The sequence below is a fragment of the Mytilus trossulus genome, chromosome 14 (genome assembly GCF_036588685.1).
Source record: "Mytilus trossulus isolate FHL-02 chromosome 14, PNRI_Mtr1.1.1.hap1, whole genome shotgun sequence".
Taxonomy (NCBI): Eukaryota; Metazoa; Mollusca; class Bivalvia; order Mytilida; family Mytilidae; genus Mytilus; species Mytilus trossulus.
Genome location: NC_086386.1, coordinates 21,472,255 through 21,524,451, shown reverse-complemented (window position 1 = coordinate 21,524,451; position 52,197 = coordinate 21,472,255). Strand labels below are relative to the sequence as shown.

Genomic DNA, 52,197 nt, shown 5'->3' with positions numbered 1-52,197 from the left:
TCAAATGCTAGCGAACAGAAGAGACACATGCAAGTAAACAGTATATATTATATTATTATATCGTTTATAATATCAACCTGTCTTATTGGCTCACATGCTTTGTAAGCACAATTGAAATGTCCCAGTTTCTACTTTATTCAAAAGTCTTGACCCATCGGTAATAGTACTAGTATAGTGTCCATAGTGATTTCAAAACTTATATCTGCGCCCATTTAATTTTGATAAGAATTTTCACGATTGGAAAAAAATGTATATTTTATAGTTTAAATATATAGAGTTTTGTCCCTTTCACCAAGTTGAACACATGCAAATATCCAATATCAAATTAAAGACTTGTAGTGTTTTGTTAATACAGGAAAGGTATTGAAAATGTGCATGTACCATTAGTAAATCAATACAAACGTTTTTATAACCTCACAAAGATCTTACTGAAAGTCCTTTCAATTAGATTTCAAATATGTTTGTGTTTAGTCTATACTGTTTAGCCGAAGCTTGTTCGACCCTTTCAAATAAAGTGTAATATCGGATGAAACTATCGATTTATATTAGAGAAAAACCAATTGAAAGAAAATATTTGTTGCCTTCGTTGTAGAGTGAATAAGATTTTCCAATGAATACTTTTTTTTACATTTAATTTTACGAAGTCATACACCTTTTGAGATTGATTAAACAATATTTTCCTATTCGAAATTAAAAGTCTCTCTGATCATGTTAAACCTACACGTGAAAACTTTTTTATGAATATTCATAAGATCATTTGTGTTAAAAAAGAATAGTTGTTATGGATCTTAACAATTTAAATCTTAATTAATAGTCATTTAAGAAGAACAATCTCTTCTGAGCCCATGACAGATTTTATCGAGACAAAAATCCGTGACGCACCTTGCTATTGAAATTGAAAATCAACGGTTAAATGATTATCAATATTCAAACGGTATTCGATTTCAGTACTGTAATTTATAGGAGTCAGTGTTAATTTTTATGTATTTTTTCCACATGTACTGTAATTAGTAACCTAATTTGTGTCCTACTTGTTCTTTTGTTTACAAGACAACAATGGATGCCATGTGATAGTGTTATTTTAGGATTTATTTAGTGATAATCGAACAATATCGAGAACGGTGCTATTTCATATTTAGAAAAGTTTTGCCATGAATTTGAATATATTTGCGATCAAATTATTCATTTCCATAATTTTGAAGATTGACTACATAGGTGAGTTTTTGTTTTATATATATCATTTTTTCATTTGATATTAATTTACTGCTTCTGTATGTGTACTATTGTAAGTAGCAGGTGAAACAGTAATCATCATCATTATTTAATTGTATCTCTTTCTTTTCTTTCTATATGCCCTTTCGTTTTTCAGTATATTTTAGTAACATTTGTTCTGTTTATATAATATATAGTGTATTTTCACATTCAATTAGTAATATTAAATGTTATATGTATTGTATTGCGGATAATACTTCATAAATATATTTGAATTTAGTTTAATCCTTTTTGTTCCGAGAAAATGAAAATATATTAAGCAATAATTATTGTCCTACTTCGAAATGGTGCTTTCAGAAGCAGAATGAAATAAGGCCTATCTTATTTTTATTTAATACTTCAGTTGAGCTGTGATAGTCTCATTTAAATCATGAGATTATTACACTGCATTTCACATTGAATAAAAGTCGATTTTCCTACAGGGGGCAATCTACGTATTTATGAAAAGATTGGGCTAAAGATTTTATATCTGCATGCAAAAATCATAAACAGAAAGTGGTTCCGGGCTTATATAGATGATTTGATGTCCTGACGAAAGAAGACGAAATGTCTAATACATGTAGATGTCCCATTGTTTGTTTTCGAATTCATAAGAAACATATACAATTGTCACCAAAACTGATGTAAAAAAAGTAAAAGCTTATAACAAATATCATTCTTGCAAACAGAAAATATAAACATAGATGTCCTATACTAAAGAAATATTTTATCGTCCAAAAAAACCGAAAAGACGTCTATTTCGAAAGTAATGTATAGTACCGACCATTATCGTTAAATGATGCAAAAGAGATCATCGAAGATGAAACAACATTATAAACAGTCCTGTAGCATATATATAGATGATTGTAAGTGTCCAGATAAAAGAAGACGAAATATCTAATAAATGCTCACTTTTTTGTTTTGGAATTCATTGGTGATAATTGATTTGAACTAATTGTCATAACATGCGAGTAGTCTCAGAACTGTACTTAATGTCTTTTTTTTATTGTTAGGGATTAGAGATGGATACATACTCTGCCATGTCCTGTCTGTGTTTTAATTTCATTTTTCCTTTGTATCTATCTGATTAGTGGAGCCTTTATCAAATGATTTGTATTGGTTGTTAGGCTGTGCCGTAACACTACTGTTCCAAAAAAGGGTGGAGTTTGTGGCAACAAACATGATTAGCCCAGCAAAATTCTGTATGTGCACGTGCCTGTCCCAAGTCAGGAACCTAAAGTTAAGTGGTACATGTAGTCTTTGGTTCATGTAAGTGTATTTGATTTTCGCGGATTGTTTTGTTATAAATAAGTTCGTTGAATTGGTTTTGTGATTGATTTTTTTTATATTTTTTCATGTCGGTGGTCTTTTATTCTTAGATTTTTTTCTATTTGTATCCATCTGATGAGTTAAGACTTTTTCAACTGACTTTTATGGTTCGTTCGTATGTTTCTCTCGGGACACACAACTGTCCAAGGTTAGGGAGACGGTTAGGATCCCGCTAACAGGTTTAACCTCGCCACATTTTGCATGTATGCGCCTGATCCAAGCTTAAGTCAGGAGCTTGTAACTCAGTGATAGTAGTTTGTTGATGTTTTACACATTTGTTATTTGTTCATTTGGTTGTACATACATTATGCCGTTAGTTTTCTCGTTTAAATTATTTGGTTTTTATAGATGACTATGTGGTACAGGATTTGTTCATTACTGAAGGCCGTGCGGTGATCTATAGTTGTTAATTTCTGTGTCATTTGTCTTGTGGAATCACACCACATCTTCTTTTTTATATTTATATACGGTATTAGTTTTTTTCGTTGTTGAAGGCCATACGGTTGCCTATACTTGCTTAAATCCATTTCAGTTGATCTTTGATGATTCATTGTCCCAAATGGCTGTCATACCACATCTGCCTTTTTTCATATTAAAATCAGTAATTAAAGCTCTATTCCGTTACTGTTTGGCTTATACTTTACCGCTCTGTATACTCTATATGTACTGTTTTATCATGCTTTTGTTATAAGCAATGTATGGGTTGACAGATTAAGATACCTTGTAAATTATAAACTGGCACTGAATTATCGCGTTTTTCTCTCGGGACAATACTACATATTGTAGTCATTCTTATGCGGTTGAATAATGACTACAATTATCACTAATGACTATAGAAATAAGAACGAAATTAAAAGTAGTAATGCACCCATCAAAATACCTTACATAATTATTGTCTTCTTCATAACACAATACTAAATATACCGAATGCATTACATACAGCGGTATTTAATTTAATACTCGAGGGTAATCTATTCCGTAGTGGTATTCACACAAGAAACACAATAATTAGCCCCATACATCTGAAACAATTGATTTTTCTACGATTTACAACATTATTCATTTACATTGATATGGATACTAGAAAAACGAGAAATCATACCTCTTGCATAGACAATAAAAAAAATTAAACCAGAAGATTACAATACCTAGACAGTATCTTGAAAAAATGAAGACAGTAAAAAACTCTTACACAACATATCGGACACAAGGGGTTGACAGGAGGTTCCTTGTTTTGCACTGTCCTTCTCATCTCTCCCAATCGCATCTGCTTTTACTTCTTTACCCAAAACTCCCATACAAAAATCGGTCAAAAAACTTTTCCAGCAAGTCTCTATTTCCACACACTTTCTGTGCCTGCACTCGGTCTTTGACTCCACAGTTCCTGATTTCAACCCCTTGTCCACCGCTCACACATGTGTACAATATACAGCTCCGAAGTATATGTTTGGAAAGGGTTATAATTATAGGTTAGACAATACTTGGTCATGTTTTATGAAGATTTAAACCATACAATTCCTTTTGTACTCTTATATCGACTTGTAGCTGTAATGATGTATTGTAATATTCCGTGTAATATGTAATGTTGAGAACTGGACCTTTCAGTGGTATATGTTTGTTTATCTTCGAAAAAGAAAAAAAAAATGAGAAATATTCTTTTACACATGTATTTGTACATGTTCAATGAAAAATGTTGTAACTGCGGACACAAAAGACTAATGTACACTCAGTCTGTTAGTTTGGGTGATATATATCATGTTAATTGTTTAGATACTTACTACAAGCTGTCAAGTATAAAACTCTTCCTATATATTTGATAGAATGTTTAAAATATGCAAACGTCCAGTTTGGTACAGATATAGATAAGAATTTATCAGTTGACGAGGAAAGCATGAAACTTTGCACAGTATTTTTTGGTTGTATACCCTTTGATTTCAGCTATGGACCGACTATAAAAAATCCAATATGGCTGCCATATTCAAAACCTCAAAAAGGCGGAAAAAACGACATATATATATATATATATATATATCAAGATTGTCCGCAAGGTATTCTACATAATTTCGGAAATTAAAGTCAGCGATAATTCTTTAAAAATGGTCTTCATGTTCTTGAATTTGTTTTCAATGAAATTTAAGATAAAATCAATAGTTTGGTTATTTCTAAAATGCTTACACTTGCAAATATGGCTGCATATACAAAAAACAAGTAGTGAAAATCAAAACGTTAATCAATATGTGACATGTTATTGGAATTGTTCTTCAATTGCTTTCAATTTTAATAGTTGGAATGAAATAGGTTGAAGTGAGTCGATTGAACGTTGATATAGGTTAAATGTGGTGGCATGTTAGGTAACTTATTTGAACTTTGAGGCAGTTCCGTGTGCATCTTGTCTCGGGTCTCTTCAATGCCACGTCCTTATTCACTTATCGGGTTTTCATCTGCCGTACCCACTATATCGTAAAATAACTCTATGTAACTAATAGGTGTACCTTTCTCAAGGCGGATGTGACGATTGCCATCATTTAAAATGGTTCAGGGGAAACTATTTCCTTTTCAAACTACGTCGAAATAAAGGCGCAACTAGTTAGTGAGCATGCTTCTAAAATGAACTTCTGGTAAGCCCTTTAATTTGCTTTAATGGTAACAGTAACGTCATAGTTTCTCGGAACTGTGATGGTTCGTTTTATGCATTTGCTTAGTTCAAATCTAGTCTCGACTGTTAACAATTGCCGCATTCATCACTTTGTTGTTGATAGCAATTGTGGGAGTACTCAGATTTATCAATGCGCCCAGTGATCCCCAGTGTGTCTAGAATATCTAGCCCAAGTATAACATCGTCGCTGTTAACGGCGCTTTGCACACATCCCATTGCATGTTTACTCAATGTCGAGAGAAGTGTTCCTTATAATCTTCCCAGTAACCATATGTTCACCCAAATTACATAGAGTTACGGTCTCCGAATCTTTATTATCTGCTGGAATTAATTTCTCATTTACTAATCATTGCAGCAGTATAAACGATCATGCTCACATGATGTTCACATTCTAGTTTAGTACCTCGTACTGCTAGGTTTTATCGACAACTGATAGATAATATCAGACGAGGTCTTGTGCCTCTGTTCGGTTTTGTCATGAGGTGACGTTTCATGGCGAATGGACTTGGGATTTGAACTTGCACGACCCGTTGCTGTTTAAAGATTTCGTTGTAAGGGATGTGCTTTGATTTGCTCTGTATTCTGGTGGTGAAGGTGACCGTTGCCTGAAATAACCGGGATTTCTTTAGTTTGTCCATGGGGGAACTGATCATTTACCTTACGGACTATATGATCTCTGGCTTGGTTAGGGTGTTGCTAGTCGATAACTTGGGTGCATTTCTTCCTTGCGATCTACCGCACTTATATTGCTCAGGGATCTTCTACGTGTATTTTGATCTGGTGATCTTCCACGATTATACTTATAAGAAGGCCCAAGTATATGTTGATCGGTCTATCCACGGTAACGCTGATTAGTTGAAATCATATTATCAGCTTGTTTTAAGACAATGTGAGTGAGGTTACGGATCTCATATTCCCTTTACCGGTCGGTGATACTACGCTATAAGCAGAGAAGACATTAAGGCATAGTTGACACTTTTTGATCCATATAATGCCATCAGGATGGCTTTTAAGGTTTTCAATTGTTTTAACGCCTTATTGATCGTTTTTATGTTACTCTCTATTACATGCCCCGAAGAATAATTGTCTCTACATCCTCGGAGGAATGCTTAAGTTCCAATCTGGTCTGATCGTCTTTCTTGTTGAAGTGCTGCATCAATGATTTTCTTAAGGCCTTGGCATCATCATCTGTGTTTATCTTGCGAACATACGCCAAGGCAACATCGGCCAGGCAATCTCGGAGCCTGCACACCTATTACCGGTTTTCCCATTGTCGTCCACCGGCAGTTCGTTCAAATTGATAAATGAATGCCTCATTAATCATGGATCCTCTTCCATTGACTATATGCATTTTTGGGAGCTGTGGGCTTCGGCTCCGATCGCTTCTTCTACAATTATTGTCTTGCGAGTATATTCTCTCTCCAAAGAGGATTCTGAAGAAGAGCTTACGTATTTTTGGTTTCCTTAACCTGTTCCTGGATCGGTCAGTGGAGTCAGCTTACTGTTGTTGCAAGCCTGCGTCAGCTCCAGGAGCTGACGAGATTGTCATAATTTGAGTCATAAATATTGGAAGAGGATAATTTGCCGTTGACCCGACCGGGATGATATTGTTAGTATGCACTGAAGTCAGCATCGTATAATCTAGATAGATCCACTTACAGCCAATTGTTTCTGGTATGCTGTGCTGCTCTGAACCAAATATGAACCAAATATGATTGTATCATAGTAGGTGGTATCCTTGATCAGTACTATAGGTTCTAGAAGTATGTCCCTTAAAAGGAAGTTGTTGTTGAATAATTTGAACTGTCTCATAGAGGGCCACGGGCCCTGACATAGGACTTTCGACTTAAGTTGAAAACAACAAATTTGCGCTCAATAGAGTTGGTGCATTTGATGCTGGTTCATGCAAACTAATAGGGACAGATCCAAGGTCAAATTTAGGCTTACTATAGATGATGTGTTCATTGCAGGAATTTTAACTTCTTTATTTCTCTTGTCCACTAAGAAATTCCATTTGTTTGAAAGTACACTGCTGTTTAAATGCATTTGGATGTGTCTCCTCCCTCAGTTGATGTCAGAGTGTCCTTCCGCCTTACCACGACATTAAATTTCTCATTGGTCTGCAAAGCACTTACATCTTGCCTTGTGGTCTATCCTGTCTTCAGTCTTCTGAAGTTGCTGAGATATTGCTCCCATCTGTTAATTACTAATTTGCATTGACTCTTTCTATTCAGCTTGCATCGTTATGAAACAAACACACACTTAATCAATTCACGCTTCGATCTGCTTTATACTGCGGTCAATCTCTGCTGTTCTTTGAGCATTATATATCCTATCTGCTAAAACTGCTTGGTACAACTGTTGATTAGTCATACCTGAGTTGTTCTCTGTTAAAGTGTCTTCAGCTGTGGGTTTCTCAATATTCAGTTTCTGTCGTTGTCTGTCAATGTTCTTGTCCACGTTGTCCGAACTCCTGCCTTCTCACTGTTATGTTTTTATACAATTCTCAAATTACTGTATAATATATCAAATTGCAAAATATTGACTCAAGACAAAAAGAACTTTAACAAAAATGCTTATATTTAGGTAAATTCTTAAGAATTAATATTTGCTTATTATTCAAGTCAGCAATTTTGAAAAAAAGTTGCCATTTTAAATGTCGATGATAGATCAAAACAAAATCTTGCTAAGTAAACCAAGTCATACAAATATGTTGAATGTTGTGCTTCCAGCACCAAATCCACTGAGGTTAGTGCAATTCTGGAAAATATTTTAGAAATTATGGCGGCCATCTTGGAATAAGCCGCCCTATTAACTGTTGAGGTTGGGTCCCATAGCTAATATTGCTCAGTACAAAAAAAATGTACCATCATGCATATTTGATGCTTTCCTCATGATTTGAGCATTTTTTCACCGATCAACCGGGCTAAATGCTGAGACTGAGTTGTTACTCTTTAAGTGTTTTTCGCTCTTTATATTTATCATAAAATGTTGGATACAACTACACTGACTTACCTACTTATCTTCCTACTTACGTAAATATTTCTTTCTGTTTTATTTAAACTAGCTGAGAAAATGTCACCCTTGATACATTCTGTAAAAGGTACAATGGATTCTTGTAAAAACAAAATAAGTAAAGGTAACAGTAGTTTACCACTGTTCAAATGAATAATAAATTTATCATAAAAAATCAATTCAGTATTGAATCTGCTTTTCTTCTTCAATAAGGTACATGTAATAAAAAATGGCTTACATATATTTCATAAATCAGATTAATAGATTTTTTATCGATAGAAATATTTATTTGATGAACCTGTTTAACTGATTCCTCCCCTTTCACTAGTTTTTCTATAGGTATAGAATTATAGTATATACGCTTATATATGATCAGCTTCATTGATATAGATAAACATTTAAACATTGTTTGTTCCTCATTGTAACCCAAGGTGACATTTCTTCACTCCTTTGTACATTTAACGCGTCATGAGAGATATATATTTATTACCTACATCGGCTTTACACTGCTCTTTGTTTAACAGATGGTTTTTTTTGTCAATTCACGCCAATATTTAAAGGCATGCACAGACATACCTTAATGTGAATCTTAGTTGTATTTGAACAAAATCTGTAAACGTTGTTGATAAAAAGTCGTTGAATATAGAATAGGACATTCACAATAAGGCGTTTGAAAGATTGGTCTATTTGCTGGCAGTATTTATTTAACCTATTGTAGTCAGTTCTGAATTCTGAAATGATTCTTTCTATTACTGGATTATGATAATCAAGTTGATGGGCCTTACAAAAAACACGTATTTATTGGCGTAGTTCTCTCCCAGTTTTACTTCTAGAGCATGAAATTTGTCGTTTAAGATTTGTTGCCATCATAACTGCAATTTTCACATATTGCATTGTACTGATGTTGTACTGGTCATTTAAACTAGAGACCTCCTGTGCTGCATCTTTTGATAACTGGTCTGATATCTCGTTCGTGTCACCATTAGCATGGCATGGATCCAAGATAGATGGGGCAATATGCGCAATTGTTTCTCCATAGGCCGTAATGGAAACGTTTTCTTCTGTTGCTCAGCCCATATCGTTAACTTGTATATGTATGATGGCTTGTTTCGAAGCTCAGACATTTTTACATATGTGGTTAAATTTTCGGGGTACGAAGTGTGATTCATTTTCCCGTAATTTAGCAAACCCCGAGTATCCTTTTGCGATGTCGCTCCTCAGGGTAAAAAATCCCAATTTTAACACAATAAGTTCTTTGAAATTTTAATACTTTGAACAAATTTCATAGCTGCATGGTTTTTACACATTTATTTTGTGTTCCCTTATTTTCTAAATTAACACTAATGGTTCAGCTCAGTCATTTGTTTATCATAGAAATGTGTCAATTATCACTACACAGAGATTTTTTGTTTACACGTGACTTTTGTGTTCCTCATTTCAAGGCGCATTAGGGGTATTGTCCCAGATATTTAGGTTATTTCGTATGTCGCCTCCTAGGAGGGTCTAAATGTTTTTTTATCATCTGTGTTTGTGTCAATGCAGTTATTTGACTTCCAGTTCTGAGTTAAGATTCCAACAGCTGTACGGCTATCACATAGGATCTTTACATATGTGAACTCGCCTTTCAATTTGTGAATTCAGTGTTCCAAAACCACACCAACAGGTTATAGTTAAAATCTATTCTTTTTGTACTTGCCAACAACGAGATCCATCATTCCTTTCTCTGGCTTGTATGTCATTTCAGGAGTTTTAATTTCGACATAAGTAACGGTCAGGATTTGCTTTATCCAACAAACTGGATTTCCTCCACCAGCTCCCAGTCTGATGAAATCAACAACACTTTATTTGAGGGGGCAACAGTTCTATGCATATTATAATTGAAAATTAACAGCATATATACAACTGGTCAATGGAAGAGGTGTATAATGATAAATACAAACATAACATAATTTACCTGTTCACAATCTGCGTTAATGAAAGATAGAAATTAAAAATAGGCGCAAATTTCAAACGCCCGCGAGTTGACATATTTGTTTGATTTTATAAAAATAGGCGCAAATTTCAAACGCCCCATAGTTGACATATTTGATTGATTTTATAGTGATTAAATTTGTTTTTATAGTGTTTAAGCTATTTTTCTATAGTGATTAAGACTTTAACACAATGTTGACTGCTGCATCCCTATTTGTTGACACTTTTATCTATAGTGTCTGTTTTGTTCACACAGTGTTAACAATATTATGGCGTTTTATGCGACTGTCATAAATGTGAGAGGTTTTGCTAGCTATACTATCGGTTTTAATCCACTATTTTAGTACAGAAATATTTTCTTTTTATAAAATAAATGACATTCACTTCTTTGTAGAGTAAACCTCCAAATAAATTTAAACATGTAATCTTGTTTGAATTAAATTTGAAGTTTCATATAACTTTACTTGACACCAAGATAAGTGTCAGACAAGTATAAAATTTTCTGTCAGCTGTCTGATATTTCACCAGTAAAGAACCAGTTATTTTCTATTTTTCTTCAAGAACACTTGTGTTTACATTCTTTCATCACGGTCCCCCCTTCCACTTGCACTATGCAGAGGCCTTAGTTATAACGACATGTCTCGTAGTTTAGGTCGATGCATACAGAAAAATATCTGCGAATAAATGTCTGGGAAGTCAACAATTCAATAACGGTATGTTTATGAAGATTTTGATAAGAGAAATAATTTTCTTTTAATGTCACTTGCTTAATTGAATTTAAAGTTTCACATAAATTTAATTGACACCAAGCTAAGCGTTTGATAAGTATAAAATATTCTGTCTGTATGCAGTATGCATATTTCACATATGACTGACAGACTGGAAAAAAAATCGGTTGAAATGTTAATAGTTTTTCAAATCATAATCTAACTGCTCGAATATATTGTAAAGAATAATCAAATGTTCTTTGTAACTGTTGATTTCTTTTGCCTTTTTGGAGTTAGTACCTACAATTCAGTTTCATATTCTTTATTGTAGTATTCCATATTATTAAGTGTGGTTATTGTAGGAATTTATTGTTAAAGCAACAGTCCCATAGTTCTCCTTTGGTGTATTCAAAAGAGAGTAAGTGAACAGTTCAAGTGTAACATAATAGATTGCATTCAATCATAAGTTCTATAAAATGATAGCTGTCACACAACTAATCACTAACTTCCACAAAAGTGAAATTTCATAAATAAATGGCTATATTATGAAATCAACTATAATGGTTATCTTAAAGGATAAATTATGTAATTAGATTGTACAACAGAATCTATGGAGATCTTTTGTAAAACTTAAGAATAAGATGAAACCATGTTAATGTAAGAATAAATGAATAGGCATATTTAAAGGCTGTATATTTAAGTAGAATAGCTGTGATTATATATAACAACCCCGTTCATAACGAAATTCGAATACACCATGCTTTTGTTAAAGTCGTCTGTTTTACCCTTATTTACATTGTAAAATTTGTTATCTATGTGACGTGTAAATAGTGTTTCTGAAGATGTTAATATTTGTTTGAGTAACAGACCAATTTGCTGCCCAAACATGTCTGTATGGAAAATTGAATAAGGATTTCAAACTTTTTTTACTCAGGCCAAAAATATAACAACATAAAGATTCAATAGTTTCTAAACTTCCTTTTTTGGTCCATCTAATATCAATTAACGAACTAATAACTATATCATAGGGTATCATAGTACCATGCTCGCCTAGGGTACACGAGTTCATATGACCTTTACACTTTATTTGATACTACTCAGCTGGGCAAGCGATATTTAGGAATTAGAGCAAAGACTGGTCAGAATTATGTGTTGGGATAGAGTGACATACTATTGAGAATGGAAATGGGAAATGAGTCAAAGAGACAACAACCCGACCATTTAAATAAACTCATCATAGATACCAGGACTAAATTTAGTATATACGCCAGACGCGCGTTTCACCTACAAAAAAAACTCATCAGTGACGCTCGAATCCAAAAAAGTTAAAAAGGCCAAATAAAGTACGAAGTTGAAGAGCATACAGATAATGTGTCTTCCATGTCTTCCAGTTAACATATGAACTACAACGGTGAAACGCAACACTATTGACATCATATGAAATGCCTTATTAAACGAAAGTTGAATCGAAGATTGAATATTATTTGTTTAATTAGATACATCACTGTCAAAATTATTTTTGTAATGATATATTGGTCATGGTAGTTGAAGTGAAATTATTTTATAGTATTTAATCTTCAATATATTGTATGTTTTAGAGATAAATTTAAAAAATTGAAAATCTTACAAATATTAACAACCTTTATGTCCTCAATCGAAGTGGCTGTAAATGATTGGATAAGCTTCAATTCAATTAACACACTGCAAATTTCATACCAATAGATTTGGTAGTCTAAAGACAGTTTACAGATTAAAAATGACTTGCAGAACACAATGTAATTAGTCCTTGTCAATATAATTGTACCATACATGTTGCTTATTATGATAATTGGTGGACGGTCTTTATTGAAACCAGTACCTAAGTACTGATCTTTTTCTAATTTTATAAGACAAGGTAGATGATCCATATCTCCAGTAATATACTGCGTTGAATCATAAACTTAGCCCAATTATATTTCTTTATCAGTAAGAGTTTAGAGCATATGTAATTGTAATTTGACAACGATTACATGTATGTGGGATTATTTAAATCAGACTAAACAACAAAAATCCATAAAATCTTCTGTAAAGGTCATTTAAAAAGTATCCCGGATTAAGTTAAAAGCAAGTGCATGTTTGAATAAATGATTATAAATGTATTGTAATGTCCTTACAGGAGGAAATCGTTGTACTCTCATACCATGTTTCTTTAAAATCCAATAATTGTCATTTCACTAAGCCAAAGTAATAAAGGTTCATTTACATAATTATTTTTGTTTGTCCACACCACTGCATTATCAATGATTATTCACTTTGAGTACAATTTACTCGGTGTATTTCATTAAGTCTCGGAGGAGGACGCAGTGTTCTTATGTAAACACGCTAACCCAAATAATTTACACTTGTTACAAATCTAAAATGATTTGTTACAGGTCATAGATAGGAAGACGGGTGACAGTTTTGTAAATTGAAGATACATTTCTAACAAATAATTACAAGTATTTAATGCCAAATCAACATGCATCCACAAATAGAAAATTAAATAATTATAAATCACCGTACGACATTCTAACGATGAGCAGAACTTATACCCTATTGTCCATCATTAAACTTTAAGGCTCATCCATTGAAGTCACCGTAAACGAAAAAGCTGTGTGTTAAGTACTAAAGGATAGTACATTGTACTCCAATATCAGTACAACTCTGAGGATTTGGAAAAAATAACGGATGTTCATGTATGTAAAAGTCTAGCTTTGTAGACTTTTTTGTAGTAAAACATTTCAGTATATAACACACGTTACCCTTTTTGGTTGAATTTGACATTACATGTACCATTAAACCCTGGATTAGGAAAAGAAACATTTGAAATCTCCAGATAGTTAATGTTGTCTTGTTTAAAACGAACTTAATATTAATAACTAGTATTGGGAATGAGTCTTCGAAATTAATCCAGGTCATCAAGTCTAATTGTAAAGGTAGACAAAACCAATATCAACCTTCCTGGGAAAAAAATAAAAGCTATCAATATTTGTTTAACTAGTTTTTAAAAGATATGAACTTCAAATATTTGAACACAGGTTTTAATTGTCTTTCTAGTAAAGCACTAGTTATAACTATAAGAAAAGTTAAGTTTACGCATTGTGTTTTGTGTGTTTATCTTCAATATATAAGGACAAAACGTTTTGATACCCACATTTCAAAAGGAAGTCATTTAAAAAGAAGGATTTACGAAGTAATGTGTTATTTGTAGCCGTGGTATTGTAGTTTGAAATAACAACACTAAAAAATCATTGTTTCTTTCTTATTCTTGTTGGACCTGTTTTTATTATGTGTAGACATTAAAAAGGAATATTTAAAAAAAGACCTTAGTTTCATTTGCAACATGGTCATGCGTTTGGGTCACAGTTAACTTAGCAGTAACATACCATCTGCTCTGTTGTATGGTGTTTACATATCTCAATTAATATTTTATGATCATGTGTGCTCACACTATACGGATTGTGGCAGGATTGTTCTCTAATGCAGAAACTTTTCTAACAGATTTATTAGGAAGAAAGCTTCAAATTGACAGTCCATAAAATTTAAGTCATTTCCCCTGAAAATAACAATCGGTTGATCTAAACATTTTGTATGTGTCTACACTAACTTATGTCATGTTGCTATGTCTTAGATTGGGATTTACCATCTCAGTCAGAATAAACTTTCATGACCGTCATAATCATGATAATTATGTAAACTAATATTTTGAAAATATTTGTGAATTTTTCAATTTCGTTCCATATAATTGTATATCTCTCGAGATAACTTGTGATAATATATGCGTCCCTTTTTACGGCGTTAATCTACTACTCATATGACGCGCAGTTTATGGCGTTCTTTGGTAACTTTTATTTCAGGGAGATGTTCGTTGTTGTTCTGCTGTGTACATGTTTTAAACTTTTATTTCAGGGAGATGTCCGTTGTTGTTCTGCTGTGTACATGATTTAATGTACAGTTGTATGATTTATTTATGTTTTTCTCTTTGCTGAAAGTTATTTCGCTTGTGTGTAATGTATTCCGGTCACGTAGTGTTGTTATTTAAGCAGTATTTTATATATCGCCATATAAGCAGGAGGTTTGGCTAGCCGAACAACAATCATTATTTTATACATCATAACATTTGCCTTCAAATGTAACCTTCTGAGTCAGTTCTTATATGACCACCACATGACGGGTGCCATATGTGAAGCAGGAACTGCTTACCCTTCCGGAGCACTTACGATCACCCAAATGTCCTACTGGGGTTTCTGTCGGTCAACCTTCAATTTTACATGCTGTGTTTTGTGAACTAATGTTCGTCTGTTTGTACCATAAAGTTGTTACTTTATTCTCGCCTTATGAGTTTAAATTGAATTTGGCGTATATCGCTTCTCTTTATCCTTTATAAACCACATCCCTCCGATCTCGTTTGACGAGAGGCAGTATAATATCGGATTACATACAGAATTTTCTTTGTAACAGGGAATTTGAAGTACATTTTGACACAATACATTTTAGGTAACACACTTATAATAATAAGATAGAGATAAACTAAGCTTTACATGTTGAAGCTTTCTATCATATCAAGCTTTTATAATTTAGTAATAAGAGAATATATGTAATAGTAAATTTGCCGTGAAAGTTGTATTACCGCTATATACAAACAGTCATGCTAGTTGTATGTGCTTCTTTGGTTATTTAAGGAATGACTGTAATATTTTTTCTGTCTTTGAAGAAATAACATGAAAAATGTGGTGCACACTGAATAACGCCCGTAGCGGGTTATTTAACAGTGTGCACCACATTTTTTTATGTTATTTCGAATAGACTGACAAAATATACACAGTTATGTCTATAATTTTATTCTAGATTTCATTTTAAACAGGCGTAAATCATGAAAAACGTTGATGCCGTCATGGTCACATAACAAAATTATGTCTATGATATGATTAACAAAACGACGTCAGCCAATCAGAAGACGCGTTACATCCAAAATTAAATAATTTTGTATTACAATACGTGAAAAAAAGGCATAAGATACGAAACGAAGAATTGACATGCAATAAGTGAAGATATACTGATAAAACTTAAGCAAAAAACAATAAAACCGCCGAAAGGTTATATAACACTCTACAAACCATGATATGTAAGTGTGATGGTTATGGCCTTTAATGGTAACCTACTAGACTAAAAAAAACAAACAATATAAGTTAAACTTTTGTCAGAATTCAGATACATAATTAACCATTGTTCGTATTTGAAGTGTTTTTAGGTATGAGTTTGTTTTCTAAGTTAATATTTGCACATGAAGCATTCATATAAACGTATAATACATTACAGTTTTTATTTTGATTTCGTTAAGAAATGTATAATAAGACAGTGTTTTGTTGTTATTGGTTGTTTTTTTTTTGTGGTATCTTATGTTGTTTTATCATATAATGCAATGCCAATTAGCTTATCATCACTTGGTAAAGAATCTTTTCACACGCGTATTTTTCAACAGTTAACTATTACCTCATAAATCTAAATTGTATAAATGAAATAGTATCCATCAATTAAATATATTTATCTTGAATACAAAAACAAATAGCATATTGTAAATTGTTAATAACCTTTTTTATGAGGTACTCAGTTAAAAAAGTCAAAGTGATAACATGACCTTAACCATTGACGTAGATCTAATTTTCAAATTTGGACAAATGTCTTCAACAAAAAGACGTAAGATGGATAAGATTAACAGTTTATGAATTACAAAAACATAACGCAAAATTTCAGACCAAATACAATAGGTCTTTCCACAAAAAATTGGAAAGACTTAGGGTAATTTGAAATAATTTCAAAAGAGGTTTCATCATTTTAATAATTTCTCTTCATTTATTTTTAGTTTGTTTTTTTATGTAAAATAATAAAATAAATATTAGCAATTGCAAAACTATGTCAAAATAAATGCTATAAAGTATGATAAGATAAATGAATATGCTGTTATATATAGAAATTTGTCATTCTTGCTGTCAACAAGTAAGTTTTTTGTTTGGTTATTGTAGTTTTGTTTCTTCAATAAACTCACCATAGATACCAGGACTGAATTTAGTATATACGCAAGACGCGCGTTTCGTCTACAAAAGACTCAAATGAGTTCACTGATGAGTCTTACGTAGACGAAACGCTCGTCTGGCGTACTAAATTGTAATTCTGATACTTATGATAACTGTTTACTCCCTAAACGACAAAAGTGATCATCTCGTTTTTCAACATTGACACAATTTTTTCAATGTGAAATGTATAATAATAATGGTTTATAAATTTTGGCATGAACACGAGATAAAGCGTCATTTGGTAATTAATCAATCGCCATAACTTTAGAAAATCATCAGTATTGAGCTTAACTCCCGTTTTTTGTCATAAAAATATAAAAATCTAAAGGTATTAAATGAATGGTCCATAAAAAATAGCACAAAACCAAATAGAACTGCCAAACTGACGTCATCAATATACCCTAAATTGATAATCTTCATTTGTGTTAACTTATTTCTTTTAGAATGTGCATGCACACTGCCAACGGTATTGGATGGAAATATATGGGACAGTAGACGAGGCACTATTGTAGTTTCAAATAGTAATTCACAATTTTCATCTGGATGGGATGTTTCAGTACTTGCCAAAAGTTGGACTATATTCAATTGCATTGAAAGTGACAGCACTCATTGGTTATTTCAGTAAGTCTCTTATAATAATTTCTATAGGACAGAGTGTGATTTTAACTTTAATATGAGGTAGGTTTAACTTAATTTGTTTATACTTCGTGCAATGGCAGTTTGAGAATCATTTACAACACGCCAATATGTAATTTAAAAGTAGAAACACTCATATATCATAATTTGCATGATTTATGTCTGTACAATATTTGTAGATTATGACATGCCCTTTTCAATATTGGCCCTGATATCATCCCGAGACCTCCATATCAGCATAAAGCCATATCATATTTGTTGATCACATGTGTAAGTTCTGCATAAAGAAAACAAACCAGTCCAATTATAAGTATTATGGTATAGTAAATCTAAAAAGATAAATCTCATTTTCAATAATTTTGTTTCCATTTACTAAATTCAAGTTTATTGTTAAATTTCGCCTTATTTTTGTATATATATGAATGTGGTAAAACAAAAAAATCGAAAAAATTGGCATCACTGGGGCTACGTCGATAATTGTTTAATGGACATTATCACTAGAAGCCGTTGTACCAGAACTTAAACGAACACCATCATTGTTTTCTATTGTACATGTCGTTAAAGAGCAGCAATGACGTCTCGTCATTGGAATTCGGACACCATAACCAGTAAACATGTTTATTTCCCCGGACAACATTATGAATTGGACATTTTTGCGGTAAATACACATGCAAAACTTAATGTTCTCGTAACAAATATGTGTTAACTAAATTCAATCCATAAAAGCCATGTTCTAATATAGCCGAATTACGGATCGCCCCTATACATACTTGTTGTCTCTTTGACACATTCCCCATTTCCATTCTCAATTTTATTAACATTATATGTTAAAACAAAACAGTATTCACTGTTGATATTAGATACTAGTAATAATAGTAAATCCAATTATTTTTACATGGGCGTATTACGCTTCCGCAATTTTAGCACAATTCCAGTTTTACGTTTCTGCATTTTCTTGCATTACTTTTTCGAATAAAATAGGTATTACATTTCATTATTTCTAGCTGCATTTCACTTGTAAAAATTGTAATAATGACATATAACCAGTTTTATTTGCTAATTGAAAATTAAGCGGAATAAAATAATTTAAGACAGCAGAGAAGATAATTCTGTTTAATTGGTTATTACTAACCGACTTAAATAAAAGAGTGATCTATTATTACTGTAAGTGTATAATGTCCCGAGTCTGGGCAAAGGGTCAGAGTGTCCTACTTAATTAAACGATAAATTGTTGAAATTAGATAACTTGTTTTCACGTGCAGAGAAATTTCTTTTATGAACAATGCATGACCGGATATCATCTTTCTTATTGGTCAATGGCATTGCGGGTCAGCACGAGTTCACGTGTAAGTGCATTGTGGTCACTTCCTTTTATCATCAGCATTTGATGTGTTAACTTGTGATTTTTATCAAACAATTTGTTCAAAATTATATGTGATTTTGTTTTTTATTTTATGGATAATTTTGGACTGGAGTGATTTCATTTTAGCTATTTCAGGTAAAATCGAACTATACTTTTATTTTTAAGCTATTCTATGCTTACATTTTGAACAAACGTACAGTTAATTTTTTTAACCATCCTTTCATTCGGATAAAACTCACTATATAGATTTATGCCAAACATGAGCAGTTGGTCAAATTCATTTCTTTGTGAAAGAGATATTGGGTCAATTTGATTTTCATGTGGGTGCCGACACTATGCGTTTGCGATCAAAATGTAATTATTTATCATTTATCTGATGATTAACCTGATTGTAATTTTACAAGTTACTGCATCCTTTACAGCATCATAATGTTTGCAGAACGTATATCCGCCTTATGTATTTGTAAGATACATGATTCGTTTAAATTTTACTACAAGTAAAAATTGGGTTATTGCATAACGATAATAATACCATACAAACTCATGCTACTTTCGTAAATCTCGTCACAGCAGTTTGGTTTGAGCTTATCATAATTTTGCAAGTTAGCCTAATCGCTATAATTGTTAGTATTTTAATTTATGCAAGTGTACCTTGTTTGCTTTATGTGATCGGTATAAAAAGGATATGTCTCTTACCTATATGTTTACCGCAACCCAATGCTTATTTATTACGAACCAATTTACCTGTCTTTGCCTGTTTTGGGTAATGTGGACGATATTAAAATTTTCGCAGAGGGCATGGTTGCTTGTACTTATGTCCTCTGTGTATTATTTTTCTCAGAGGTTGTGGTAGCTTGGTCTATGACCTCTGTGTATTTACTTTTGCAAATATTGTAGTATGTAGTGGGTATTGTTTTATGCTTCGTCATGAAACTCATGCTGCTTCGGTTTTACAGAGGTCGTAGTAGCTTGGTCTATGATCTCTGTATTGTTTTATGCTTCGTCATGAAACTCATGCTACTTTTTCAGAGGTCGTAGTAGCTTGGTCTATGACCTTTGTGTATTTGCTTTTGTAAAGTTAATATGTAGTGGGTTTTGTTTTATGCTTCGTCATGAAACGCATGTTATATTTTTGCAGAGGTCGTAGTAGCTTGGTCTATGATCTCTGTATTGTTTTATGCTTCGCCATGAAACTCATGCTAAACTACATTTAATTATTTTTTCGTCATGGTGATTGGTTTGGAATAAATTAATTTTGTAATCAATTCTTTAACTTCATACAAAATTGCCAGTATTTTGATACATGGGGGGATCCACCCTTTTAGCCTTAGAGTGGATTTCACATCCACTCTTTCAGCCAAAGGGTGGATTTGTGGCAGGTTTTTCTCCCCACCTTTGCTATTCTTTGTCATTTATTCAATTGACATGATATTAGTTGATGTTATTTCGTAGTAATTATGTATTATTATTTCATATTAAATATGAACTTTTATGTCAAATGTTTTATTTGCAAAATGTATTTTTTGCATTTTATGATTTTGAATAAATGACCTTTTTTCGTCAGTTTAGTTTTTATATCATATAGCAAATCAAGCTCAGACTCTGGCTTGTGTTTACGTAGTATGTTTATGGTATCTAGCTGTCTGTCTTAAAACCAGTTTTATTTGCTAATTGAAAATTAAGCGGAATAAAATAATTTAAGACAGCAGAGAAGATAATTCTGTTTAATTGGTTATTACTAACCGACTTAAATAAAAGAGTGATCTATTATTACTGTAAGTGTATAATGTCCCGAGTCTGGGCAAAGGGTCAGAGTGTCCTACTTAATTAAACGATAAATTGTTGAAATTAGATAACTTGTTTTCACGTGCAGAGAAATTTCTTTTATGAACAATGCATGACCGGATATCATCTTTCTTATTGGTCAATGGCATTGCGGGTCAGCACGAGTTCACGTGTAAGTGCATTGTGGTCACTTCCTTTTATCATCAGCATTTGATGTGTTAACTTGTGATTTTTATCAAACAATTTGTTCAAAATTCCCACCCACATACCGCCCTTTATATTATCTTTTGAATAGATATGTAATACTATATATGTTTATTTATGGGGCAGGTTTTTCTCCCCACCTTTGCTATTCTTTGTCATTTATTCAATTGACATGATATTAGTTGATGTTATTTCGTAGTAATTATGTATTATTATTTCATATTAAATATGAACTTTTATGTCAAATGTTTTATTTGCAAAATGTATTTTTTGCATTTTATGATTTTGAATAAATGACCTTTTTTCGTCAGTTTAGTTTTTATATCATATAGCAAATCAAGCTCAGACTCTGGCTTGTGTTTACGTAGTATGTTTATGGTATCTAGCTGTCTGTCTTAAAAGACTTTATCTTATTATAGTATTTTTTCTTGATTTGTGTTTTAACATGACATAACATAATTCCTGACTAAGTGGTAAAGACTTTGCTTATTTTTAAAGGCCGAACGATGACCTATAGCCATGAAATCTAAGCGAGTCTCTTCTTTTCAAAAGATATTAAGGAAGATTGTGTTTAATTAAATATTTGTAAGAATTTGTCTGAATCATGAACATTTAATGAAAGTTATAATATTGCCAAACAAGTATCTCATCAGGTTCTCAATAATCTTTAAGTTCATACGTTGTCTGGCTATTTTCGCTTGCTTCACACGTCAATGATGAATCTTGTGTAGACGTCACGCTCTTCTGTCTGTCGTACAAACCGTGTATCCATGAAAAAGAGAAAAAGTAATATTTAGTGTGTTTTCTTATTCATTTCAAATTATGGACATTGTTAAATGAAAAAAATCATTTTTTGATTAAGACACACAAATAGCAATTGGAATGACAATTTATAGAATATATATTTAATATGTCATTCTTATTGATCAAGTCCCATAAAACAACTGCTTGTGTGCAATCAATGTTAAATTAAGATTATAGTTTTTGTAATTAGATATTTGATGACTTTCATAACGTTTTTATGTTGCATTTTTCGTCTTGTTTTTGATTAAAAATAGTAAATGTCAAAAAAATTAGAACACGATTTTAACTAAATAATACAAAACCAAAACAATCGATCTAGTGTGGAAATGTTTACGTTATAGAGAAAAAAACCCACGTATTATTAAGTTTTTGTTGGTGCACTTCCAGTATAATTACCATGTCTAATCTTGAAGTAAATCGCTGATTCAATTTATCATACATGTATTGATGTTCTCCTTACTATGGTTCATTGTTCATTCTTCAATACTTTCTAGTACATGCATACTATTATTAATTGTCGGTTATGAATGATTATTTGTTTTGTTTTAATCTTCATAATGACCGAACTATACTTACAGGAGTACCAACAGTGAAGAAATTTATGGACCTAAATATTACGGATTTTATTGTGTGAGATATACTAAAATAACAGACTACAGTTATTATTATTATCTTGATTCTAGTGAGTATACATATATTTTTGTTGTACTTCTGTTTCTCTTTGTTAGGTCCTGCAAAAACATCTGAGTACATCTAGATGTTGAATTGTAGTGAGACAGAGTTAAAACGTGTCCCTTTTACAAAATGATATATATACGCGTCCATTTTGTTTTTATAGATTTGTAACTTTCGAATAGTTTATATGTATAATTTTCATCCTAAAACTATCATCAAATAGATCGATCTCATGTTAGTTTATTCTTTGCCACACTGTTTTTGTATAAGGGATAATTAAATAGAATAAAATTGCTAAGAAAAAATAATACATGTTATTTGATCAACTCATTGACAACAGAACAAATATACGAATTTTATAAGACATATGGCGTACAAACGAGAGGCGAAAGATGACAATAGAACATTCTTACTGATAAAGTCGAATATGTATTTCCCATTTCTTCAAAAGAAGAAAAAGGCCAAAAGAGACAAACAACAATTTACAAAACACAGAACACTAAAGACTAACCTTTAATTAAAAAGTAAAATCACAAAAATACTGAGCTAAAAGGAAAATCAATTCGGAAAGTTCCATAATCACATGGCAAAGTCAAATAACAAAAAGCATCTAAAACGAATGGACAAGAACTGTCATATTCCTGACTTGGTACAGGCATTTTCAAATGTAGAAAATGATGGACTTTCCTAATTGATTTTCCTCTGAGTTCAGTATTTTTGTGATTTTACTTTTTAAACCCTGTTTTATAGCGCTAACCCATCTTTAAAATTTCTTTTAAACATTTTTCATTGTTATTAATTCCTATTATGTGAATGTGTATTTGAAGATATATTGTGTTTTATCAGTGAAGCTAAAGAATTAAACGAAGAAACTAGTTTTTTTTTCATTTACGTCAGATTACGTTTAAGGTATATTTGTCTTTTTCTAGATACGGAAGAAAACGCAGCCGATACGCGGATATCATTCATTGAAGAATCTGTTGCAAATGCTGGAGTAACAATAAGCTCAGTATGTAATCCAACCTCCGGACCAAGTGCTGAGGAATTCCATGTTTTAGTGAAAGAGAGTAAGTTCTCATCCTTTAAATTGATTCAGTCATTTGCTTCCAAGTTGGTGTTATTTTCTTGATCGTAAGCCTCGGAAGAACTAGTTGTTATGACACCAATCAACTGCTGATCTACAAAATGTTTGAGGCTCTTATTCTTTTTAAATTATTCTGCTTGTCATAAATCTTGTTCTACCTTACTATACGTTCACTTTATTTTACAATATTTGCAGGTATTAGCACTTTTCCTTGTTTCTATATTTAGTTACGTTATAAAATTTGTAAATCCACATTCTCTTACATTCGGTCAAAATTTCAACAAGAAAAAATAATAAAAAAAGACAAAGATGGTGACTTTATTTAGTTTTTATCATGTTTTTTAGAGTTACACAATAGTGTTTTTAAGAGGGTGTCCATGGAAAAACCAGGCAGTGGATGGCACAAGACATATTTTGTTTTTAAAATGATTTCATCTATTTCATATCATAAATTCATTCTTTCTGAAAGTTGAATTTTGTTTTTCTATTAACTGCAACAAATAAAGAGAAAAAAATACATAGAAAGCACTGAAAATTCATTGAAAAGGGGAGATAACTCTTCATTTTGTACAAAATTGTGTTGCATTGTTAGTGAACTTTAAAATCATTTTCTGAGCCATCCACAGTTGATTCAGAAATATCTTTGACATATATAGCCTTTGTATGATATAAACATTGCATCGGAACCAAAAATTTAGTGGGAATAAAATTATGATGTGCCACCCATATCACAGGATTTGCCTGATATTTACTTGGACAGCCTCTTAATTATATAATGGTTTACAAGATTACGACTGTTAATTTATACAAAAATGTTAAGCATGCTATAGGCATTTATACATCATCAATGACACCAACCGTATACTAATTCAGTAAATGTTACGGTTTTTTTTCCAGATCATCAGGCAGACGTTAAGCAATGGTTCCCTGATGCGCTGCTGGGAGTTTACGCTTACACAGTGACAGATGCCTCATCCTCCGTCTTTTGTGGTTCTGGTTCTGTATGGGATGCTTGTACAAATAGAACAACGATTTCATTTAACTATACTCAATGTAGTACACAAATGTTTGGTTCTAGTAAGTATATTAAAGTTTGGAACATCTCAGCGTTTGTCAAGATACAGACGTCACAAGTTCTTATTTTGACATAACAAAATTAATGGACGTGTCACGACTGCAATATTACAGCGAATTTTCAATAGTTAGATTTGTTCAACTATACCATTCTGTAAAGACACGATTAATTTTATCCAAAAAATACTCTATTATGTTCTTGTTTTGTTGTCTTTATTTGGAAGCGAACCTGTTGAATGATACTTCCGAAATGTTTTAAGCATTTTAATTGGTATCTAACGTTATTTTTTTCTCATCGAATCCTTATACAGCTTAGTTGAAACCATTTTTTGTTGTTGCTAACAGCCACTGTTTAGTTCTTATTGTTTAGTCACTGCCGATAATTAGCTTGTCTCTTATACTGCTTTCGTGCTTTTATTGTTTTCTTATGCATTTAGGAAATGATTAAAACACATTATTGAGACACCAAATCCATAAAACGATCGTTCTAGAACAAACATATGTGGGTTTTTTTCTCTATGTATTGTTAAAAAAATTCACCTTTCAATTTGGCGTATTTGTTGTCTTATATCCTATTTATTTTTTATATCGTAAAATATTTCTTAAAAGGCATTCTCTTAATCTTATAAAGCTGATTGATCACTTTCCTGGCCTGTTAATAATAAGAGTATGGTTTTATCTAATTCACTTGTGGTTTATTTGATCTCAGTTCAATATCGATCAAAAATTAATTATGATGTCAACTTTTCTTGCTTTCTTCTGAATTTTCTTTTGTGAAGGCACGAAAAAGGCGATAATGTCTGATATCGTGACAAAGAGAGAACACATATCTTTACAGATTATTAGAAAAAAAGAAATAAAACCATTTAAAATTTGAATGTTTAGAACGATCGATGAACCTAGCGTTTTTTCTTGTGAGTTGAACCTCCCCGAGTTGTGAAATATCATAGAACATTCGATGCAGTAGTAGATAAAATATATTTTAGTGTGAATACAGTGTGTGCTTAAAAAAGTTCTAGTTCAGTACACATACATCTTCAAAATATAGAATACTTGAATGAAAATGAGACTTTTAAAGTTTATATAAAAGTCACCTTATCAATGAAGGAAACTCCATCTCTCATACAAGCAAAATGAAAAAAATAAAACTAGGAATCGATATTGTGGCTAAAGAATGGAGTTTTTTTAGTCTTCATTTACTTATAACCAATGATCCCTCATTGAGGGCATTTCAATGTAGATTGCTGCATAGAACTCTAGGAACAAATATTACTTAACTTATGAAATGTGAAACAGAACTGTGCACGTTTTGTACAGAAACAAAAGAAACATCTATACATATCTTTTTGAATGAGGATATATTCGAACAATCAGATTTAACTTTTTTTTTTAAATTGGAGGTTTTATGTAGTATCATTTTTACCCATCTTTATCAGGTATAATCTTGAATGATAACATATCATGTATTTAAAGATATTTGTAATACATGTATTCCGATATTGAAAATATATATTTACTAATATGTCTAGTAAGATTTACAGTCTACTGTAACTGAAGCAATTGAATGGCTTAGATATTATCATAGGATTGACATGGGCTCTATAAGTTGTGTTCGAAAAATAAAGTAATAAGATAAAAAGAAAATGGTCAGATATTGATACTTATTACATCTGTATTTGTAGATGAGACTTTGGAATGATAGGAAAATAAAAATATATATATTAAAAAAAGTGTCCTTTTCTGTGCTCATTTGATAATGTTTTGTAAAGTTACAATACTACATGCCTGTGATTTAGATACCTTAGTTCAAAACAAAAACAGAAAAGATACCATGGGTAATTCTTAATCCATGAGTTAGCTTGAGTTGACGACAAATCAATAGAAATATGGCGGAGAGAACATCAGAAAAGACAAACAAAAACCTGCATAAAAGTGCTAGAAAAATGCCATAAAAACCACGTAATAAGTTTAAAGAGAACACAGTTTCTATTACAACTGTTGTTTTACTTATTTTTAATTCAATCTGAATGACAATATAGTATTTCTTTTATTGCAGCCGGTGGTGAGTTTTACGCCACAAAATACGTTACTTCTGGATCTACTAGTTATGTTATCATTATCAATGCAGATTCGTCTACGAGTAAAAGATTCACCTGTTTGGTAATTATATTCATATGATAATTAAATATATAAACTAACAACACATCTAACATATGTTGAGCTTTGTCACAACAATAATTACATTTCCAAATGTCAAAAGCAATACTATATGCACTTATCATAGCTATATTTGAATATGCAATGCAAGTTTCGAGATAAATATATTAACGGATTCTATAACCAATATACCTAATTAACTCATATCTTGTAACGCCAAGACAAATGTTAATACATAACAACCGTTCACTTTATGTCAGGCAATTAGGTTGATAATTCCGTCAAGATATTTTTATAACTATTTTATGTAAAATAATTTTAGGCTGTATCAGGTTCTTCAGTCAGCTCCAATACAGGAAGCTGTGTAAAGGGACAGTCCGCCACTACCAATACATCAGATTCATCAAGTGTTGTAATATCGCTATCAGCTTACGGTAGGCAATATTTAATGTCAGCATACACATAGTTTGATCATTAATGGTTTTTAGTCATTGTTCTATTGGTATTCCCATTGTCATAAGTACAACTATTTTAGTTTTACCAATACATTTTTTATGCATTCTCCTTACAAAAAAAGGGACAGGAGGAAGAGATACTAAGGGGACATTCAAAACTCATGTAGAGATCAATTGACTCGGCAAATTTCAAACATTAAAACAGCGAATCAGAAGTGAATGACAAACAATTAAAAGACAGGGTCGATCGTGTTTCGTCGTATAAACAAAACATTGCCCTTAGATCCAAGTATCACAACATCGTAAAATAGGTCCACTGTTTGTTTTGAATTACTGATAATCAAATTTGAGGAACAGTTGAAAGATAATTTGTACAGAATTCGAAGATTATAACAAGGAAGAATGGCATTTGCGCCGACATATATTTGTCTATATGATTTCATTCATCCGATTTGTATATGATTTTTTTTATAGATCAGTTTTATTGTAGCAAATCTTCATAATGTTTTTTTCATATTTTATTCCTGTTTTTGTAGCATCACCGTTTTGAACGATCCGATACTTATTTCATTTACCAATTGAAAGCTTTTATAGTCACACACAGATATCTATATATTGCATAATGTTAGATTTGGACGTACTTTTATGTACATGTATTTGTGTGTGTATTGCTCTTTTTATGTCTTATTTGATCATGTTGATAGCTACAATTATCTAATATATTTGTCTTTTTCTTTTCCAGAAACCTGTCGTAAGTAAATCATGATTTTTGTTCTGTTTTCTTCATCTTGTATGTAAATAAAAATGTCAAAAGGAATATTCTAGTAAACTTTAAAAGATTTACGTTTATAAATTTGCGCAATTGGAAAAATATTACTAACAAATAACCAACATAAAATTTTCATGTAAAACACATACCTTCAAGATATTATTATTCCTTTATTTAAATTAAAATTTGTTGAAATTTTTTAAGTGTATTTGTTTTAATAATATACCCATTTTTTTAACCATTACTCAAGGTTTGTGCATATTTAGAAGTTAGTTTTTTTACTGTTTATACAGCATTTACGACAGCATCGGCCGCGTCCTCCTCATCTAATGTAGGAATTATAGCTGGCGTAGTTGTTGTACTAATCCTTTTAATAGCGGGAGCTATTGGTGGATTTATATTTTACCATAAATATAAGAAAAAACCGTTCCCGTGGCAAAAATCAAAAGTACAGAATGGATCAGAGGAAAATGCCGAAAAACCAGGTAAATGATATATCAAATTACAAGCGTGCATATTAACAATGTACCAAATAAGAAATTATTGAAGCATTCATGCATTTTGAAGCTTGAAACTGGGTCGATATTCTAAGTAAGGTAAACTGTTCTTCTGTCACCAATTGCTAGATTAAGGTTTTGACGGTAAGAAATAAATTGGAAATAACTTTTTATGATTGAATAATAGAAGGACCATTATGTTATACGTTAAAGTGACAGCAGCCATTGAAGATCACAGAACATCAAATTATAATTCGTTAACAAAATTCTTTAGCACTGAAATCAATTAATCGATATTGACCTGGAACCATTAGTTTATTTTCCTCATATATCAATTCATTTAAAATAAAAATAATTTGACACCTTTCGACATTATATTTTGAAATTATTGTCTTTGAACATATTTCAAAAAGCTTTTTTCATTTCCTGTAACAAGTTGTATCAATCAGTAATAAAATAAGAATTCAAACATTTGATTCCAATAATATCAAACCTTACCATTGTTAATAAATTGTTTATACATCACGTTTATGGACAATTCTTAATAGATGGATCGTCCACTGAAAGAAATAACAGACGTAGTATTATATTTGAATCTACCATAGGTAAATTGAGTATTGTTGAGGACCACCAAGTTTACCCTTTGTATTCCATTCCTTATTATGTGTTGTAAGTTGCAACTGACACGACACACGATCTTTGTACTTCCTGTATTTGTTGTATGTGTTCATTGTTTACTAAAAGTGTAGACGTGTTATTAATTCCGTTTGCAAAACGGTAGTATAGTTTGATGTCATGTTTGTTGAAGATGTAAATATATACTTTGTAGTAAATAATGAAGGACTAATATTTGTTGAACCATGTTACGACATGGTCAGTAGGACTACCTTCCGTGGTAAAGTAACACATATATATTTTTTCAATTCGGTGGACAAACAAAACAACAGCATAGAATGACAACACTGTTCGTTTAAAACTCAAAAGGGCAGCTGGGTCATATACACTAATGTTTATCAATTCGTTTGTTGGTCATATTCACTCAATTAAGTTTTATTTTTCAATGAATATTTCCCCATTTATTTTTTAAAATATTATCTACAAAGACACGTTTATTGTTTTCAACGTTCTTTCTGATTATTTTTGTAAAGAAAATTAAGCGCTGTACGTATTAGTTTATTTTTATGAAATTGCATGCATAAGTTAGATCATATGTTTTTCTCTCAAATATTGATGTTGTGAATTATAACACCAATTCATTTGTGTTATTATTTTTACGTGGATGTAGATTTGAGCCCATTTGCAGTTTTTGTAATCTTAATGAAGAATTGACAAGTTCCTATCAACTCGTTTAATTAGAAAAAAGTATAGATTGATATATCAAAAAGCAAGCTTATTTTCGGTCAACACATTTACTTTATTAAGTTACTCACTAATTGAAGATGAATGAGTAATAACAAAATTAATGTAATTTTTAATCCAAAAAGACGATGAATCCAAGACTAATGGCGTTAGGGTGTGAGTAAATGTATGTATTTGTAGTATTGAATTAAATCATTATTTAAGTATTAATGGTTATAATAATAACAGTATCAGTTTCGGCTAATGAAGTTAATCGATGAAAACTTATTGGATTAAATTACAAATATGAACGTGTATAACATGAAAAATATAGTAAGATTAAAGCAGATATTGACACTGTTTATCACTATTTATCAGCTTGTTTAAATGTAACATTTCAATATGCCTTAGTTTTATCTATAAACATCAGGTAGAACACCTTCTTTGGTTACAGCTCTAACATTTTCGCACTGTCTGAGGTTTTATATATTTTAAAGAAAAAAAAACATATCACAATAGGTTTTTTTTTTTTAATTTAAAAGCACACTATTATAGGGCTTTGGTTCTGACCGGTTTTCATCTACATTAAAACGTGACCTATAGTTACGGTTGTTACTTTCTGTGTCATTTGGAAGAGTTGTTTCATTTGCAGTTATACCACATCTTCTATTTATATCGTAAAGCTTAATAATTTAAAACCCTAAATGTACTACGACTAACTTTTAATGTGATATTCTTATCCTTATATGTATTCCCTTACACCTGTTATATCATTTTAATAAACTGTGTTTTGGTATTTGGTACTAATAATAGACATACCCTCATCTATAATTCATTTTGGTAGATAAAACAAAATATTTATTTAGGAGGATGATTTCATAAGATTAATGACACTTCTTGTAAAAAAAATACGATTCAAAATTTAGATCTATATCAATCATATAAGTGCAATGAGTTAAATCACAAAATATCTGAATCCCTATATAGCTATGAAAATTAGAAACCGGAAGGTCTCTAATTAAATAGCAAAATGAGAACCTCAAACACATCAAACGCACGAATAACAACTGTCATATTCCTGACTTGGTACAGACATTTTCGTATGTCGAAAATAGTGGATTTAAATCTGTTTTTATAGTTAGCAAATAATGTTAGGCATAACAGAACACACATTTTAGCTTCAGTACTGATTTAGTATTAGTAAATAAAATTCAAATTCAAATCAAACGAAGTTGAAACTAAGTTGCATTTTTACATAGTTTTATCTAGTCTTTTAAAGATGTTACAACTATATAATTTAATTTTGGATGTAACGCGTCTTCTGATTGGCTGACGTTATTTTGTTATCAGCCCATAGACATAATTTAGTAATGTGACTGTGACCTCATCAACGTTTTTTCATGGTTTTCTATTTTTTAAAATGGAGTTTAGAATTAAATTATAAGAAATGACTGTAATATATTTCCTGTCTATTCGAAATAACATACAAAATGTGGTGCACTCTGTTAATAACCCGCTACGAGCGTTATTCAGTGTGCACCAAATGTTTTATGTTATTTCTTCATAGACAGACAAATTATTAAAGTCATTCCTTCAATATCAGATGTATTTGGTATTGTTGTTCACATGCTTAATGTTTGTAAACGGTAGGTCTAAACTACGATCAAATGACATACAATCCCAATACACTTTAATAAACTGTATTGTAGATGCGAAACAAGTTCAAACACTTGTTTAAGTATTGTAATGATCTGAAACAATATAATTTCACTCTTAATGATAATTGTTACAGCGATCGATCCATCATCTCCAAAGGTCGTAGTTGATATACAGACGCCAAAAGAAAAGAATAACTCGCTTCCACCTCTGGATGAAAATAAAAATCAACCACTACCATCAATTACAAGAACATAAAGTCGAGATAGGATGAAAGTCAGAGTTTGCGCTCGCCACTTTGTCACATACATCAGTATTAAAAGAAATTGTGATGTGTAACCGAAATGAACAGTAAAAGTTGTTGAAAAAGAGCACAGATAAAGACAGTTATATCATCGATATTGTTATTAGATATTGTTATTTATTTGTACAATTTGCATGTTATAATTGTTTTTTTCTGACTGTAGATGTCTAATTCATGTCCATGCCAACGGTATCTTTATGTCTGTCCAAATAGGTTTTTCGTATATTTTTAGCTAGTTCAGCCATTTCCTGTCAACTTATTTTTGTATATCTTATATTTTTTATTGCAATTCACAACATATACCATTGTCACAAAACAAATTCCTATCTGAGACGTTACCACTTTTTTCAATTCATCGCCTAATGTTAAATTTCAATGTTTATTACATTTTTTCCTCGGGAGGTTCCAGTACTCCTGTCAATGGAGATGACGTATATCTTACCTCCTATACCTAATTTAGACTATGATTGGTTAAACACAACCGCATGGAGGCCGTATAAATTTCCTAAGGGTTAGTAGGCGGGGTATTATTATTTCCATAGTGCTCTAGTCACCTAATGAAATATATATGGGTTCAGTAAATTTTATATGGGGTGAGAGCGAAGCTCGAATCCCCATATGGAATTTACTGACCCAATATATATCGTATTAGGTGACTAGCGCACTATGTAAAGAATTTATCTTACCGACTATCTTAACATGTGATAGACTACCCGTAGTGGCCTATAAAATTGATCAAGTTTCAATACTATTAGTATTATGAACCAACTTCCATAAGTCTATTAAAAACAAATACCATCAATAACACCTTGGCAGCTTTAAAATGTTGTATGGAATTTCAATCGTTCATTATCCATTTATTCTTCTGTTGAAACCTTTAAGAGTTTTCTCGAACCGTCTTGTTGTTTGTAAAAAGGGACAGAACTCCATTACTTACCTAATATGGAAACTTACTAACCTAAAATGGAATATACACGGTTTCCTTTGGTTGCTCTTAACCAGCCATTATTAGAAATGTATGGGAGGTAAGATAAATTGCAATACAATGTTAGTAGCAGCGAAACAAAAGATTTCAACAGACGACAAAATGGACCATGAACAGCAAGAAAAAAAACCCATAAAACGCATCTAAGGCTAAGATGTTGTTATTGTTGTCATTTGTTTTTGTATATATCCAATGGAAGTAGATTCTTAAGTACCGAAGAATAAAATCACTTTGATAGAACACTAATCTAAATACCACATGTTCAGAGAGTCGATTAGATTAGTTAAGTTCACAGTGTGCTTCTGATTTAATACGATATATTGGGTCAGTAAATTAAAAGTTTTCATTCGAAATTCTCTAGCACCGCATCTTGTATTGACTAACCAAATTAATATCGTAGTAGGTCTCCAGCAAACTGTGTAATTAATATCATTATTGAACAAAGGTCAAGTGTAGACATTTATGTACAATATTCACAATAAGACAAAACAAAAAATATTTTAATCTGAGTTGATAATTTTTATATTTACAAAGTTTAATAAATTCTGATTTGTTTTGAAGTCACCTTCTGCTTGTATTTGATAACATCAGCATTTTTTAAATAATGCGACCTTCAAAAAGTTCTTTCAATGATCATAAGTGCAGATGTAATTTCCACAATAAAGTGAAGGAGAAAAGTATACGCAACACAGAATTTGCATCAATTTGAATAAAATCATCTCATTTATTTATTTTACGTTCTTCATAAACATAGTCTAGTCATTTAACTAGCATACAGTTAGACCACATTCTTTTGTTACATAATGGTATTCATAAATGCATTTAAAACCTATGCAAACATGTGTGTAGACTGTTGTCCATGTTATTATTACGCAGGTACTTTAAAAGCTAATTATATATGGGTTAGTCTGCAGAATCATATAATATAATGCATGTATCAACACACTTATTACTAAAACCAGGTTTAATCCACCATTTTCCTCATTTATAAATGCCTGTACCAAGTCAGGAATATGACAATTCTTGTCCATTCATTGTTTTTGTGGTTTGTCATTTGATTTTGCCATTTTTGAGTATAAAAATGTTGCTTTCTCTTTTTTTTTCCTCTGGTCTATTGTCTATGTTCTTACAATCTACGTTCCGGAACATGATTATGACAATACTTCTTACTAACATATATAACATGACACTTGTTTACTAGTTTATTGTCACTGTGCAAACTGAATACCAACACGACCTGTATCAAAGTTCTTTTTATAAAAGAAGAAAATGATTTTGAATTGCATCATTAGGCTTGTATTGCATCATGTATTTGTTTTCATGCACATATGATTTTTGTCCTTTAAACCCTTTATCACGCAAAACTTACAATCGACTAGTTTTAACTCTATCCATGTCTTTCGCCATTATGTGCATTTAAGAATTAATTAAATATATAAACTTGTCTATGAATCTTGAAGAAATAAAATGGCATAATTTTTTACAAAAAGTCATCTGACAACTCAAAATATTACGTTACAAGTTCAAATATGTTTGACCTTGTTTATCTGTACCACCTTGATGTTTTTATTGATGAAAAAACAATGATGCTGAAAACATGATTTTTGACATTTGTATATTGATTTATTTATACACATATTGATCTGTGATATTCTTGTATTTATTTCATACTGATTTTTTACATAAAAAAGGAAAACAAATCGAGTTATTTCATATTCAGTGTAGTGACCTTTACAAAAGACTTTGTCATATAATTGAGAATGGTAAGGAGGAATTAATTAAATTCTATAGAGAAGATATCCCGATCAATGGACAGAGAACATCAAAAGGTCACCAATCATTATGAATCAAGATTTTAAACTAACCAGAAGTCTTTAAGAATTTAAGTGTACCACAGTATGAATATTAACATTAACAATCAATACTAATGTATTACAAACTGGATGGTAAATGGTATCGAACAAATACTTCAATAAAATTGAGAATGGAAATGGGGAATGTGTCAAAGAGACAACAATCCGACCATAGAGAAGACAACAGCAGAAGGTCACAAACAGGTCTTCAATGCAGCTTCCCTTAGAAGGACCCATACCAATATACAATGTATATACTAGTTCAGTGATAATGAACGCCACACTAAACTCCAAATTGTACACAAGAAACTAAAATTAAAAATAATACAAGACTAACAAAGGTCATATGCTCCTGACTTGGGACAGGCGCAAACATGCGGCGGGGTTTGTTTTGTTATTTGTGTACTGTTTTTTAAACACGGCTATTTTGCTATTCAAGTGTTCAGGGTTTTTGTTCGGATTGTTCTTTTAATGGTTGTCGCTTTGGTTTTAATAATTACACTTATAGTTTGACTAATTTCTATGAAATGATGATGACAGCATACTGAAAAGTAAAATCACAAAAATACTGAACTCAGAGGAAAATCAATTTGGAAAGTCCATAATCACATGGCAAAATCAAAAAACAAAACGCATCAAAAACGAATGGACAAGAACTGTGATATTCCTGACTTGGTACAGGCATTTTAAAATGTAGAAAATGGTGGATTAAACCTGGTTCTATAGCGCTAACCCTCTCACTTTAATAACAGTCTCATCAAATTCCGTTACATTTACATGATGCGTTAAATAAACAGTCACAATCAATAAAATAGTCAAAATATGGGAACATCAGTCGTCATCATCGTATAACAATTTAACAGGACACAACAACATCTACTATCTACGAACACATGGATTGATTTGAGTGTCTGACGTCAGAAAAATTATATACGTCACATAAATTTGTCGTTCAATGTGCATACAATAGTTATCCAAAGTACCTGGATTATAAACAATTTTAAATTTTACATAGGCAATGAGCGCAGACAGGGTTAAAAAAATCAAAAGTATGTAAGAATAAATTACAGAAATCAAACTAGTCCAAAAGTTATACATCGAATTTATGAGAATCCAAAACTTTTAAAAGGAACAATTTAACAGGACACAAAAACCTATCCACGAACACATGGATCTACTTGAGTGTCCGACGTCAGAAAAATTATATACGTCACATAAATTTGTCGTTCAATGTGCATACAAACAATATTTTAAAATTTACATAGGCAACGTACGCATACAGGTTAAAAAATCAAAAGTATGTAAGAATAAATTACAGAAATAGACCGAGATTTAAACTAGTCCAAAAATTATACATAGAATATATGAGAATCCAAAACTTTTTAAAGGGAACAATTTAACAGGACACAATAACATCTACTGTCTAAGAACACATGGATTGATTTGAGTGTCTGACGTTAGAAAAATTATATACGTCACATAAATTTGATGTTCAATGTGCATACAAACAATTTTAAAAATTTTTCATAGGCAATGAATGGACGTTTGGTGGCAAATTCGACAAAGCCTCTAAAATTGAACAATCCAAAATTGTGAAATATATTTATTCTGTTAATTATCAAACCACGATGTTTTAAAGACAAATAATTGATATAATTACACAATTATTCCAAAAATTGAAGGACGCAAATAAGGGCAGAGAAAGAGCGAGACAGGTAATTGTCTATTTTCTGTACGTCTATATTAGTTTTTTTTACGTTATAAGATTCAGTCACGACAATGTTTTTGTTTTGATTTTTCGTTCTTTTGTATGCTTATGTATTTATATGCGTTTTTCTATGGCCTTCATCTCCGTGTGTACCAAATAAACACAATATAGTGCTATTTTTCACTTCCATTCCTCATAAAGAAAGTTGACAGTTTGCATATATTTAGTATACAAATTGAAGAAATATTTTGTTCTACTTCGCTGTGGAGTATTATTTTAATCATTTCGAGATAAATATGGTGAGTATTTTACTTTTGATCGAAGAACAAGGGGGAGGGGGTAGTTTCTTTACAATTTATAAAAAAAATATTAAAACATTATCAGAAATCATGCAAGTACCGTAGTACCAATTATTGAGCTGTTGATACCCAAGGAGACAGATAGTTCACTAGCAGAGGTACCGACCCATAACTGTAAAAACTGTACACAACACGTAATACATGTTATGTTAGTTAAATCAGTTTAAGATTATTTTTGTTTGGGGGAGTTCAAATCTTATTCCTTTATAATTTACTCATTCATAAACGAACAGTTCAAAAGATTTGTTATAACTTATGAACAAAAAAACTGACAACTGAGATGTTGATACCTTCGGCGAATGATAGACCACTACTAGACTTAATTCTTGAAAACAACATGATATATAAATGTCATGCTTACGAAGCGCTTTTCTGACTTTATCTTCATCAGAAACGCTAAATGCGTATTTTTGAAAGCCGATCATGTACATGCACAATAACCGAAACACTTAATTAAATAGCTCAAAAGCTTTTTATGCAGTTCAAATCTAAGTTTCTTTGTTCCGTCAGGACGGGTCTGCGTTTATTTGCTAACAAAATATACGTTTCTCAATAGCATTAAAAGAAAACCAAGCATGGCTTAGTTTGGAGTCTGACTTGAGTGGAGATCTGATTCAGGATCAAGTTTATTAATTGTTTTGTTAGAATATCGTATCCCGCTTATCATTAAAATTATAGAGCTAGTAATTTGACTTGTCCAACCTTACTTCGTTTACCGCTTTCACGCAAAATAATTTTTTGGTCGCAGTTATTTTGGTTACTTTGGATTCATTTTAATATTATTCGTTGGATATCAATTTCCGTGGATTTTAGGAGTATAGATGAACCACGAAATTAAGTGTTCAACTAAAGACAAGTTTTCAATTAGGTTACGCAGACTTCAAACATTTAGAAAATGCACGTGTTGTTCAACAACGAGCAAAGCCCATACCACATAGTCAGCCATAAATGGCCCCGAATTTACAATGTACAACAATTAAAACGAGAAAACTATAACGGCTTAATTTAAGTACAAAATTAATGAACGAAAAACAAATATAAAACACAAAAACAAACGACAACCACTGAATCACATGCTCCTGACTAGGGACAGACACACATATAGAGAATGTTGCGGGGTTAAACATATTAGCGGGATCCCAACTGTCCCTAATCTGGAACAGTAATGCAACAGTACAATATAGAACTAACTATACAAATCAGTTGAAAAAGTCTAAACATACCAGATGGATAAAAATACAAATACATGTGGACGTGGCCGGGTACTTGTACATCCCAACAACAAAAAGACACTAAGTACAGATCTGACAGTACTCGCAGTTCGGAAATGAAAATTCAATTATTAAAAAATGTCAGTTCAACGAAAAACAAAGCGCACGTTTGAAATTCTCAGAAAGATAACTTATGGAGTGATTCAACTTTACTTATTACTGGAAGGAAATGGTAGGTATGAACATATGTGAAATTTGATACAATGCACTTCCATTATATCAGGATGGTTATCATCTTAATCTGTGTATAACATTTAAGATTAAAATTTTCAATTTGTTGACATGTAAAAATTTGGGTTAGAAAAATCAATCGAAAGGGATCTGATTCAATGAAAACGAAAAAGTGAAAACCTAATCATTCAGGGCGTGCTTTGAACTTTAAACTTGTTAGCACTTTTGCTAAACTTAAAAGAAAATCCCGTCTAAATCTTGAAATATAAGATTAAAGATGACCTCATAATTTATATTCTTCACCCATTTACGACCAAACTTATAAACAAAAGAATCTCGTCCCATTGAATTTAAAACAATTAAGTTCATTTTCCATTGTCTTAAAGCAATAATACGGACTGGTGATTTTCATTTCGTGTAACGCAGGGATATAGTCATAATCATAATATTTAATAAAAAAAAAAAATGAAGATTATAATTCGAGAGTGATTTAAGCTGGCATATACAATATGTATAGAGGAATATCATTTATTGTAATTTATTCCTTCTCTACATTTCTTACTGAATTTGGTAAGTCACTATATTGAACTATCTAACTGTAATGATAGTGTACTTAGTCTTGCAATAATACTCACCGTATATACCTGCTAATTTTAGAAAGGACAAGGTACGATAAGGCCCTTTTTGGCCCCCTATTTTCTCATTTTTCAAATTTTGTTTTGGAAAGCTACAGTGATTCATTATGTTAAAATATTCCCTGATGCTTGAAGTTTGTTTGGATGAACTTGAAAACCAATAATTTTGGTGACGGGGGTAAACTTTCTGTTATTATTCAAATATTGTAATGATCATTCATAATGAAGGTGTTTGTACCACGAATTTTTAGTTTTTAAGTGCCCCACCAATGTCATTAGCACTGTTTTTGCTGTCTAAATCGACGTAACATTCCTTTGGTCACGTAGGCGCACCCTATCGAATGTTAAGAAATAATGACCAGAAAATCGTAAGTTTTTCCCTTATTTTGCCGTTTTTTTATGCCCTTTTACCCACTCACCTCACCCTTTTTTCTGAAAATAATGGTTTTAAAATTCATCCAAACAAACTTCAAATCTATAAGATTAGTAGCTTTCCAAAACAGAATTTGAAAAATTAGAAAATAGGGGGGCCAAACACAGGCCCTTTCTTGCCTTGTCCTTTCAACAATAAATATATTGCACAAAAAGCTAGTATCTTTTAAACAATTTTCTAACCGTGTGTGTGGAAATAAATTCTGTATTGAGCTGCTTAATAAGTTTTGGTTATTTTTGTCATTCAGTTAATACTGTCTCATAACCAACGTGTCCTTGTTTTTTTACTGCAAAATAGTCTCAACGTCTTTGAAAGCAAGTTCAAAAGTTTCAAGAAATCGTATATTCTCACAATCTGATATCGGCAGCTGTACAGTAAGATGTCGTATACGACTCATGAATAGGGCAAATCGAATGATTTAATTAAAAAAGTCTAAAGTTGGTTCACAAGAATTTATCAGGAAACACGTGTATTTCAGTAAACAAAAATAAAGAGAAAGAGACAATAGATATTTTTCAATTTATTCATTCTTTTCCAGAATGTGCTTGTACTCTTCCGTCACAACTGACAGGAAATTGGTGGGACAGTCGAACCAATGGAGTTGTTACTTTTAATTCATTGGCAGTTTCAAGTGGCTGGCAACTCACAATCAATGCTGCTATATGGAACACTTTTACCTGTGTTGAAAGTGATTCCTCTTATCTAGTATTTCGGTATGATCTTTTAGTTCAATGGCGTGAATTAAACTCTTGTATTTAAGAATTAAAAAAAATGGTAAAATTTTCTTTAATTCTCACAAACATTCGAAAAGAATTCTTTGTGAATATCTATGGTCTACTCCCGCTTACCCGCTGTAACTGTTAAAAACAATTGATTAACAAATAAAAAATGCACGTATATTAACTCAAGATTTCGACAACGTATCGTCCACTTTTTTGAGATAGAAAATACACAGGAAACTGAATTACTATATTTTACTATATTTTACACTACACATGTTCAATTAGCTGTAGCACAGAAAAAAAATAGAACGGTGAGAATTATTGTCTATGAGACAACTTTCCTTCAGAGTTAAAATGCCGACTCCCTATTGATCCTGTTAGGCCTGTCAGTCTATTTGATACGGGTATCATGACGTCACGTCTTCTATTTCAATATTTTTAAATCTTATTGCATTTCATTGTTTGTGTTTATTCTAATCCCTTCAAGTTTACTAACCCTCAATGGATCCATAGGGGGTGGTGATTTGTAAGTAGTAAACGTATATCAGTTGATACGTGATATGCGTTTGCTCTTTGATTTTCGAGATACGACATATGTAAGATATATATATATAGAGAGATCCTTGGGGTGGTCAGACTATTTGCTCTAGTCTTGTGTTTACATTTGTTAGTCTTGTCTACACAAAAAGACACACATTCAAACAACATATATCATCGTATGAACATTACACAATGACGGGATATTTAAGTACAGAGCCACCGTGGCTTCATAAGAAACCAAGAAACACATAAAGGCATACAGAAAAAGCATAATTTAACAAAATTGAGAGACAATAATACAAACAATATCGTATAACAATAACGGGATGTATAAGTACAGAGCCACATCTAATGGATACCACCAAAATAACACTGAGACTAATCAGTAAAATTTATATTCATAAAGACATATAAAAGAATACTATAATAGCACCTTATTAAGATCTTGACCACCAGTTTAATGTTAAAAACGATTTAAAATGATTTCGAATAAGTGCTAAAAGTTAGTATTATACCATGTGCTTATTCACATAGAATTATTGATGGTTTTAATATTATAGAATGGTTTGTTGGTGTTGGCCTATAAGTTCTTTTGAAGTATTATTAGTGTCTGTTGAAGGAATATTAGTGTCTGTTGAAATAATCATAATTATCTGAGTGTGTCTTTGGTCTCTATCTCGATGTATGTATATTGAAAAAGAGGGACGAAAGATATCAAAGGGACCGTCAAACTCATAAGTCGAAAATAAACTGACAATGCCATAGCTAAAAATGAAAAAGACAAACAGAAAAACAACAGTACACATGACACAACATAGAACACTAAAGAATAAACAACACGAACCCCACCAAAACTGGGGGTGATCTCAGGTGCTTGACTTATTTGATGTTTAACATTTTTAATCATTTACAAATCATCAATATGCATAATTTATAAGAAATAATCTAAAAAATTATAATGAATATTGGTCGGTTAAAATTATTAATTTTAATTACATGTCTTAATTTAACAGAAGTGATACTCACAATCATTTGTTCGGAGTGGATTATTATGCCGTCTATTGTCTGGAATATAGTAGCCTAACAACCAACAGCTATTCATATTATGTGCGGTCTAGTAAGTTGTCATTACATTTTCGTTTGTTGTTCATTAAGGTTAATACATATCAAAAATATTGCCTCCTATTCATATCATGGCAAAACACATTGATATCATTGATATTACATAAAATCAACTACATAAACATATTGTGCACTTCAAACAGGCCAGTAGCCTGAAAGTATCTACAATGTATGCATTTGTTTCTGCACGACGACAACACAACGTATTTAACAAAATTGCAGCAGTTTCTGCATAAATATCTTCAACAATAAATTAGCAAAGTCCTATTTTGTGTCGGCGATCATAAATAAACTATAAAAAAACGATGAGGTTTACAAAGGCCCTTTTGAAAGGGTAATATGTTTTATATGATTATTCAATATATATATATATTTAATTGTGAATCTACCCCTTTACAACGGGCGCAAGCGCCAGCGCGGTACTGACACCTGTGTTATCCAAAAATACACATCATAGTATTTACACACAACATTATATGATTTCATGAAATCGGTTGAATAAAGTGTGTTATGCTCGTTATTGTACATCGTCTTGATTAGACTATTTTCTATTCCCAGATGTGGAAGATTTTACCGGTCAGAGAGTTTTCCTATTAGATCGGTTACAAGATCCAAGTTACACTAGTACTGCACAGTATTGTAATCATACGAATGGTCCAGCCACAGGAGAATATAATGTTTTAGTAAAGGAAAGTGAGTAAAAATGATGAAGTTAGTAATTCGTTATATTATCTGAAAATCATCGTGTTTTGCTTAAATTCAAATAAATTATAATGTATGGTGCATTCGTATTAAATGATTTACATACTTTTAAATCATTTGACAATCCTTTGAATTTAACTATAGGTTTAGTGTGAACAAAACAGATTCATATGTAAAGAATATCGAATAAGAACTAGCAATTTCTGAGATTAATTGGCGGCAGAAGCATGCATACCCTTAATCACACCGTCACGTATAACATGGAATATCTTGTAACACAAGAAATACTATTATGATATGATTAGGAAAATCTTAGAAACAAAAAATAAAATAAACAAAAGGTTAATCTGAATTTTCTTATCGAAAATATGCAGTAAATTTACCAGCCATTGTCAACAGCCATCCTCATTTTCGTCATCTACATGTATTATTTGAAAAAGAACAATAATTGACAATAACTAACATTTTTTAAAGATATGCAACAATCTGTTCACCTCGAGCAGTACTTTCCTGATCCTCTTCTTGGAGTGTTTTCCTACACTGTTAATGACGGTTCCAGTACATCATGTGGAACAGGATCTGTCTGGGACGGATGCTATGTGAATGGAGATATAGACAGAACCACTGCTGTTTTAAACTACACAACTTGTGCAACAACGGTTATGGGTTCCAGTGAGTTCTTTTCTTGTTGAATTCAAAATTTGATTTTCACGTTTAAAAATTGTATTGGTTATTGCTGTTTCATAATTTTACAAAAAATAGTAAGTAAAGCTTTTCTGTGTTTTTTTTTAATTTAATTTTTATCATTTCACTGGTTATATAGACTTGTTTGCTTGGATAATAAAAAAAAAGGTAATAATATATTCTCAAAGCTAACAGAGGCACAGGAAGTTTCATTAGATTAATTTGACGACCGCTGAGATGTATACAGAGAATGGCCGTGTTTACCCCTATGCTGCTAAGATGCGCGAAATCATGTTTTCTGTTGATATAAATTAAATATTAAATCATACTTGCTCATCTAACATGTCTAACATTTCATTCTGCAATGGTAGCTATTGACAATTTAGAAAAACATATATTTACCGACTCGACACGAATATATATAATATTTATAGGCTGGACACACATAGTTCTCCTTATATTATACTTCATAATAGGTCAAAGGACCGAACATGAACATTTAATTGTAATTCCTCAAAAAGTCAGTCAAATGAAACTGGATCTGTAATTTATTAACAAACCAAAAAAGTCCGAACAAGTGCAATATACATGAACAATCGGTACAAAGTCAGTAATAAATCTGCAAAACATCTGACCAACAACAAACAACGAAAGCACCAAATTCTGATCTGCAAGTTATTTTGAAAAATATCTCCTTACTTGAAAAACTATATTATAACAAATTGAATTCGAACAAACACATTTATTCGTGTATCAAACTGTTTTTTTTATTTCTTTAATGCATATTTAATCTAATTTAGTGTTAACAAATGTCGAGTAGCTTCCCATATTCAAATTCAAAACAGTTACCTTTATTTGAGTTCTGCATTCACTGAGAACTTTTAATATAAATGTATGCACTCGAAAAAAAGAACGGAAAAGAGGACTATATCAAAGAGACAACATTCCGTGCAAAGAGTCGATATCAAACGTAGTGCACCGATAGGTCTTTTACGTGATTTCAAATCCCATTTAGTTTGGATCAGTTTATGTATAACCTATTTTGCAATCTGTTTTTCTAGCCATCGGATTGTTCTATAATGTGGCAAATGTGACTGCTACTGGATCAACATACTACACCATTCTGATAAATTCTGATGGAACAGCTCCAATTTTCACATGTATTGTAAGTACAATTAACCATAATACATTTTTAAGAATCATTTTGCTGGTTTCAGATGATAAGAAAAGGCAATTGAACTGCACTTTGACTGCTTTTAGTTATCTTACAGCCACAGTGTTAAATATGAAGCAAAATTTTACAATTCACTAAAGCTTCACAACGACTAAAGCAGGATGTCAAGCAGTCTTCGTTGATATTTATGAAAGCATATTAAGACGAATATTTGATTGACATTTATATTTTTTTAGCATCGACCTTCTTCACGTATATTCTTCGACATAATAGACAACAAAATGCTCTGGGTTTTTGATTTTGCTACTTAGTTTTATATTTTTTCAAAATAATACCGAATTTACAAAAAAAAAAAAAAAAACAAACGCTAAGCTACATGTTCAAAAGCTTGTATTTACTAGATTTTGATTAACGAAAATGAAAATTGGTAGTCAGATTTGTTGAGCAGTTCACACATTTGTGATAATGGCATTTATTTTTAGTTTGTTTATGTTTATATTTTGTATAGATAATTTGTTGTATAGCTTACAAAGCATATTTCATTATTTCTGCGATATATATATTATATTCAGAACCTGTTAGTTTTACCTTGTACTTGTTTGGCTTTATGACTATTTTGATCTGACCATCACTGATGAGTCTCATGTAGACGAAACGAGCGTCTGGTGTATTAAGGGTGAACACCTTCGAGGAGCCAAACATTTCTAGAATTAAACTTTTTTTCCTTAACCTGATTTTTTGGGTTTATAAGACTGTAACAAAACAATTGGTAAAGAAAAAATCCTTTGGTGTTACACTTTATTTTTTTGCTACGGCTCTTTGAAAATGCACAATTTTGATGATTTCACATTTTTTATCGATTTTTACTTATTTTTGGGTTATTATCGTGAAAAAAATCACAGTTCCACAACTAAACTTTTTTTCATACTTTCTATAAAGATGAAGTAGGCCAATCTGAATAAATTTTACTTGAAAAAAACTATAGGTAGGCGTTAATATAAGAAAGTTTAATCATATTTTGACGCTTTTTGTGTACAATTTACAATGCTGTCAAATTTGTAATTTTTGTGATTTTTCGCAGTTTTAAGAACAAAATGCATAGTATTTCAACTTTTTTGGTATAAATGATTGAAAAAAATACATATCTAAGAAATTTGAAAAGACCAAAATGATATTGGATGTATATGATTCTTTTAAAATCATTTTTTTGTATCGATCACCCATTTTCTCAAAATTTTGGCTAAAAATACAGACTTGTATATTATGGTTTACTTTTTTAAATTCTTATTTGCATTGAGAGTTGTCTCATTGGCACACACTACATCTTCCTATATCTATTGATTGGTTGTAAAATTTGAAAACTGGATTACTCGAAATTCATTCATTGTAAATACACAATTTTTTCACAGAGTTATGTTTGATTATAATATTTGTTAAAATTCACTCATGTTGTCCACTTGTATCACATGTTTTGGAAATAATTTAAGAACAAGATTACAACGAGACTGAACAGGAGAATACATCCTTAAATTACAGTCCTGGTACCTTTCATAACTATTACAAACTGTAAATGCAGATTCTTTTTTATAGAAAGCTATTTTTTCAGGCGGTATTACAGTCTGGTAGTTCTCGTTCCATTAGTACAAATCCTGGCGGATGTGCAGCTAATCAAGTTCCATCAAGTAGAACATCACATGCTGACAGTTTACTCATTACGTTGACAGAATATGGTATGTTATTTTTAAAACCAAACTGATGTTATGTAAATGAAATTTAATGCTTTGTAATAAACTGAAACTGTCTGCAAATTTTTTTGAACAATACTAAATGTTGTGTATTGTTCCTGCTATTTAATTACAACGGTTACCGTACTATTTGCCGTTGATCTGATCCGTTACATTTAAAATCGTAACACAATATGCAATCACAAAACTGAATAGTGAAGACCTGGTTCCAAACAAATAAACGTATCTGAACACATACGTATTGTAAATAAAAAGATGCAAATATAAAAATCTTTTAAACTAAATATCCACGAGGACGTTTTACGTTTCTTAAATACAACCAATGCCACCCATATTTTTATTCTTAATAATTCAAATATCGAAGTACACATAATTGTGAATTCTTTTAGCCAAATCATTATTTCTAAGTAGACTTTTTAATAGCTATAATCATATTTGAATTCTGAGATTGTCATTTCACTGGATTTTAAACAACTCGCATACAAGTCGTGTTTTTGTAATTGAATACTCTAAATTGTATGGCACCTTATTATGGACAAATATAACGGTCGAAACAATTTGTCTAGTCTTTTAATCCCGAAGTAATACACGAGAAAACAATCGGAAACATATCGGTCTTTAATTATCTCTGATTACACTAATGACTAGTTTTTCATTTATTTCAGAAACATGTCGTAAGTAGTCTTTAAGAGCTTTTAGATGTTTTAGATATAATTAAATGTTTTTCTAACAAGCTTAGATAAAGGCAACAGTAGTATACCGCTGTTGGAAATTCATAAATCGATTGAGAAAAAAATAAATCCGGGTTACATAACCAAAACTGAGGGAAACACATCAAATATAACAGGAGAAGTACGGCACAACAGAAACCCAACACTAAAATGTAACATACACACAGAAACGAACTGTAATATAAACATTGCCATTTTCCTGACTTAGTACAGGATATTTTGAAAAAATTGTGGTTTGAACCTGATTGTGTGGCTAGCCAAACCTCCTGCTTTTATGGCAGTGTTTAATTATGTTAAGATAGAATATAAAAGAAGATTCACATGCCCTTTAATGCATTCACAGATGCTAGTAATCAATATCTTAATCATTTGTTTTAATTGATAATTGCTGATCATAGTCTTTTTAAAATTCAATAGAAAATTCCAGCAATAGTTTTACCTTCGGTAAGAATAACATTTCGGTGGTTTCGTCTGGCATAAATATAAAATCTCAATCCTGGTATATATGATGAGTTTATTTAAAGACAATAAATATGGTACCTTTTGAAAAATAATCGGTTGTTTTTAACGTTTTGATAATACGCTCACTTAAGAAAGAAAAAGTTAGACCTTATAAGTATGTTAAGCATGCATGACATCAGATGCGGATCCAGAACTTTTCATAAAGGGGTGGGGGAGGGGGCGTTGACTGACCTAAGGGAGGCACTCCAGTCATGCTTCAGTGATTCCCTTTATAATCAACCAAAGTTTTCCTCCTGAATCCGCCTATGGACATTACACATAACAGTGCAAAAACACATGCTGTACAACAAGACAATAAACCTGAATTTAAAAAAGACAATGATAGGAAAGCTTAATTGCAAACTGATGTGACTTGAAGTTTCGGTGGATGCATGTATTTTCATTGGTATTAATGTTCAGGGATATTTAATTTCGAGGTTTTGTCGAAGGCTGCACACACGCCTATATAAAATGTGTTATTCGTTGATTATTTAATTTCTTGAATGTACAATGTATATGGTTCTTTTAATCGAAAAGTTTATATCCTTTTCACAGTATTTACAACAACGACTTCAACTACTACCATGATGCCTACGACATCTAGCAACGATAGCAGCATTACTAACCCCTCAACAGGCGAAAGTTCTTCAAGTGGTAGTAACACAGCAGCAGTGGTGGGGGCTGTCCTGTCAATACTATTGCTGATAGCTATCATTATTATTGCTTTCCTCATATATCAGAAATACTTCAAAGGAAAGAAATCACAAATTCAGCATAGACAGTCAATGAAAGGAAATTGCACCGATATCAAGCAGCCTCTACCACCAGATTCAGATTTTACACTTTCAGGTAAGGGACAAATAAACGACAAACAAATTGTAATTATTGAAAAGACAAACTATTAAAGGTTGTACTTTATCCAGTTATCGGATGTTTTAGGCACATACACCAATCCTCATATCATACAAATAAGTTCACAATTAGATAATTGAATTCGTATCTTTTGGCACATAAATTTGGTTTGCAGCCGACTATTAGACTTTTACAGGTACATGTACCGTTATATATAGATATGAATAATTTGTAATTGTTTTATTACAAGTTCGATAAAACAGATGTGATCAAAACTCATCTTCGTAATTTTATGCATTGCCAATTGTAATTTTGCTACTGGGCGGATGATGTCCTCGGGGACAAAATGTCCACCAGCAGAGGCATCGAACCAGTGGTTATAAAAGAGGGAATTTTTTTATGATTTTTCTTACAAATCTATCTAGCTTAGGAAAGAAAAGTTTTATTTAATATGCACGAATTGTTATTTTAATTCCAACATGCTGTGAAGATAATTATTTAATTCGCTTATAAACACATTTTATGAATATGAACTGTTATGAAAGCATACAAACAAAACCAAGGGATATTTTAATATAAAACAACAAATCGGTGGAAGAAGACATCAATCTGACCTTTTGACAGTACACAAACAAATAAGATGGTTATACTTGTAAATATAAAACATAATTGCGGCGATACTGATGATCTACAACAGCAGTTCTCTCTTCATTTCAGAATTAAATTTGAAGAGAGAACCAACCATGTCGGATGATTTAGTTGTAGATTCTTTATCGCCACGTGACAGGGCAATACCAATGGAGCAATATAGTAATAGAAATTACATATGATGTTAATTGCGTTAAGTTTTTTGTTATCAGTTTTAACTGTTTTTATTTGTTTGTTAATATTTTTAATACTTATTGCACGCTGTGTGTATATTGTTAATATTTTTGTTAATGTTCATTATATAAAAATAAAAATAAATTGTATTGAAACGATTAGTTATATTTCTTACAGAAAATCCAAATTCAAATGATTATAACTCGAGACCAAAACTGGTTTCTAGACAAGACAAAATAAGCGTTGAATGTCTGGAAAACGACAGAACCTTAGATGAAAAGACGAGGCATCTTGCAAACTCCAATTCTCCATTTGCTATGACATCAACGATTTACCAACAGCCAGAACCTCTAAATGATGCATTGAGAAGAAATCTAACGCCATTACCCGAACAACCGCGACCACCAACAAGCTCAGCCATACGTACTAAACCGCTACCACCGATACATAACTGATATAATGAAATAAGAATAAGTCACCCTTTGAAATTAGTAGTATAATTCAATATCATCTTTTGTTTTGACAAATAACATCGTTACTAACTTGGGTCCATTAAAACTGTATTCAAACATTTGAAGGTATTAAGTATAAATTATCATAATTCTTGTCATATACTTTAAGTTAACAGTATATATACTCATCAATGTCAATTACACATAACAGCCAGACACATTTGCAGATAATTCATATGCTACAGAGGTTTCATCAGATCTTAATTTAAACACATATTGATTTTCTTAACCAAGTGTCATGTTTTACATATTATATTGCACGAGATTTAATGAGACAAAAAGAAAAATAATCAATTTCAGATACAGCTTGTCAACATGTGGTGGTGTCTACATTATATAATACCTTTCACAAATGACAATGTTAAAATACAGAGATGTTTACTTTTAATTTGTTGTTTGACCCTTTGAAAAAAAACGATTGACGTTGTCCTCAATAGCATCATATCTCTCTTTAGATTTAACGATATGGTGATACACGTAAACATTTATGCTATCAGAAATCGAGGTTTAATGTGTAACAGTTGTTTTTTTAATTTAAATTTAGATTTTGTTTGTTTTGTTTTAGGTTTTGTCCCTTTCAAAGTGATTTGATTCAAACAATTAACAATTTATCAGAAATTTTGAATATAATATTTTACTAAATACTGTGGACCAAAAAGCGGTTTAATTGTTTGTTGTTATCTTTCGGCTCTATGTACGATAAGCAGGACAATTTGTTTCATAAGAAAATGAGGTCCCCGTTTTGGTATTTGTTTCGATGTTATGAACCATACTTTTGCGATTTTCATTGATAAATCAAGGGTCAATAAACAATGTGTTGAATTGGGATCAGAATGGTCTAATATGAATTTGAAATCAGATATTCAATTTCTATTATATTCTTTTCCCCAAAAAAAAAGGAAAAAAGAAAAAAAAAAGAAACAGCATAACTCATTAAATTTTAAAATGTGTTTTTAGTTAAATATTCATATTTACATCATAATCAAACACTTTAATTTTATATTTCAACATTTAGAATATTATGTTCTAACCGATGTTAAACTTATATGTATGTATTTGTGTAACACAGATTTATGTCTACCCAGTAACCAGTCATTCTAAGAATAACATAAAAGCAAATCAAATCGGAAATACCGAATACAATTATGAATGCCATAGTTGTATATGGATTTATCTCGAATGCTAGAGTTTTTGAATTTGATTCACTTTACATGTAAAAAAAAAAAAGACTTTCGACAAAAAGTAAGAGCATACATTCTGTTAATGTCTTTTGCAAGTCAAGATCATACATTTTAGTGGTCTATGATATGAGTCTTTCGCTATTTTTGTACACAAATCAGGTCGTTTTTTTCATTGTGTGACACGTTCAACATTTTGTAATTAAGCTTTCTATACGATATCATTGGTTTGGCTCATTGCTGAAGGCCGTACAGTGAATTCTATAGTGGCTTATATCTTAGAAATACATCTTATTAAACATTCTTCTTCAAACAATATCTAACGAGCTGAATTGTTTAGAAAGTAGACGGAATGTACTGTAATAATTTTCTCATTGTAACGTATTTAATTGAAGACACTCTGAACTAATTTAAACATGTACAGATATTGAATGTATAAAATTTAAGATTTCAATCTCTCTTATGGTAAACGTTTAAAGTTGACAATGAATCATACAATTGTATTAACCACCATAACAAAAGAAAGTAATTTACACTAGACATATAAAAACTGAATTCATATTTTAAAGTTAATTTCGTAAAGGAAAGATTGTGTTAACAACCATATTAAAACTGACACGATATGAGGAGTCCTTTTCTCTTGTACGTTTAACACTACATTAGAATATGGTACACGGATGTTATACGAGTTTAGTATAACTTTTGCATTACATTAATCGGTGCATTGTTTATTTTTTAAGTTTAAATTACTTTGTTGTATTGAATATACGTTATTCAAACTCCGATATCAGAGCATTTTAGCTTTGTAAATGACTTAAGAAAGAAGTAATTTCCCCAGTTGTTCTGGGCAAATCGTTACATGTGTCAACTTCACCAATTCGTGTTATGTATAGACATGTATCAAAGTTATATTTTTGAAAACCAGATGTATCACACATGTATGTTACAATTTTACCTCTAAGATGTTGATTGTATTACTATGTTGTTTATTTTTTTACATAAATATTTTTTTTTTACAAATGTTAGATAATGTAGTAATTTGTAATATTTTAACGAATTTGTACCAACAGCGGTCATTATAATAAAGTTTTGTTTATACCATGTGCGATACTGTACTTATGTAATTGCTGAATTTAACTTAATGAAATATACAGTCGTCGCAATTGGTTTGCAATGAAGTCGCGGGTATACCAAAAAAAGAACCATAATTGCATGATCAGTTTATTCAAATCAACTATGTTATCAGATTATTCTAATAAATAAGCCAGAAAAGCATATTCTAGACTTGTAAGTTTACATGTAAACACTTCTCATTTTATCTCTCTCAGAGACGGTTTGCGTATATGAATACGTCTTCTAAGGGTCTAGTATATAGACTAGATTGGAATAGGTAAAATAACAAAGCTACCGAACTCCATGGAAAATTTAAAAAGGACAGTGCCTGAACAAATGGCAAAATCAAAACCTCAAACACACCAAACGAATGGAAACAAATATCACAAGTCTGACGTGTGACAGAAATTATCTACTTTTAGATTAAAGTATATAAAATTTGAAATTGATTGGTAAACTGGAATTTAAAAAGAGGTATCAGTAGTAAATTGGTATCGTGACAGTAACAACACAACGACTACAATTACCAGGGCAGTGAAAACATTCAAACGTTGGTGAATTT

General features: G+C 31.4%; 3 protein-coding genes across 4 annotated transcripts; all 3 read left to right on the top strand.

Moving 5' to 3' along the window:
- Positions 1–713: 713 nt before the first annotated feature.
- Positions 714–31,776, top strand: LOC134697578 (uncharacterized). The gene is made up of 11 exons (XM_063559862.1): positions 714–1,215; positions 17,465–17,642; positions 22,392–22,495; positions 23,418–23,555; positions 24,470–24,649; positions 26,703–26,806; positions 27,126–27,237; positions 28,001–28,009; positions 28,321–28,512; positions 29,073–29,129; positions 31,655–31,776. Exons 1-11 carry the CDS (start codon positions 1,152–1,154, stop codon positions 31,774–31,776), a joined length of 1,260 nt encoding a protein of 419 aa, XP_063415932.1. The 5' UTR covers positions 714–1,151.
- A 6,850-nt stretch (positions 31,777–38,626) lies between these two features.
- LOC134697577 (uncharacterized) lies at positions 38,627–41,772 on the top strand. The gene is made up of 4 exons (XM_063559861.1): positions 38,627–38,739; positions 39,776–39,950; positions 41,513–41,616; positions 41,765–41,772. The coding sequence occupies exons 1-4, from the start codon at positions 38,679–38,681 to the stop codon at positions 41,770–41,772; spliced, it is 348 nt and encodes a 115-aa protein (XP_063415931.1). The 5' UTR covers positions 38,627–38,678.
- Positions 41,773–46,563: 4,791 nt separating this feature from the next.
- On the top strand, positions 46,564–50,796 carry LOC134696597 (uncharacterized). Of its 2 annotated transcripts, none has more exons than XM_063558458.1 (3): positions 46,564–46,600; positions 47,714–48,007; positions 49,010–50,796. In XM_063558458.1, the coding sequence occupies exons 1-3, from the start codon at positions 46,567–46,569 to the stop codon at positions 49,285–49,287; spliced, it is 606 nt and encodes a 201-aa protein (XP_063414528.1). In that variant the 5' UTR covers positions 46,564–46,566; the 3' UTR covers positions 49,288–50,796. The 2 variants fall into 2 exon arrangements, with proteins under 2 accessions (XP_063414528.1, XP_063414529.1); XM_063558459.1 differs by lacking the exon at positions 49,010–50,796 and adding an exon at positions 48,728–48,990.
- Positions 50,797–52,197: the final 1,401 nt, after the last annotated feature.

Coding starts and splice junctions, on each gene's coding strand:
- LOC134697578 (XM_063559862.1), top strand. CDS start 1,152: ATGAATTTGAATATATTTGCGATCAAATTATTCATTTCCATAATTTTG. Junction 22,496..23,417: donor TTATTATTATCTTGATTCTA/GTGAGTATACAT, acceptor GTCTTTTTCTAG/ATACGGAAGAAAACGCAGCC. Junction 28,513..29,072: donor GGAAAATGCCGAAAAACCAG/GTAAATGATATA, acceptor AATTCTTAATAG/ATGGATCGTCCACTGAAAGA.
- LOC134697577 (XM_063559861.1), top strand. CDS start 38,679: ATGTATAGAGGAATATCATTTATTGTAATTTATTCCTTCTCTACATTT. Junction 38,740..39,775: donor TACATTTCTTACTGAATTTG/GTAAGTCACTAT, acceptor ATTCTTTTCCAG/AATGTGCTTGTACTCTTCCG. Junction 39,951..41,512: donor TCCTCTTATCTAGTATTTCG/GTATGATCTTTT, acceptor TTAATTTAACAG/AAGTGATACTCACAATCATT.
- LOC134696597 (XM_063558458.1), top strand. CDS start 46,567: ATGACTAGTTTTTCATTTATTTCAGAAACATGTC. Junction 46,601..47,713: donor ATTTATTTCAGAAACATGTC/GTAAGTAGTCTT, acceptor TCCTTTTCACAG/TATTTACAACAACGACTTCA. Junction 48,008..49,009: donor TTCAGATTTTACACTTTCAG/GTAAGGGACAAA, acceptor TATTTCTTACAG/AAAATCCAAATTCAAATGAT.